Source organism: Furipterus horrens, unplaced genomic scaffold (assembly GCF_987537825.1).
Source record: "Furipterus horrens unplaced genomic scaffold, mFurHor1.1.pri manual_scaffold_5, whole genome shotgun sequence".
Taxonomy (NCBI): domain Eukaryota; kingdom Metazoa; phylum Chordata; class Mammalia; order Chiroptera; family Furipteridae; genus Furipterus; species Furipterus horrens.
Genome location: NW_028327175.1, coordinates 111,127,431 through 111,199,519, shown reverse-complemented (window position 1 = coordinate 111,199,519; position 72,089 = coordinate 111,127,431). Strand labels below are relative to the sequence as shown.

General features: G+C 42.5%; 1 pseudogene; it reads right to left on the bottom strand.

The window, feature by feature from the left end:
- Positions 1-34,837: 34,837 nt before the first annotated feature.
- Positions 34,838-60,293, bottom strand: LOC150009293 (peptidyl-prolyl cis-trans isomerase A pseudogene; annotated as a pseudogene).
- Positions 60,294-72,089: the final 11,796 nt, after the last annotated feature.

Below are 72,089 nucleotides of genomic sequence, written 5' to 3'. Positions count from 1 at the left end.
AGCTGGATCAGGGAAGCACTAGTGCTCTCCTATTGGCTGAGAGCAAACTTCCCTCGAGTGGGGAGGGGTGGGGGACCTTGGAGACCAACAACAGGTTCATACTTGTTTAGGCTATTCAGTCACACATGAGACAATGTGGTGAGAGGTTGTGTGCCTCTCAATATAGTGAATCGTATTCCAAAGGGTATTCTGAGTTCTTGTCTGTATACAAGGAGTTAGCAGAACTTATTTTTTAATTTACATACATACTTATTTCCTTTCCTTCAGATCATGTCTACCTCTGCTATTTCTCATCATAAGTGCCTAAACAACCCTGACTCATTTTGTTATATCTGTGGCAGTTTCACCATTCCCAGTCAAAGGACAAACATCAGGCATTTGTCAGGCAAGCCAATTTTGCATATTTTGAAGTAAAACTTGGTGATCAAGATAAACCTTGGGCCCCTCACAAGGTATGAAGCAGTGTGTCAAGAGTTTACAGATGTGGACGAAGGGAACACGTGATTAACTGCCATTTGATATACCTATGGTTTGGTGAGAGCCCAGAGATCATTCAAGTGACTGTTACTTTTATATATTGAAAATGTCAAGATATAACAAGAAAAATAAATATAAAATAGAGTATCCTAGTCTACCATCGGCTATATGCCCAGTGCCTCGTTCAGCTGAAATCCCAGTGCCAGTTTTCATTGAACTACCCTCTTTCGAAAAACAGGAGTATGGTGAAGAACTAAGTGACAGCAATGATGAAGATTTTGAAATTGAAGATGACTCAGTTCATAAGGGATTTGATCGGCATGAGTTGAATGATTTGGTATGAGATTTGGGACTATCCAGAAAGGCTTCAGAACTCCTAGCATCAAGACTGCATGAGAAAAACTTGCTTGAAAAAGGAGAGAAGATATCCTACTTTCGATAAAGAGAAAGTGCATTTCTGCAGTACTTTTGAAGTGACAGTAGCTTTGTGTATTGCCATACCGTACATGGTTTAATGGAGGAATTGGGAATTCCAATCTATAATTCAACTGAATGGCGACTGTTCATTGATAGCTCAAAGCGGAGCTTGAAGTGTGTCCTCCTCCACAATGGCAATTTATCTGGTGCAGTCCCAATTGGCCATTCAGTTTATTTTCATGAAGAATATGAAGACATAAAGAGAATCATTGAAGCCCAGGCTGCTGTGGCTCAGTGGATTGAGCATCGGCCTGCGAGCCAAGTATGGATGGTTCGATTCCCAGTCAGGACACATTACTAGGTTGCACATCAGGTCCCCAGTCGGGGGGCGCGAGTGAGAGGCAACCACACAGTGATGTTTCTCTCTCTCTCTTTATCCTTTCCCCTCTCTCTAAAAATAAAATAAACAAACAAATAAATTATTTAAAAAAAAGAAAGAGTCATTGATCTGTTGCAATATCCCAAGCACAATTGGATCATCTGTGTTGATCTTAACATGGTCTGCTTTCTTCTTGGTCAGCAACGTGGATACGACAAGTATCCATCTTTTCTGTGTATGTGGGACAGCAGAGCTCATGAGAAGCATTGGGTGGAGTCGAACTGACCTCCAAGATCTGACCTCAAACCTGGTGATCCAAACATTCTACATGAGCCACTTGTTGACGACACAAAGAACATTATATTCACACCTCTGCAAATAAAACTGGGTCTCATGAAGCAATTTGTTAAAGCTTTGTCAACTGAAGGAGACTGTCTCAAGTATCTCATTTTGGCATTTCCTAGCCTGCCGTTTGAAAAGATAAAATACCTTAATATGTATGTACACTTTGTATGATTTTGGGGACAAATGGGGAGTATCCTGTACCTTAAAAAGTTGACGTGATAGAGAAAAACTGGGTCATTTTTGGATTCAGATGCCAAAAGTTAGTAAAAAACAAGTGTCAGGTCTAACTCAACGAAAATTGTGTTCCCCAGTGTTATCTTTCTGTTATGGAGAGTTTGGCAACTTATCCAAAGTCACACAGCAAATAAGTGATGGAGCCAGGATTCTAAGTCTGTGCAGTTCTGAAGCTGGGGCTTCACCTCCCCCCAGTTCTCTTGTCATTTGGAAGTCTCATCCTCTCTTACGTTAAGTGGAAAGCATTGATGGGATCCAGCTGGGCAAGTGTTGAGACAGCCACTCTCAAAGGGACATAGTATTCCTTTTTAAAAGTATTTGGTTGATCTACACACACACACACACACAAGTATTTGGTCTAGGATGGAATTATTAAAACCTTAGATTTGTTAAAAACTTAGAGTTTAAGCTGATGATTGCCAGATTGGGGAGGGGTATTGGGGGGATAGGTGAAGGGATTAAGAAGTACTAATTGGCAGTTACAAGATAGTCACAGGAATGTTAAGCACAGCATAGGAAGTATTGTCAGTAATATTGTAATAACTATGAATGGTGTCATAGTACTCTGTGAATGAAGGGTACTAAACTTATATGGGGGATAACTTTATAAGTTATATAAATGTCTAACTGCTATGCTGTACACCTGAAACTAATATAATATTGAATATTAACTATAATTAAAAACTTATTTTAAATCTAAGAAGAAAAACTTGGGAACTTTTAAGTTTCTAAAACCTAGAACAGTTTAGATTTGAACAACTTTTGGCCTCCAAAGAATCACGTGCTCTCTTTTGTTTTTCTTTTGCACAGCTGCGTGTAATGGAACAGGACCCAGCCAGACCCCAGACCACAGGAGCTCTGTGCCCTCACCTCTCTGAACCCATGCCTCTGCATGTATTGAAAGTGGAAAGTTGTGCCTTCCTGTTCACCTCACTGAGCCATAGTCAAGTTCAAATGGGATAAAGTCGTCGTCGTCGTCGGCAGCCGTCCGTCTCGAGAGACGATGGTGTAGCTTCCTAAGAGTCTATCTGCACCGCCGAGAATGGCTGTGCAGTCCGACTCGGGAGTGACATGGTATCTGTCTCCTCCCGTGTTGAATCGACATCTTGTGATGACGCTGAAGCTACAGAGCCTGGGCAGGGTAATATGGAGGGTCTGCTGTTGCCCATGCAGCAGACCCCCCCTCTCTTCGCAGCTGAAGGGTCCAAGGGAAAGACGGAGTCGATACAGCTTGGCTTCAGGTGCGCCGCAGGAGTTGCCGGTGTTGACTACAACGTCAAACCGCCTTAGGGACTCCGGCTCCGGATTTTCTGTCGGGGTTTACTCCCTTAGCCTTTCCCCTGAAGAGGTATGCCGCAAGGCAGCGGAGGTTTTTTGGAGTCAGAGTTTTCCTTCTCTGATGTGCCCTGACTGGAAGATCGAACCAGCGACACTTAGCTCGCAAGCCGACGCTCAATCCACTGAGCTAAACCAGCCAGGGCCAATGGGATAAAGTAGTGATTCACTAACTACAGCCCCTGGATCATGTCTGGTCTGTTTCCTGCTTTTTATTTACTTATTTATTTTTAAAGATATTATTTTATTTATTTATTTTTTAGAGAGAGGGGAAAGGAGGGAGAAAGAAGGAGAGAGACATTAACGTGCGAGAGAATCATTGACCAGCTACCTCTTACATGCCCCTAACTGGGGACCTGACCTGCAACCCAGGCATGTGCCCTGACCAGGAATTGAACCAGTGATTTTTCGGTCCACAGGCCAGCACTCAATCCACTGAGCCACACCAGCCAGGGCTGTTTCCTGTTCTGTATAGCCTAGGAGCTAAGATTAGTTTTTACATTTTTTTCAATGGTTAAAAAAAAAAATCAAAGAATATTTCATTATGTGAAAATTATGTAAATTTCACATTTCAGTATCAATTAATAAGGTTTTATTGTAACATGGCCCCACCCATTCATTTACTTATTGTCTATGGCTGTTACTGTGCAGAGGGGAATAGTTGGGACAGACTGTATAGCCCGCAGCAAAGTCCCAATTACTTCCTAGTTGGACCTTTATAAAAAAGACTGCTGGCCCCTAGATAAAGGATGCTCTTGGTAAAATATAACATGCCATATAAATATCAGTTATTATTTATTCTTCCTTATTATCAATGTTCCTAGTATATACACCAAACTTACTTTAACCTCTATTTTTGAACTATCAGATTCGTTTTTCAAAAGACCATACTTAGTTTTAGAAAATGGGAAAGGGAGGGAGAAAGGGAGAGAAACATTGATTGGTTGCCTCTTGTATGTGCCTGACCAGGACCGAACTTGAAACTCAGGCATTTGCCCTGACCAGTAATCGAACCAGCAACGCTTTGCTTTGCTGGACAATGCCCAACCAATTGAGCCACACTGGTCAGGATGAACTATTAGATTCATTTGTGAGTATGTGTTTTCTTCTCTAAGATATTTTTCAAAATGTTCACCCATTAAGTGAAAAATAGGAAAAAATACTCACGACATAGTCAAAGGACAGAGATTCTTGATGTGAAAATAATATTTTTAGATAAAGACAAACTAAGCTTAATTTCATTAACAAATAGTGAACAAACAAAAGATGCTCAACCTAGTTAGTAACAAAGAAATCTAAGTTAAATACAAGATGCTTTTCACCCAGCAGACTGGCCATGATCAGAAATTTAGAAGTTGTATACTTGGTGATGGAGAAGATGCAGGAAAATGGACATATATTGCACATGGAGTGTTTCCCTGAATAGTAAGTAATTTTAACTGTTTTATGTTTTTGTTTTTGTTTTTAACTTGAAATGCTTTCAAATGTAAGCCCTAGCCAGCTAGGTCAGTTGCTTTAAATGTCATTCTGATAGACCTAGGTCAGGACACATACAAGAAACAACCAATGAATGCATAAATAAGCAAAACAACAATCAATAAATTTACAAAAAAAAAAAAAAAAAAAAAAAAAAGGCTTTTAAAATAGCCAGTCCTGACGAGGACTGGTGTGGCTCAGTTGGCTGGGTGACATCTTGCAAAGTGAAAGGTTGTTGGTTTGATTCCTAGTCAGGGCACATGTCTGGGTTGTGGGTTACTTTCTTGTTCAAGGCACATGCAAGAGGCCACCAATCAATGTTTCTATCCATTTCTCTTTCTCTTCCCCTCTCTCTAAAAATAGAATCTTAAAAAAATAATAAAATAAAATGAGCCCTTGCCAGCGTGGCTCAGCTGGTTGAAGTACCGTCCCTTACACCAAAAGGTTGGGGTTCAATTACCCATCAAGGCATATACCTAGGTTGTGGGTTTGATCCCTGATCAGGGCACATATGGGAAGCAACCAATCAATGTTTCTCTCTCACATCAATGTTTTTCTCTCTCTCTTCCTCTCTCTCTAAAATCAATAAACATATTTTTTAAAAATTTAAAAATACATTAAAAGTGAAATGAAATACTACCGTTCCCTCTATACATGCAATATTTCACTAAATCCTTTCTATTAAAAAATATATCTATATTTGGAACAAAATTACAAAATATTTTCCATTATTTATTCACAAATATATCATGAGTGTCAAATGAATGCCTGACCATGGGAAAGAATTTACATTTGATATCATTGCAAAGGGATATTGAAGGGTTTTAAGCAGGGAATGGCATGATCAGATTTACACTTTTAAAAATATCTCCTTGGCTGCTGGCTAGAGATTTGGCCCTGGAGCGGAGACCAGTTAACAGGCTTTGGCAACTATCATCAGGATAAATTAAGGTACATAAGTAAAATATGAAAGATAACAAAGGGTCCCATCTCCTCACTGCCCAGCACTGCTTTTTCTCTCCCCATCGCAACCTCCGGGGTATTTTCCCAAACTTTCACAAGGATACTTGCGCCCAAAGTAGACTTCTAGGCTGGCTGCCCAACAGAAGTGTAACATGAGGCACAAATGTAATTTTTAATTTTCTAGGAGTCTCATTTTAAAAAGTAAAAACATTCTTCAAAAAATTGAATTACCATGTGTTCCAACAATTCTGCTACTAGATATATATCTATGAGAACTGAAAACTTGTCTACACAAGAACCTGTATATGGATGTTCACAGCTGCTTTACTCATTATATCAAAAAAGTGAAACCTAAAATATTCCTCTCAGCCCAAACTAAGTATAGTGGGCAAAAGGGCTTTGGACAGGTGTGACATGTCTTGCACATCTTCCACCAAGGAAGCCTTTTTCTTTCCTAATGTGGGACATTGAAAAATTAATCCCTGCCTTTTGTCATCTAGTGGTTATGGTTTTAATGATCCCTTTTAACCTTATTACCAAATCTGTTGCCCCCAGAATACAACAAGGATGCCAGCCTGTTAAACCAAGCATGCTGTGGTCCAGGGACAGCCAACTGACCTGGAGTCTGCAAGATCCTTCCCCATGTGGAAAGGCCACCTTTTCTTCCACACCCCCACTCTTATTAGGGATTTCTGGACCCAAGGGTAGGTAGGACAATGACCATGTCCAGCTTGAAGCAGCTAGAGGAACACGAGACCTTTGCCCATTGTCCTTTATAAGATTATAAAGGGTCTTAAGTCTGAGAAGGGGGAATTGTTACAGAGTGGGGATCCCCCCCCCAAAGTAAATAAATACACAAACAGATAGATAGATAGATAATAAATACACACATACATACATACATACATGTTGAGTAGGAGAATTGTGAAAACAAACTCCCACAGTTGTGGCACACAGCAAAGAGCATGTCAGACATATTTTTATTTTTTAAAGATTTTATTTATGTATTTATTTTTAGAGAGACAGGAAGAGAAGGAGAAAGAGAGGGAGAGAAAGATTGATGTGTGAAAGAAATATCAGTCGGTTGTCTCATGCACGCCCCCAACCAGGGGACGGGTCACAACCCAGGCCTGTGCCTCAACCACAAATTGAACCCGTGAACCTTTCTGTTCATAGGACAATGCCCAACTGACCAAGTCACACCAGCCAGGGCTGTCAGACATTTCAAAGGAAGTATATCCAAAGTCCCATCTCCTGTGCTGCATAAATTTGTTGCTAATAAATTCTCCATGTCAGGGATGGGAATTTGGGCATTTGCAGACAAACAGGTTAACAGTCCTCAGTAAAAAGATTAGCAAAAGTATCAAGAAGTATGCAGTTGAGGGAGATCAGTCTAAGTCCTAGAACATGAGATGGAGATTCCTAACCTGAAAAGTAATACAAAAGGTTCAAATAAGGATCAGAAGTAACCTGCAATTTTTACAATTCTGGTTAAAGTCTTCGCTGATGAGAAAGTATTGGTAATTAGCCCTAACAGACACTGTAGGAATGCCTGAATAGTATTTGTCACATAAGACAATATTGAAAATATACACTATATTTTATTTATAATATAAACTACATATAGTATATATTATAAAGCAAATATTTGTAATAAACATGTAAGCTCATTTTAAATAGCTCTCATTTTTATATAGCTCATTCTTGCCAAATGAAATTGTGTTATTTTTATTAAAAAAACAAAAGTAGAAGCAACCCAAATGTCCATCAACTCTTGAATGGATAAACAAAATTTGCTATATAACTACAAACAGAATATAATTCAGCCATAAGAAGAAATGAAGTACTGATAACATGTTGCAACATGGATGAACCTTGGAAACATGTTAAGTTAAAGAAACCAGTTACAAAGAACACATATTAAATGCTTCCATTTATATGAAATGTCCAGAACAGGCAAATCCATAGACACAAAGTAGATTGCTGGTTTTTATGGGGGGGGGGGGGAACACAATGTAAAGCAATGCTAATGAATATAGATTCCTTTCAGGAGTGATGAAAAATATTTTGGAATTATAATTGTGGCAATGATTGCACAACTTTGCGAATATACTAAAATCCACCGAATAGTACATCTTAAAAGGGTAAATATTGGACTTGTGAGTTATAGCTCAATTAAAAGTATACATAAAGGGCCCTGGCTGGTGTGGCTCAGTGAATTGAGCACCAGCCTGCGAATCAAAGGGTTGCTGGTTTGATTCCCAGTCAGGGCCATGCCTGGGTTGCAGGCCAGGTCCCCAGCTGGGGGCATGTAACAGGGAACCACACATTAATGGTTCTCTCCCTTTCTTTCTTCCTCCCTTCCCCTCTCTCTAAAATTAAATAAATAAAATCTTTAAAAAATAAAAATAAAGTCTTTAAAAAAAATCAAAGTATACATAATAGAAGAAAACTGGTGATTTTAATTTTAACCCAATTATATCCAAAATATAATTTTAATAGGTAATTAACATAAATTATTAATGAGACATTTTACATTATTTTTTCTTACTAAGTCTTCAAAATCTGGTATACACTTCACACAGATTATTTCACCTTAGATTTTAAAATTTCATTGGAAATACTCAATCTACATTTAGAGTTCATAAAATTAACCTTTGAAAAAGTAGTCAACATGTTATCAGGAGCTGTTTAAATGGTAAAATATTTTTCAAATTTCCTTTGACAATAATATATTAATGTTTTAAAAGTAGGACAACAGACTTCTGGCCAAGATGGAGGCATAGGTAGACATGCTTCAATTTCTTCCACAATCATTAGGATTACATCTACCTAGAAACAAAAAAACAACCAGAACTACCAGAAAACCAAACTGTATGGAAGTCCAACAAAGACATAAAGAATATTCATCCAGATGGGTAGGAGGGGTGAAGATGAGAGCTAGGGTGGAGAGGACGCAGTGTGGTGGTGGTGGCAGTAAGGCAGTAGCTGTGGCCAGCCAGCAGAAAGAGCAGCCACACATAATAAAGCCAGGAGGGACACCTGAGGAGTAATCCCAGTCCCAGACCAGCCTGCACAGGTCACAGTTCCAGCACTGGGAAAATAAAGCCTCATTGCTTCTGTCTGTGAAAACCACTGAAGGCTGGGACAGTGGAAGAAACTGCTAGTCTCTCTGGAGAGTTTCTTTAGAAGGCCTATATGGTCCTAAAATGTCTGCAAACCCACCCATTCTGGGACCCATCACCAGAAAAACAGCTAGAGGGGCGCCAGTCCCATACAAGAAGCAGGCGAAATGACTGGAAAAGGGGCAAGTGCCAAGAAAACAACATTGTTCCCTCTCTGACCCCTCCCCCACATTCAGCACCACAAAGTAGTGAAACTGGACACCCATCACTGACAAATACCTAAGGCTCCGCTCCTCACAACATAACAGTTATGACAGCTCCAGTTAATATACAGAGCCAAACACAGTAAGCTGTCGAGTAGAGGAGACAGAGAAGTATGGCCTAAAAGAGGGAGCAGATAAAGATTCCAGAGGGAGAACTAAGCAACAAGGAGATAGCCAACCTAACAGATGCAGAGTTCAAAACATTGGTGACAATGATGCTCACAGAAATTATTGAGTATGGCAAACACATAAGGGAAGAAGTGAAGGCTGTACTAAGAGAAACAAAGGAAAATCCACATGGAACCAATGGGGAAGGGAAGGAAGCCAGAGTTCAAATCAACAATCTGGAATACAAGGAAGAAATAGTCAACCAGTAGAGAATGAAGAAACAATAATTGAAAAAATAAGGAGAGGCTAAGGAACCTCTGGGACAACTTTAAACATGCCAACATCCAAATCACAGGAGTGCCAGAAGGAGAAAGAGCAAGAAATTGAAAACTTAGTTGAAAAAAAATAACGAAGGAAGACTTCCCTAATTTGGAAAAAGACATAGAAATACAAGTCCAGAATGCACAGAGAATCCCAAACAAGCTAGACCCAAAGAGGACCACACCAAGACACATCCTAATTAAAATGATAAAAGTTCAAGATAAAGAGAGAATCTTAAAAGTAGCAAGAGAAGAGTTACCTACAAAGGAGTTCCCATAAGACTGTCAGCTGATTTCACAAAAGAAACTTGGCAGGCAAGAAGGGACTGGCGAGAAGTATTTAAAGTGATGAAAAGCAAGGACCTGCAACCAAGATTACTCTATCCAGCAAAGCTATCATTTAGAATGGAAGGACAGATAAAGTTTCCCAGATAAGTTAAAGCTAAAAGAGTCATCATCACCAAACCCTTATTTTATGAAATGTTAAAGGGACACACTTAAGAAAAAGAAAAATAGCGATAACTGGTATGGCTCCGTGGATTGAGTGGTGGCCTGGGAACCTAAGGGCTGCTAGTTCAATTCCCAGTCAGGGACCATGCCTGGTCTGCAGGCCAGGTCCCAGTTGGGGTGTGTGTGAGAGGCAACCGATCGATGTATCTCTCACACATCGATGTTTCTCCCCTCTCTTTCTCCCTCCCTTCCCCTACTCTAAAAATAAATAAAGTTAAAGAAAAAGGAGAATATCATAACTATGAACAGTAAAATGGTAACAAACTGATAACTATCAACAAATGAATCTAAAAAAAAAAACTAAACAAACAACTAGAACAGGAACAGAACCATCGATATGGAGATCATATGGAGGGTTATCAGTGAGCAGAGGGAAGGGGGAGAATGGGGGAAGAGGTGCAGGGATCAAGAAGCATAACTGGTAGGTACAAAATTGAGAGGGAGATGTTAAGAATAGTAATGTAGCCCTGGCTGCTGTGGCTCAGTTGATTGAATGTCAGCCTGCAAACCAAGTGTCGCTGATTCGATTCCCAGTCAGAGTGTTACAGAAACAGGGGAGTCCAAAAACAAACCCCAGAGTTTGCGGCTGGGAGATAGAAAAAAGGAAGCAGCTTTCAGGATGCCCTTGCATGCCTGGAGCTAGTGGCTGGAAACATTGTTGCACAAAGATACGCTTCACTTCCAAGGCTCAGGAAGATGGGAGGGATCTTGGACTGTGGGATGGTACGGAAGAAGCCTAGAGAGCCTGCGTAGGGTTCTGTGAATGGTCAGAACTGTTTGCAACACCCACTGGGTGAAAGGACGCATTCAGGGATAGATAAGCAGCTGCGGACATTTTTGGGCTCCGGCTCTCTGGCTCTCTGGGGCTCGCTCTCTCTCTGGCCCTGGCTCTCATGGGCTCCCTCCTTGTGACTTGGAGAAGGGGTCTCCAGACTGCTTAAAGAAGAAGCTCTCGCCATGCGGTTTTGAGGAGAGGAGATTCATGAGGTTTACAGGAAGAAGGCAGTTTACAAGGAGGCTGAGAATCAAGGCGGTTCTGCATTGAGAGCTGGAGGGCACCACAGCACAGAAAGGACCTCCCCAATCAGAATTGAGTGATTGGCAGCTACTGGTAAAGCTGAACTGTGCCTAGGAAGTAGGGAAACGGTGTTTCTGACTTTCCTAAGACTGGCCAGGTCTGGGAAGGGAAGGCAGAACTATGTGCAAATAAACAATTCTTTTTCTTTTCACCAAACTCTGGTATTAAGAGTTATAATTCTGGCAGCGGGCAGTTGGGCCCCTAACTAAACAGCCCGTGGGTTCTGTTTCAATCGGAGCAGCCCAGGGGTTCTGTTACAAGGGCACATGACTAGGTTGCACACCAGGTACACAGTTGGGGGCACGTGAGAGGAAACCACACAGTGATGTTTGTCTCCCTCTCTTTCTCCTTTCCCCTCTCTCTAAAAATAAATAAATAAATAAATAAAATTGTAAAAAAAAAAGTGGTCCTGACACTCCCTTTCTTAAAAAAAAAAAATAGTGATGGAAATGGAGAAGACAAAGGACCTATCTGCATGACCAATGGACAAGAACTAAGGGAAGGGGAGGATTGTTGGAGGGAAGGGAGGTACCTGGCAGAGGGGGCCAAAGGGGGAAAAAATTAGGACAACTGTAATAACATAATCAATAAAATATACTTAAAAAAATAAAAGTAGGACAACATATCCAAGTTGTTCCAAACACACTTAAAAAAAAGTTTTCCAATAAACAGTATCGAGCATCCATTTAAAAAACTAAATTAAAATATAATTCAATTAGAAGTTCAGCTCCTTAGTAGTACTATTAATATTTCAAAGGCCCACTGCCATGTGGGGCTCCCATTCGGGGCAACCCAGATACAGAATATTTCATCATCACAGAAAGTTCATTTGGCAGCACTGTCTTTGAGGGTTATTGTGAGGATTAACAAAACTGATGGACTTAAATGCTTAACACTAAATCTGTCCAGTTGTTAATACAAGACTTGATACTATGCAGTTATATCATTGCTACGTCCTTTAGGTAGCCCAGTCTTTGTGGCAGGGCATGGCCTAAGCCTGTTAAGTATGACCTGTCCTCTATCTTGTGACTAGTAACTCAGGTCTGCTTCCTAACAACTCCTAAAGGAGCTCCTTACTCCCACCTCCATCACATCGGCCTCTGCTTGCCCAAGTTCTGGACACCATTCCTTATCACCCTTCTGTCCTTTCCTCCTCCAACCTCCCTGGGCTAGTGCAAGCTCCCTAAAGGCACTCCCACGAGTTCTACACCTCTAAGCCATTGCTTCACAAAGCAGCCAGAGTCATCCTTTCAAAATGCAATTAAATGGATTAAATTCCTTTCTTACACCCAAATCTGACCTTGTTAGATCTGGCCCCTCCTGCCAGTCTGCGTTTCCACCCCAATTAGGATTTGGAAGTACCTCTGGCCTCAGGGCCTTTTCCCAGTTGCCCAGTTGACTCCAGTGACTCTTAGATTCCCGCAGTCTCACCTCATCACTGTATCTTTTACTTCTTCACATCACTTGCAGTTGGTAACCGTTGACATGTGACTGATTAAAAGCTTTGAGTTAGCAGTATTATTCCTACTAGATGAGATTTTCTTGAATGAGGCAGGGCCCCATCTGCCTCACTGATCCCCTACCCCCAGGGCCAGGCACACACAAGTGCCTGTATGTGAGTTCTTTTTTTCAAAGTAGACTTCCTTTTTCTTTTTCTTTTTTTTTTTAAGTCTGTCTCCTTTAGAATGTAGCCTCCACAAGGTAGGAGGCCTGCCCTTATATGAAGGAAAGACTCAAATATTGCCCGAAGGAACAGAGATTCATTTGTAGGTGTCAGGGAGCCAGGATGTCTGAGGCAGCTGTGGGAAATAGCCTCCTCTGATGCCCCCACTGCCACCCCACACACGCACACAAGCTTCCTCCTGTCTCTGGAGTTCCGGAGGATAAATTCTTCGAGTAGGAAAAGCAAGAAAGGGCACCCTCTGCAAGTGAAATGAGAGTAAGTATAGGAGGAATCTGAAGATGGTATTTGAACGTGAGAGTCAAACGAAAATATGGGAGGGAAATCATCTTGCAAGTTTATGTAACTGGAGCAAATGTTCAATCATTTCATGTTAACTTACATGATTTCAGCTCTGGACGGATGTGATTAGCATATCTGAAGTCTTTTTGTAGGGGAAGGGGGAATGCAAGACATTTTTAAGTACAATAGTCAATTCAGCAGTCCCCAATCAACTGATCTGTTCCTACCTTGGAAGAAAACGGATTTAAAAAGATTACAAAGGTGACTTAAGGGATTTTCAGGGTTAATATGCCCACACTACAGCATTTGTACCCCCTGGCTGGTTTGGCTCAGTGGATTGAGCGTCAGCCTGCGAGCTAAGTGTCGCTGGTTCGATCTTCCAGTCAGGGCACATCAGAGAAGGAAAACTCTGACTCCAAAAAACCTCCGCTGCCTTGCGGCATACCTCTTCAGGGGAAAGGCTAAGGGAGTAAACCCCGACAGAAAATCCGGAGCCGGAGTCCCTAAGGCGGTTTGACGTTGTAGTCAACACCGGCAACTCCTGCGGCGCACCTGAAGCCAAGCTGTATTGACTCCGTCTTTCCCTTGGACCCTTCAGCTGCGAAGAGAGGGGGGGTCTGCTGCATGGGCAACAGCAGACCCTCCATATCACCCTGCCCAGGCTCTGTAGCTTCAGCTTCACTGGAGAGGACACTCCAGCGTCATCGCAAGATGTCGATTCAACACGGGAGGAGACAGATACCGTGTCACTCCCGAGTCGGACTGCACGGCCATTCTCGGCGGTGCAGATAGACTCTTAAGAAGCTACACCATCGTCTCTCGAGACGGAGGGCTGCCGACAACAACAACAGCATTTGTACTGATCTTGGAGCTGGAGTTCCGCATAGAATCCCTTTAGCCATTATTCTGGTTAGACCTGATAAAAACTCACCCTTCTTTGGTCTCCACTTTGCCTCTAGCCTGTGTCCCCACACCCATCCTTCCACTAGTTGCTTAAAGACCCAATGCCATTTTGGTCAATCCAAACAACTTCCAAAAAAATAAGGCCAAAGGCAAGAGAACAAAACACAAGCTCAACTGTAAAACATGAGGTCCAATGCTTATTTGCAAATCACATGCTTGTATACAGAAAACCCTCCAGAAGAAAATAAACCAGCTCTGAGAAGCAAGATTTCCAAAAGGTGGCCAACAACAAAATCTACTCTAGTCCCTCAAATCAACAGTTTTCTTATGAACCAGCAATAAAGTTAGAAAACAGGATTCTAAAAAACATACCTTGTTTTTTGCTGTTATCCTTCCAAGAAAAAGTAGCCAGTAACACTCTGTTTTGGAAGCTGGTGCTGGGGACCTCAGGGGGAAGCTCCCTCAGACATCTGGGAAGGGACCTGGCTGTGCGCCTCCAGCTGTGCTTAAAGCTGCGCACTGGCATGTTTCCCAGGTAACCTCGACTGCTGCACGAAGCTCAAGAAATCAAGTTCTCTGGAGCCTCTCAGCAAGTACTCTATGCATTCAGAGGGATCTGGTCCTCACCTTCACAACCCTCAGCCTTTTATAGGCCCTGTCCCAGTAGGTTCAAAAGCAGGGTCTGGAATCCTTGCTTCATTTGCATAACTTAAAGGTTTACCTAAGGTGTGGCTCCAGAACAAAACAACCAATGAGACTACTACTCTAAAGAAATTTTGTAGCCTCTACCTTTTTTTTTTTTGAAATGTGGTGCAAAAAATTCCTCATTAGAAGTTTTACTTCAAATATTCACTAAGACACTTTGCTAAATGGATAGATAGAAAAATTTAGTTATGGTCAAATAAATGTCTGCTATTTAAACATGTACCCTTCATCTTACCTTTCATTCCCTGAAGACTTAGTTCTTTTTTTTGTTTTCAATTTTGTTTGTTCATTTATTTCATTCTTTTTTTTAATATGCTTTATTGATTATGCTGTTAGAGTTGTCCCAATTTCTTTTCCCTTTGTTCCCCTCTGCCCAGTACCCTCCTTTCCTCCAGTTGCCCATCCCCCTTAGTCCACGCCCATTGGTTGTGCCTATAGTTCTTCTCAACCTCTTCCTGTCTACTCTACTCCCTCCTACTATGCTTCTTAATTCCTGTACCATCTCCCTCCTTTTCTCCCTTCCCCCTCCCTGCTGACTGCGCCCCTCCCACCATAATGTTCCCCATACCTATAATTCTTTCCCCATTCTCGATGTCTACTTAGTTTGTCTTTGTTTCGATTCCCTAGCTTCTGTTGTTAGCTGTTGTGATACAGTTTTCATTTTAATGTTCATAGTTTTGATCCTCTTTCTCCTAAAAAAGTCCCTTTAACATTTCATATTACAGTGGTTTGGATCTGATGAACTCCTTCAGTTTTACTTTGTCCTGGAAGCACTTTCTCTGCCCTTCTATTCTAAATGACAGAATAGAGTAATCGTGGTTGTAGGTTTTTGCTTTTCATTACTTTGAATATTTCTTGCCAATCCCTTCTTAACTGCAGAGTTTCTTTAGCGAAATCAGCTGCGAGTCTTATTGGGACCCCTTTGTATGTAATTCTCTTCTTCTCTCTTGTTGCTTTTAGGGTTCTCTCTTAATCCTTAATTTTTGACATTTTGATTATAATGTGTCTTGGTGTGGTTCTCCCTGGGTCCAGTTTTTTTGGAACTCTGTGCTTCCTGGACCTGTAAATCTATTTTTTTTTCCAAGTTAGGGAAGTTCTACTTCATTACTTTTTCACATAATTTTTCAATTTCTAGTTTTTCTTCTTCACCTTCTGGCAACCCTATGATTCGGATGTTGGCCTGCTTATAGCTCTTTCTGAGCTTCTCTTCACTTTCCCCACTTTTTGTTTCCTCTTTCTGCACTGGTTGACTGTTCGTTCCTTCCCTATGTTCCGGTTTGTTGATTTGATTCCTGGTTTTCTTTCCCTCACCACTAGTTTCGTATGTGTTTTCATTCATTTCAGCAGGACTACCCTTCATTCTTTCCCCATCTTGTTTAAGATCTTCTGTTAGGTCTATAAGCATTCGTATAACCAAAGCTCTGAACTATGCCTCAGGAAGATTTCTGATCTACTGAGCCGTTAGATTAGATATTTGCTGGTTGGTCAGCTGCATCACTGGGATCTCTATCATGATCTGTGCCATCCTGACAGTTTTGTGTTTACCTTTGCTTCTTGGGCGGGGCTGTCACACCTCCTATGCTATAGGGGGTGGAGTCCCATGCACTCATCACTACCAGGTGACCCTTCTCACCACACTGTGGTGTGTTTTTTTTTGTGGGGACAGGGGTCCAAGATGGATTCCTGCCATTCACTCTCCACTGAAAGACCAGGAGCCTCCTCCTCCATCCCCACACCCTCCGGCCCTCACAGTCCAAGGCAATGGAGGTGAAGACTTAGTTATTAATTGGGTCCCAGTGTTGGCTTCTGCCATGTACTTTGGTGACTACTGAAACAAGCACACTTTAGATAATATCCTTATAATTCTTTTTAATCCTCACCTTACAATATGTTTTATTGATTTTAGAGAGAGAGAGAGAGAGAGAGAATTGAAGTGAGAAACATCGATTGTTTGGCTAAATCATTTGAAGTATAATCATACAATGGAATACTCTACAGCAATAAAAAGAACTTATTATTGACACATGCAACAACATGAATGATCCTACTTATATGAAATACAAGAAGAGGCAAAACTAATCAATGGTGCTGGAACTCAGCATCATGGTGACCATTGGATGGGGCGTGTGCTACCTCGAATGGGCATGAGGGAAACTTTTGGTACTGGAAATGTTCTTTGTTGGTGTGGGTTTGCATGGTAATTGTGAGGTGTATACATGTGTGAAAATCATCAGGCAGCACATTCAAGATTAGTGCATTGTACTGTATGTAAGTCCATTCTTGTAATTCACAGTTGCTGGTTTTGGGGCCATTTAAAACACTAAAGTAAAAAAAAAATTTCAAAAATGCAAAAAAATGTGGCACTAAGTAGACAATTGAAAGGACACTGTTAATAGTACCAGAGCTGGAACAGAAGGCAGATCTTTTGTTATTTTGTTGTGCCTGTCAAGCAACTCATTTTTTACTGCTATGCACGTGTCCATTAATGACCTTGGTAGCATTGTGAGTACTCATTTGAGGGTGATGAGTCATGATTCCACCGCCATCTAGCTCTAAGGCCTTGAGGCCTGGGCAAGATACCCTCTATATCTTTAAAGAAAAAAACAAACTCTTCCAAAACAATATTTGCAGATTCTTTTCTCCTCCTCCTCTTTTTCTTCTTCCTCCTCCTTCTCCTTCTTTTTATTGTGTGTGTGTGTGTATGTGAAAATGCAGTTTCTTAACAAGTGTAAATTTACCATACAACCAGCTATCTCACTCTTAGGTATCTACTCAAAAGAAATAAAAATATACAACCCAACAGACTTGTGCTCCAACATTTCTCACTACATTGTTCATGATAACCAAACACTGGAAGCAATTGAATGTCCATCGACTGGTGAGTGGATAAAGAAAACACGGTCTATCCATACAAAAGAATATTATTCAGTCGTAAACAGGAATGAAGTTCTGATACCAGCTATAACATGTGTAAAGCTTGAAAACATGATGCTAAGTGGAAGAGGGCAGATGCAAAAGGCCACACACTGTAGAATTCCATTTCTTTGAAGGGTCCAGACTAAACAAATGCAGAAAGACAGAAAGTGGATTAGTGGTTGCTTGGGGCTGGTGGAATGAAGGGGATCAACTGTAAATTGACCCAAGGAATCATTTTAGAGTGATAGGCTCTAAAATTATATTATAATGATGGTTTCCCAACTCTGTAAACTTACTAAAAATCATCGAATTGTACACTTTGATTGTGACATGTAAATTATACCTAAATAAAAAAATCAAACACTTCCAATGTTGATGTGTAAAATCTGCTGTAGATATAACTATTAGTTACATGCACCTACTTGAATAATAACTACTTATAAAAGGATGCTGTGGCCCTGACCAGTGCGGCTCAGTTGGTTGGGCGTTGTCCTGCAAACCCAAAGGGTCGTAGGTTCTATTTCTGGTTGGAGCACATTCCTGGGTTATGGGTTCAGTCCCTGGTCTGGGCACATATAAGAAATAACTGATCAATGCCCCCCCCCCCAATCTCTCCCTTCCCTTCTCTCTAATAAATAAAAATATTTTTATTTATTTTTAAGTATTTATTTCTTTTGCACTATTGGTGGGAATGCAGATTGATGCAGCCATTGTGGAAAGCAGTATGGAGATACCTCAAAAAAGTTAAAAGTGAATCTGCCTTTTGACCCAGTGATCCCACTCCTGGACATCTATTCGAAGGAACTCAACACACTGATTCGAAAGAACATAAGCACCCCTATGTTCATTGCAACGTTATTTACAGTTGCCAAGATATGGAAGCAGCCCAAGTGTCCATCAGTAAATGAGTGGATAAAAGAACTATGGGACATTTACATAATGGAATACTACTTGGCCGTAAAAAAGAAGAAAATTTTACCCTTTGTGACACTATGGTTGGACCTGGAAAATATTATGCTGAGTGAAATAAGCCAGTCAGAGAAGAAAAATACCAGATGATTTCACTCATATGTGGAATCTAGTGAGCAAACTGAACTAACAGGCAAAATAGAGACAGACTCACAGATAGAGAGCAGGCTGACAGCTAAAGGGGGAGGAAGATGAGGGTGTAGAGGGATTGAGCAAAAAGGAAAAAGGACTCATGGACATGGACAACAGTGTGGTGATTGCTGAGGTGGGGTGGGAGGGGGTATAAGGGGACTAAATGATAATGGGAAAAAAACATAAATTAAGCTAATGAGAAATTGATTGATTGATTGATTTAGAGACAGGGGAAGGGAGGGAGAAAGGGAGAGAAACATTGATGTGAGAGAGAAACATTGAACAGGTTGCCCTTTGTATGGTGCCCTGACAAGGGACTAAACATGGAAGTTAGACGTATACCCTCACCAGAATTAAACCTGCATCTTTTTGGTTTGCAGGATGGTGCTCAACCACCTGAGCCACATGAGCCAGGGCAATCTTCCTTCCTTTCTCCCTCCCTTTTCCTTCCTTCCTTCCTTCTTTCTTCTTTTCTTTCTTTTTCTTTCTTTCTTTCTTAAAAGGATGCTGTGGCCTGAAAAACTCCCTCTAAAATCTTTCACACCTAGCTATCCTAGGCCCTCTGCTGCAGTCACAACTCTACACCTTTGTTTTAGTCATTTCTGCAACCTGCAGGTAGAATCCTGGTCATTTTTTCTGGGTCTTGCTCAAACTTCTGCTCTTTTTCGATGTCTTCCTCAGAGACCTTACTCACTCTCTATACTCTACCCCAACCTGCCCCCTTAAATAATTGATTATTCCCACCTCTGGCTTTGTTCTAACTACACGATGAGTAAGTTCTAGAGATCTGCTGTACAACATAGAGCCTGTAGTTAAACATGGTGTTTGCACTTAAAAATTTTGTTCAGATGGTAGGCTCTGGCTGAGTAGCTTAGTTGGTTGGAGCATCATCCCAAGATATGCCAAGGCTGTTTGATCCCCAATCAGGGCAGATATAAGGATGCATAAACAAGTAAAACAACAACAACAAAATCAATGTTTCTCTCTCTCTCTCTCTCAATTCAATAAGCAAAATTTATTTTTAATTTAAGAAAGTAGACCTCCAGCTAAGTGTTCTTGCTACTAAATAAATAAATAAAGCAAGGGGACATAAGAAATCTTTGGGGGATGATGAATATGTTTATTGCCTTGATTGTGGCAATGGTATTGTGGGTATATGTATATGTCCAAACTCATCAAAATGTATGCATAAATACGTACCATTTTTGTATAGTAAATATACAAAAAAAGCTGAAAAACGCATGTGATAGAAAAATAAATGTATAAATACAACAAACCAGTGCTTTGACATTATATTAAAGGAAAAGTTTTGAAATATGGCTTTCAAACCCACTATTTTGAGCTTCATGTCACTTTCAGTTTGTTTTCCAAGGTGCTAAAAAACTACATGACATCTAGGGGGACTTAAAAGCACAGACAGCAGATGGGAAGGAAGGATGGAAAGAGGGAGGGAAAGAGGAGGGGGCAAGGGAGGGAGGGAGGGAATGAGGACAATGTGGATATGATTTAGCAGTGGAAGTTTCACTCATTCATTGATTTCTTCAACAAGTATTTATTGAGCACCTCCTATGTGCCTGGCATTGTGCTGGGCGCTGGGAACAGGAGTGTGAGCCAAACAAATCTAGCAACCAGTTTCAGAAATAGGGGAGCTCCTGGAACTGATAGGGTTTAAAGGGCTAATCAAAGTCAGTTGAACTCATTTCTTTCTAAATCCAATTATTTTTGGTTTTGTGTGTGATGCTACCAACAGGGGATGATTCATCTACAATTGTTCCTTTGGCCTTATTTTCTCATGGAAGAGAGACAAGAAGTGGTTCTATCTCTAAGTGCCAGGAAGAGAAGCAAGGCATGCTGAGGGAAGAGAGTTGTGGAGAGGGCACTCTCAGAGATGGGGAGGGATCATAGAAAGTAAGAGTCTGACACCCTGGGGTCTTTGGATTCTGGGAAATGGAAATACTGATGCTAGCCCCCTGGGGTTACTCTCAGATAGAAGGAAGCCACGGAGAGCCTGTGCTTTGGCTGTCACTGTCATGAGTACACTGACCGAGCAGGAAGCCCAGTACTTCTAGGACATCTTCAAATTCTGACATTGTGCCACAGACTGAGAAAGGTCAACTCACCTCTATTCAGAATGTCCAAGATGATAATAATAATAATAATAATTTGTTCAGATATTTAGTTAATCTCCCACACTCCTCTGTCAGCTCCACAAAGCAGGAAGAGCTTCCTCTGCTTCCTTACCACCTCTCCAGGGCCTGCACATAATTGGGGCTCAAAAACTATTTGGTGAATGAATGAATGAATCTAAAGACAAAATGTGAGAAAATGTCCTGGGTTGTGTTTTTACCTTAGAAACCACTTAGAATAGAACAAGACCAGGCAGGGCCATGGGTGGGGAGGGGGGTACACAGGGAAGGTGTAGGTCTCCTCCACCCTTCTGTCTCTGAACTCCAGCATACAGTAGGCACTCAATAAATGTGCATTGGATGAGTAAGTGGACATCCTGCCTGGTTCTCTCCGTCCTTGGAGGACAGGAGCCTGTCCTATTTCACTTTCAAGACAGAAGCACATTCACATGTCCTGTGCATGGGCATTCATTCCTGCCTTGTCTTCATATTCTTCCATTCATTCACCAGGGCCTGAGGGACCAGGCCGTCATGGGCTGAGTTGCCAGAGTAGAAACAACGAAGCACCCATTTAATCCTGTTGTGAGCGGGATGGGAGCTGATTCAGACCCAGCACTCATCTTCTGCCACCAGAGGGATGGCATGCAGCTGAGAGGAGAAAGGAAATAGGACAACATGCCCCCACCTGTGACCTTATGCTGAGATGTTCATGATATCTTTAATATGGATTGTAATTTTCTTCTCCCTGCTGAGGTTCTCTACAAAAAGAGAGCAATTTTCAAATTTAGCAAGCACGAGATCTCTGGGGAGTGTTAAAATACAGATTACTCAGTCCCACCTTGGGTCAGGCTGGGCTGAGGCTTAGACATCTAGTTTCCACCAGCCGCCCTACCAGATACAGCCCCCCTCCACCACCACCACCACACACACACATACACACACACACACGCAAAATGACTGATAGAGCTGGTGTTTGGATCACTCTTTGGGAAACCCTAGGAATATAAAATGCTATTTTTATTTCAAATGAGGGTAGCTAAACTGGGTGTGAATTTTTCTCTCTCTTTATTCACATGTAAATGGCATCAATTAGGTCTAGAAAATATCTGAGCTCTTAATTTTCTATTACTCCTCTTGGGATAATAGTAAAAGCTAGATAAAATATTTATTCAGGACCTACTAGGAAAATTTGCATGACATTGTATCCACATGTACGTTTTTACCCTTACAACACATCCAGGAGATGGTACTATAATTATCATCTTTATTTTTCAGAAGAGGAAACAGATAAACTGTCCAAAGTCACCCATCTAGTAAGAGGCAGAGCTGGTATTTGAACTCTAGGCTATCTGAGAGCTTAACTGTCATGCCATGCTGCCTTCATACACCAGAGACTCTGAACAGGTGGCAGGTTCCAGTCAGTATGCAAGATGAACAGCAAGTGCTGACACCCCTGGGAAAATGTTTCCCAGGGCATACATTTGGCATTGAGACTTCATTTGTCTTTTTCCCCGGCCATGACAGAGACCTCTATCAGAGACTCCTTCAACTCCTAGGATGCTGTTGACCATAGGTGGAGATTGAATTGGTTAGGAATTTGATGCAAGGGGCTGGGGTAGTCAGGACTAAAGTTTGGATCCAAAAAGCATTAGGTATGTTTTCAGTGTGGCATCACCTAGAAAAGGGTAGATTTTATTGCTATAAATGTTCAGACACATAGCTTGGGCTGGCCTGAGTGGGAAGATAACATGGGAGGCAAGATCACTACCTGGTGGTCCCCTATCTCCTCTGCAGAGGTTAGAGGTGTCTCAGGGAGATCATATCTATTTTTATCTCCTCCAATTTTTGATGGCCACATGCACTATGTATGGCAGGGTGGCTCATGGCAGTCAGCACAACCTGTTTTCTCTCTGAAGTGGACAGAAATGAGATCTGATGTATAGCTGCCCCTGTTGCTGACTTCCTAAGAGGGACACTGTAGTGGGCAGGATCATGACCCCTCAAAAGTGTCCACATTCGAATCCTGAAACCTGTGAATATGATATTTTACATAGCAAGGGGCAATTTAGGTTGCTAATCAGCTGATTAGCAACAGGAATTTGTATCCTAGATTATCCAGGTAAGATCAAGGTAATCACAAAGCTTCTTAAACAAAGGAAGAGGGAGGTAGAAGAGTCAGAACCAGGGATATGAAATGGTGAGAAATATTTGGTGAGCCATTGCTGGCTTTGAAGGTGGAAGAGGGGCTGAACCAAGAGATGTGTGCAGCCTCTTAGAGAAACCAGAAAAGGCACAAAAACAGATTCTCCTCTAGAGCCTTGAGAAAGACACACAGTCCTGCTGACAATTTCATATTAACTTTTTGAGGCACCCCCATCAGAATTCTGACCACCAGAGTTGTAACAAAATACATTTGTGTTGTTGAAACCGCTAAGTTTTGGGTAATTTGTTATAGCAGCTATAAGAAAATAATACAGCACAGAGCACTAATGCTGAGCATGGTGCTCAGGGGCCCTTGCGCAGTGTAGAACTCACTTAACCATCCGTGGCCTCCCTACATGCTCTACCACACCGCACAGAGAGAGATTGACACACACAGAGAGAAAGACACTGTGAGGCCAGGACTGAGCTCTGAAAATGCTACAGTCCTTGGAGTAATCCTGGAGCAGAGGAAGTCAGGCAGAAGAGAGAACGAATCCAACCTGAAAAGAGAAACAGTCGGTGTTGGTGCTGGTGTCCCTGAAAATTGTGATGAAAAATGAAGTTTTATTCTCTGTGGTTGCTGGATGAGAACTTACCCACCTCCCCTCACCCAAACTGTAGCTATGCTAGGAAAGCAGCTCTTGTTTGAGAGTAGCTTCTACAAGGAGAAGCCACTGTGGTATATTGAAAGAAATTCCTTCAATGAGCTCTAAAGGAGCCCCGCTAGACAATCTGACTCCAGGCCTTTTTTGTTTTTCTAGGTCACAAGGCACAGGATGATGAGTGCACAGCCAGCAACATGCTAAATGTGGCACTTTCTCCTTTCCCTGTGAAATGCCCAGGCATGTGGGGGTAAGATTTTTTTATATCAGGTCCATGATTTCATAATACTAATTGATTTACTGTGCAAATACAGGGTAACCTTGTATAAAGGAAAATGTCCCCTCTCTGGGTCACAGTACCCTTGGTGATAACATGATGGGGATGGAGCAAAGGGCTGCCATCCTTGTACGACATACTATGTAATTACTATTGTATGCAGTATTTCCACCTCCCTCTCTCCAAGTTCCTATGGAAGAGCTTCATGTGGTCCTGGGCTATCCCTTCCTTTCTTCTCTCCAAGTGGTTTAGGTTGGTTAGAGCAGTTCATCCCCCAGGCCACTGGATTGGCTTATGAAATAGGCATGTGATCCACACTGGCCCAATCAGAATCTTCTCTAGGATTAATAGATAGATGTTGAGGCAAAAGTTCTAATGGGCAGCTGAACTGGGGAGGGGGACATCTAAAGGCACCAGAGGTCATTTTTTCTGCTACCTGGAGAGACTGTCCATGCAAATAAAACCAGGCAGCAACTCACAGAACAGAGAAAGAGTAAAGGAAAAAAACTTTTACTTATGAAGTTCCCAGTGACTTTTGCCCATCAATTTAGCTTCTTGCTAAACTCTTTGGGTTTGGGTTTGCACTCAAATGAGAAAGTCACATTTTGTGGAGCCTCCAGTTTATGTGATTTGGAGAGACCCTTCTTAAGTAGAAAAAATTTTTAATTATAATTATAAAATTAGTAGGAAAGAAACAGCAGGCCACATTTGCCCAAAAGCTATAGTTTACTGACTAATGCATTGAAGGGGAACATATGACATAAACACAACACTTAAAACATAAAAATTACTAATATCCCTTCTTAGGGCTTAGGAAGACATAAGATAGGGCCTCCATCTCAAGGTGCATGTCCCTCAGATTTAAGGAAACTTTCTTTGCACTCAGGATCAGTGAGTTTATTTGTTTGCATCTATTGCTTTTTCTCTGGATAGTGTATCAGATTAAGATCACACACTGCCTCATGGCTTCATTGATCTCTGAGCCTGTCTACAGGGCACCTAGTAGCTGGCAACTGGTTAAGAATATATACAGTAGTCCCTCTCTATATCGTGGTTCACTTATCGTGGCCTCTCTGTATCGCGGGATTTTAAAAAATATTATATATTTTTAAAACTTATATTTAATTATTTATCGCAGACTTTTCGCTACATCACGGGATTTTGCGGTACTGTATACGTATGTTGTTAAAGTTACGTAGGTTTAAGACTGTAGAATAAATATAAGGTTCCTACTTCGTGGGGGGGTCTAGAACATAATACCCGCGATAAGTGAGGGAATACTGTATACTCTTTATTTTTTAACTATACTACCTCCCCCCCAATCCCCACGCCCCAAAAAGAAAAGTACAATTCTGCCAGTTCTCTCTGTTCTCTCTCTTTTGGAAGCCAGTAAAGCAGTTCCCTGCACTCAATTCAGCTCCCACTAACAATATCGTCGTCGGCAGCCGTCCATCTCGAGAGACAATGGTGTAGCTTCTTAAGAGTCTATCTGCACCACCGAGAATGGCTGTGCAGTCCGACTCGGGAGTGACACGGTATCTGTCTCCTCCCGTGTTGAATCGACATCTTGCGATGACGCTGGAGTGTCCTCTCCAGTGAAGCTGAAGCTACAGAGCCTGGGCAGGGTGATATGGAGGGTCTGCTGTTGCCCATGCAGCAGACCCCCCCTCTCTTCGCAGCTGAAGGGTCCAAGGGAAAGACGGAGTCAATACAGCTTGGCTTCAGGTGCGCCGCAGGAGTTGCCGGTGTTGACTACAACGTCAAACCGCCTTAGGGACTCCGGCTCCGGATTTTCTGTCGGGGTTTACTCCCTTAGCCTTTCCCCTGAAGAGGTATGCCGCAAGGCAGCGGAGGTTTTTTGGAGTCAGAGTTTTCCTTCTCTGATGTGCCCTGACTGGAAGATCGAACCAGCGACACTTAGCTCGCAGGCCGACGCTCAATCCACTGAGCCAAACCAGCCAGGGCTCACTAACAATATAGATAAGCTTAATAGTAGGTGTGAGCCATTGTACTGTTTTAAATTCTTATTTAATCTTCTTAATAACAATGGGAGGCAGTCTGGAGGTTGAGTGGTGGCGGGGGGGGGGGGGGGGGGGGGGGCGGGGGGGGGTGTACTGTTGATCACCTGCTCAGTATCCGGCCTATATTTTCTTGAAATTCAGAAATGCATGTAGTCCATGTGACTGAGGGCAGGCCAACTCCATCCTCAACTGCAGGGATGGGCTCTGATTGGTCTAAATTTGGTAAACCCGTTTCCCTACCTGTGATTGGTTCAGGAGTCCAGGTCTAAGTCAATCAGCTTTAGGCATTACTTGTGAACAGGTTTTCAGTCTGTGGGTGGGTGTGAGACTGGACCAATTACACTGAAAGGAAGGAATTTTATTCCATGATGGAAGGAAGGGAGGGGCTGGGGACTCTATTGCTCATTGGATATGAATAATAAGGCATGTGGCCTCAATTACCACTGCGAAGCCAGAAGCCTTCTAGTAACCACCAAAGAAACTCAGCCAGACAGAGATGAAAGTTTCCAGGTCCTTGATGACCAGATTCATCTTTTGGATTAGCCATTACAGAAGGCCACCATACCTCTGTGCTTTTTGCTATGTGAGATGATATATTTTCTTTTTTTAAAGTATATTTTATTGATTATATTGTTACAATAGTTCCAATTTTTTCCCCCTTTGCTCCCCTCTGCCCAGCACCTGCCTCCTCTCCCAGCAATCCCACTCCTCTTAGTTCATGTTCATGGCTCATGCATGTAAGTTCCCTGGCTTCACCCTTTCCTATATTAGTCTTTTTAAATAATTAGTTTTTTTTTATAACATTAAAAAATAACAATTCCCCCTCTCAGACTTAAGACCCTTTATAATCTTATAAAGGACAATGGGCGAAGGTCTCGTGCTCCTCTAGTTGCTGCAAGCTGGACATGGTCGTCGTCCTACCTACCCTTGGGTCCAGAAATCCCTAATAATAGTGGGTGTGGAGGGGAGGGTGGCCTTTCCACATGGGGAAGGATCTTGCAGACTCCAGGTCAGTTGGTTGTCCCCCGGACACCAGCGTGCTTGGTTTAACAGGCTGGCGTCCCTGTTGTATTCTGGGGGAGATGATACATTTTCTTATGGCTGATATAACTTTTTGTTCCTTAAAGACAAAAACTGATACATGTAGATATTTACCATCATTTTCATTTGAGAAAACTGAACTGAAAGATGTTATGTAATATAAATGAATCACTCAACTAGTAAGTGGCAGATCTGGGTCTCTGACCTCTATACTAATTCCTTAATCAAACCAGTAGGAGGATTAACTTGAGCATTCATGCTTACCACACCCATTTCTGCAATGCAACTGATGGCAATATCAGGAATAATAATGATGATGATGTTGATAACGATGATAATAATAATAATGCTTGCTAAATGTCTATTACCCACCCAGTACTGTTCTAAGGAACTCACTTGCATTTATTCTTTTTTCTCTCTCTGTGTATGTGTGTGTATGTATGTGCTTTTTCATTTATTTTATTTTATTATTTTTCAATTGCAGTTTGTACCAATTTTTCCCCCATTGCTCTCCCCAGCTCCGCCCACACCTCACTCCCACAGTCAATCCCCATCTGTTGCCCATATCCATGGGTCCTTTAGACTTGTTCCTTGACTAGACTCTTCTTCTTCATTTGCATTTATTCTTGTAAATTGTTACATTTATTCCCATTTAGCAGATGAGGAAACTGAGTCATGGAGGGTTAAACAATCTGTTCAAAGTCATGTTGCTAATGAGGTTCCAACTGTAAATGCCCTTACTGACTATGTTAAATAGAGAAATGCACTTTAGTACCAACTTCCATTGGCAAAGCTGAGAAACTCTCATCTTAGGTGGGTTCTAAACACAGGTACTTCTTTGTCACCTTTGTTTATCTGAAAATCTGAAAGTGGGCTGTGCAGGGCTGTGATGGAGTTTCAGTGTCTGGAACCCAGGCTCTTTCTACTTGTTGCCCTGCTGCTCATGGCTTTCATTGCATGATTAGGATGGATGAGGCAACAGTCCCCTTTCTAGCCAAAGGACCCACCCCCTCTTTCAGAACAGTTTCTGTTAGTTGCACATACCATTTCAGCTTCCTTCCCAATGGCTAGGACTTGGTCACATGGCCATGCCTAGGAAATGCTGCATGGCCATTCACCCAGCTACAAATTAGGAGATCTATGACTTTAAAAGAAGAGGTATGATGAGGACAACCAGTCGTCCCTGCTCCATCTCCTATATGCAGGCTTCTCTTTATTTCCTAGCATCGGTCACAGTCTGTTATTTAGTTATCTGTTTCCTTTGGGACACATGCTCTCCTTTAAACATAAACTCTGAGAGGGTGAAGACTTGACAGTCTTTTGAATTCTGTGACCCACTACCCAACACACTTCCTGGCACAAACTAGGCACATGGTAAATTTTTGTTGAATATGTTGATATTTGTTAAAGCCAAATCATTTCTATAAGTTACATCAATAGGTAATGAGTGAGGTTTATAGCATTTTGTCCACCACAAAATCAGCATATTAAAAAAGTTATCCAAATGATTCATTGGGTGGTTAGGCTGGCGGCACCTCTAACTTCCCTATAATACTCAACCACAGTGTGCCCCAGGTGGACTGTTTCCAGAAGGAATGAATCCTGCCTTTGCATAGCTAGGGCCCTTCACTAATCTTAGAAACCTCTTGTAATGTTTCTGGAATTATTATGACAACTCCCAGGGACTCCAAGCACCACTGCCAAGTTTATATCCCTAAAGGCCACTTAGCTCTTTTCCAAAAACCTCCCAATGTTGTCATCTTATGATAAAATCCAATTCCCATGACAGTCATTTTGTAAGGGATAAAGAAGCCAGTGACTCTCAAACCAGTAGGAGATAATTAACAGATGAATCATGAAAAAAGGGTGAGGAAATGACATTCTGCAGCTCCTTGCACATATCGCTGGGATCAAAAGGAGGAAGATTGTTGTCATCAAACACAGAGAAATGGGATAATGTACATAGATAACTTTGCAAATAAGTTGGAGATAGACCTATAACTAGATTACCCTTAGCTAATCACACCCTGAGTTAAGAAGTTAATCACGTTAGATTGTGAACCTGGATTAACCAGTAATGGAGAAATGGGGGAGAAGGAGAGGGGAGGGGGAGCTAATCGTGTCAGGGAGGGGTGCTAATCGCATTAGTAGAAAACCAGTTTTCTTTGTCTATTTCGCGTGCACGTTCTCCTGGCTGGTGGTGTGCCTGACTCTGCAGACTCGTGAATAAATGCCTCACTTTTCTGCTCAAGTCCTGTGTCCTGGTTTTTATTGTAAACATTTCTCACAATTTGAGGATTTCTCTCTTTTCTGATTAGTATCACCACTCTTAGCACATAGAGCTTATGGCCATGGCATCCCAGAGATCTGAACTCAAATTCTGCCTTCTCTCTTACTATTTCTGTGATCCTGGGAAAATTACTAAACTGCTATGGCTTCCATCTTCTCATCTGTAGAATGGGGATAATAATACCCACCATATAAGGATATTGGGAAGATAAGATGATTGTCTTTAGAACAAAGCAGGGTGTGTACACTCACCCCTCAACACTTACCACTGATGGTCCGTGTTATTACTTTGGCTGTATTTACTCTTTCAACTGGCTAGTCTGGTCTGACGACCACACCCTATGGAGGAGTGGCCCATTCTTGCCAATATCAGCAACAATGAGGAGGAAGATAAAACAACTCATTTATTGAGGCTTATTCTGGTCCAGGCCACACTATGACTTCTGTGGGCCCTTCCTCCAAGAGAAAGATATTTTATGACTGTATTAGTACAAAGACAATTTAATTTTTTTCTTCTGATAATAAAAAACATTATCAGGGCACCTAGGCTCTGTTTTTCCTAGTGGAGAATTTGGCCCTGGAATTTAATTGTCCTAAACACAGTCTCATTTAATTATTCCAACAGGAATAATTTCATCTGGAGCAGGACCAGATGAAGAACCTTTTATGTCTAAAATTCATTACTAAAGACTTAGATTAATTTTAAATGTATATAACTTACCACCAAGCTGAACTCGATTTGGCAAATGTTTTTATTTCCAAAAAAACATACATGTAGCTGGATACATCAAATCATATTCAATATCCTGAGCTTTACATTCCTCAGACCTAGTACCTTTGGAAATTTCATGATTTCTGATGCACTTGTATTTCAGGGAAAAGGCATTTCAAATTATTTCAAATTGGGTGCAATGAGCAAGTTTTGTTAATAATTGGTCTATCGTGCTATTTCAAATTCACAAATTCTGACAGTACTATTTTGTTACACCCATTTTACAGTTGGGAGTACAGAGATTGTTACAGAAACAGGGGAGTCCAAAAATCCCCGGAGTTTGTGGCTGGGGAATGGGGAGAAGGAAGCAGCTTTCAGAATGCCTCCACACGCCTGAGGCTGGTGGCTGGTGTCTTTCATTATGCAAAATTGCTTGGGGCCTCAGGTGGATGGGAGGAGTCTTGAACCAGGGGATGGTATGGAAAGCATAAAGAGCCTATGTGGGATTCTGTGAATGGTCAGAACTGTTGGCAACACCCATGCGTCAGAGGATGCAGTCAGGGATATATAGGCAGCTGCAAACACTTCAGGGCGGCGCGCTCTGGGGCTGTCTCCCTCGCTGGCGGGTGTTTGCAGGGGTGCTCTGGAGAAGGAGAGGAGATCCACGTGGTTTACAGAAAGAAGACAGTTTGCAAGGAGGCTGAGAATCCTGGCGGTTTTGCATTGAGAGCTGAAGAGCACCACAGCACAGAAAGGACCTCCCCAATCAGATTGAATGATTGGCAGCCGCTGGTAAAGCTGAACTGTGTTTGGGAAGTAGGGAAACGGTGTTTCTGACCTTCCTAAAACTGGCTAGGTTTGGTAGGGGGGAGGCAAGGATATGTGTAACTGTTAAATAAACAATTTTCTTTTCACTCAACTAAAGTATTAAGAGTTGTAATTCTGGCGGCGGGCAATCGGATCCCTAACTAAAGAGCCCGTGGATTTCTTTTTAATTGGAACAGCCCAGGGGTTCTGTAACAAGATTACCCAAGATTGTTTGATTCCAGAGCTCAGGGTCTCAGCCACACCACATCACCCTTGCACGCATCTTCTCCCTATCCCTGCAAGTTCTCTTTGATTCTCTCAGCTCTTTCCTCGAGGTCCTGTTGAAATGTTACCTCCTCCACGCTGTCTTTCCTGATTACCTAGCCCACACAGGTCTCACTTCCTTGGCCCTGTTCCTATCCCAATGTCAACTGATGGTCAGTCATTGGAAACATTCAATGCTAATAGGAATCCCCAATTTGGGGTTTGGTGAAGAAGGAAATTTTATTCAGTGCAAAACAGCTAGACTGTAGTGCAGCACGGCTGTGAAAATAGCATGGTTGTGAGCCAGCCTTGGTCTGCTCTGATCCTCACTGGTTTGCTCCACTCTGCTCCAGAGAGACATCTTTGGTGTTTCAGCTCAGCCAGGGAAATGTAGTCTTCAGTCTTCAGTAGAAAGAGACTGTGGAGTGCTTATCACGGAAAGGAAAAGTACATTCTCAGAGCCAGAGGGAAGCTGGCTTATATGGACAGAATTCCTCCCCACCAGTCTGTGATTGGTTTATCCTCATGCAAATGAGGACTCTAATTCCTCATGGTTTGATTGGTCCAAAAGGCACTGTCTTGATTGGTCAAAATAGAGTTTCTCTGATTGGTCTGCACAGCTCCAATTGAATGGGGAAAGCCTCAGTCCTATTAGTTGAAATAGGATTCCAGGAACTCTTTTTTAAGGGCCGACTCAGATGGCAGAAACACAGTGCGGGCAGGCCGGCAGGCAATTCAGTACAGAGGCAGGTAGTTACTTCGGTGAAGGCTTCTCCCTGAAATGTAGTTTGAGTGAGAGGCCTCTGTGTAGCAATAGTTGTTAAGCTCTGTTTTGTTGTTTTTGTTTTAATTTGAGCCCAGTTAGCCATCAGGAGTCCTTCTTAGGGTCCTCTACTTTCTCGGGGTTCACATTTTCCCCTTTTCAATCAGAACCTGTTGATAGTATTGATGATTGATCAGGTCAGTTTGTCCCATGTTGGTACCAGTGGCTTGGCTGCCTGGTCTGGTTCCATTTAGGCCATTGGTGGGACTCCTGTGGCAGGACAGTATCTAATAGAGCAACCGAAGCCATTTGCTTCCAAGAGGTCTTTCAGGTACCTGCCAAACTCAAAATTCACATTTTCTTATAAAAGCAGTCAAAAAAAACTTGGGAAAGATTAAAACAACAAGAGCACTTAGTTCATAACAGAAATCATGGGTAACTGACAGAAGGTATTTGGCATCAGGAATCAAGGTTCCAACCATCATGAATTACACACATGGATGGGATGCAGTGGCTTGATGGATTATTTCTAGCCTTTATGCAACCATTACTCAAGTTTTTGTAGGAGGTTTTAAACATTTGGTTAAATAGAACATCACTAGCTTGACAATAAAATATATTAAACAAATATAATAATAATTTGCAACCTAGACCTTAAAATAGCTCTGAGCCCAAGTGGGATCCAACTGAGAATGTCAGAAAATTCAAGTTCTAACCATCTATAGACACTGGAAACAAAACTGGAATGCCTCTTAAGGCTGGCAAGGTTAAGGAGTTTGGTTGTTTCTAATTCTACCTGGGAAAAACCATGTGTCTGGGTACAACAGGAGGTATTGGCTATGGCACAAACTCCTTCTTGGACTACAAGCACATAATCAAGGGTGACTCTGTTGTTGAGAACTATTTGTATTCATGAGTCTAAAGCTGTTTGCTGGGCTCAAATTGCTCAAAAAGCAAGCAATCTTATTGAAGGTTCTAGTTAGATTTCACATTATATTTAATTAAGAAGTTCTAAGGCCACCCCATGAAAATACAATCCTGAGAAAATGATTACCAGCCTGACTGGTGTGGTATAGCGGATGTGCCAGTCTGAGAACCAAAAGGTTGCTGGTTTGATTCCTGATCAGGGCACATGCCTGGGTTGTAGGCAGATCCCCGGTTGGGGGCATGTGAGAGGCAACCAGTTAATGTATTTCTCACACACTGATGTTTCTCTCCCTTTCTTTCTCCCTCCATTCCCCCCTCTCTGAAAATAATATAAAATCTCAGAAATGAAAGAAAGAAAATGACTACCCTCACTTCCTAAAAAATATCTGCTAGCAAGTCACATCCCACAGAAAAGCCATGAGAGTTATTTTCATAAACAGAGGGATTCTCATCAGGGTACTAATGTACTATGGTCAGAGCTTCTTTTCCTCTGATGAGAACCCGGAGGGGTATCTGTTTTCATTCTGAGGATAGTAAAAGAAAATGTCAAGTGTTCCAAAAGGCATTATACAGTCATCCTCCAGCTATCTAGAAAATCAAATGCCCTAGGCTGATCAGGGTATGCACAGACAAAAATATAACATGTAGGGGCACAAAGGGTGCCTGCAAGTTTGTTCATTTATACAGGCAGGTTAGTGCAGACACAGGTAGTTCAGTTCAGTATACACACACACACTCTATGTATAAAGTTTGGGTTAAGCTAGGAGAGAGAAACCATATGGCAATTAGAAGAGGGAAAGTGTAGTATAAAGAATTATTAACTATAATAGGGGATTGAACTAAGGAGGGGTTGGCCTCTAGGGATGAGATAGAATACCCAAGGAAGTGTCCCTCTGCCCCCTAGGGCTGAGATGCAGATCTTGTTGGTGAGGCTGTAGACCTTTCTAGAAATCTACTTTTTAGAAATCTACCTTCTGGAACTTGCTGAAAATCTGCTCTCTAGGGTGCTGGGTAGAGCTGCTACAGGGAGGTGTCTCTTCAGAAGCTCTTCACTACAAAACATAAAAGGAAGGAATGTCAGGGGGAAGTTTGTGGCCACTGGGTGCTGTTAGCCACCATGCACTGCAGGTGCCTGGTACTGGAGAAACAGCCCACATCAAAGGAGCTGGCTCTGGGCCCCAGTTGGTGTGGCTCAGTGGATTGAGTGCAGACCTGGGAACTAAAAGGTCACGGTTCAGTTCCCAACCGGGGCACACCCCTGGATTATGGGCCAGATTTCCTAGTTGGGGGCATGTGAGAGAGGCAAGAGATTTGATGTATTGCTCACACATTGACTTTTCTCTCCCTCTCCTCCTCCCTTCTTTCCCCTCTAAAAGTAAATAAAATCTTTAAAAAAAAAATTAAAACAAGGAGCTGGCTCTGGGAAAACCACATGTGCTGCAGGAGGCAGGCACTAGGGGAACTGGGAACAGTGCAGGAGCTAGAGTCAATGCTGCTACAAAACTACTCCAGGAGGAGTGCTGAAGGAAGTTGCTGGCCACTGGGTCCTGCAGGCTGTGGAGCAGGGCAGGAGTCTGGCATGGGAGAGGCTGCGAGTACTATAGAAGCTAGAGGCACTTTACTACAAAATGACCCGAGGAGGGTACTGGGCACAGGTGATGGCCATGGGGTGCTGCTAGACACTGAGGGAACTGGGCACTAAAAGAATATTCAAGCATACTCCAAGAGCCTACGCAGTGAGCAGATGGAAGCAGGAAGTAAAAGCTTTTCTCCCCGAAATGTCTCTCCAGTGCCCCTACTGGCAAATCTTCAGCACCAGCTGGCACTGGAAAAAATATTTTAAGGGCCCAGATCTAGTTTTCAGAGAGCAAGTAAAAAGGGTGAATTTCAATAACTGGCACGTAGTATAATGATGACAATGCTTCTGGTAGCAAGTGACAGACACCCAATTCAAACTCACTTTTTATTTTATTTTTTGTTTGACAATTGTTTAGTTTTTATTTCATAATCATAAACTTAACTCTGCGATCCAGCTAGACTTGGAAGGGGTAAGGAAAATGTGGAACCCAATGAACTGTGGCAAGAGCACAAAGATAATAGAACATTCCAAGCAGATAGGGGTGAAGGGATATTCTCCTGAGCTACAGAAAGAATGGTCTGGGGGTTAAGATAAAACAAGTCAAATTTATTAGAGTTGTCCACAGCCAGTAATGGTGATCTTCTTGCTGGTCTTGCCATTCCTGGACCCATAGTGCTCCATGTCTGTCACAGCATCCATGCCGTCTTTCACCTGGCCGAAGACCACATGCTTGCCACCCAGCCACTTGGTCTTGGCAGGGCAGATGAAAAACTGGGAACTGTTTCTGTGGTGTCTAGCATTGGCCATGGACAAGATGCCAGGACGTGTGTGCTTCACGATGAAATTCTCATCATCAAATTTCTCCACATAGATGCACTTGCACCTGTGCCATTGTGGCGTGTGAAGTCACCACCCTGGCACATAAATCCTGGAATAATTCTGTGAAAGCAGAAACCTTTATAGCCAAATCCTTTCTCCCCAGTGTTCAGAGCAGGGAAGTCTTCTGCTGTCTTTGGAACTTTTTCTGCAAACAGCTTGAAGGAGAGGTGGCCCAAGGGCTCACCATCGGCAGAGATGTCCAAGAACACGGTGGGTTGACTATGGCTGGGTGTGGGAAGATTCGGGGCAGCAGCAGCGCCTGCAAGGCTCAAACTCCCTTTTTAAAATGCTGTGTGTTTGGAGGAGTGGAGGGTATACAGTCTCAAAGTATTGTAACAGAACCCCTGCGCTGCTCCGATTGAAACAGAACCCACGGGCTGTTTAGTTAGGGGCCCGATTGCCTGCCGCCAGAATCATAACTCTGAATACCAGAGTTTGGTGAAAAGAAAAAGAATTGTTTATTTACACAGAGTCCTGCCTCCCCCTCCCAAACCTGGCCAGTCTTAGGAAAGTCAGAAACACCATTTCCCTACTTCCTAGGCACAGTTCAGCTTTACCAGTAGCTGCCAATCACTCAGTTCTGATTGGGGAGGTCCTTTCTGTGCTGTGGTGCCCTCCAGCTCTCAATGCAGGACCGCCTGGATTCTCAGCCTCCTTGTAAACTGCCTTCTTCCTGCAAATCGCATGGATCTCCTCTCCTTCTCAAAGCAGCCTGGCAAGAGCCTCTTCTTAAAGCCACCTGGAGATCCCTTCTCCAAGCCACATGGAGGGAGCCCACAAGAGCCAGAGAGTGAGGGCGTGAGGGCCAGAGAGAGCCTGAGAGAGAACCTCCTAGAGCCAGAGCCAGCCCCAAAATGTCCGCAGCTCCTTCTCTCTTCCTCCCTGCCTCCTCTCTCCCCCTGCTTCCTCTCACGCAGTGGGTGTTGCAAACAGTTCTGACCATTCACAGAACCCTACATAGGCTCTGTCTGCTTCTTCCGTACCAGCCCACAGTCCAAGATCCCTCCCATCTTCCTGAGTCTTGGAAGTAAAGCGGATCTTTGCAACAATGTATCCAGACACTAGCCCCAGGCATGCAAGGGCATCCTGAAAGCTGCTTCCTGCTCCCTATCTCCCAGCCGCAAACTCTGGGGTTTGTTTTTGGACTCCCCTGTTTCTGTAACAGTATCACCCCACAGATTACTTATTAACTACAAATGATAGCAGATGCCTTTACATGGGTGCAAATCTGGAAGATGCTATATTGTATAAATGGCCAAATTTAACATTTCTAATGATGAGAAAAACCAACACCAAATGCCTTCTGTTGGTGGAGGAACTGAGAGGAACACAACATCACCCAAGAAGTATTCTCACCAAAAATACTTAACCAGAATCTAATTAGGAGTAAATAATTTTACAAATCCAAATTGAGACATTCTACAAAATAACTGTCTGGAAAAAAACATCAATATCATAAAAGACATTAAAGTTTGGAAAACAGTTTTAAGTTGAAGAAGACTAAAGAGATCCAACAACTGAAAGCAATGCATGATCCTGAATTGGAGGCAAGAAGGACATTATTAGGACAATGCTAAATTTCTTTTTTTATTAATACCCTTTAACATTTTTTAAAATATTTAAAAATTTTATTTTTAGAGAGAGGGGAAGGGAAAGGAGAAAGAGAGGGAGAGAAACATGCCAATTAGTTGCCTCTTACACACCCCTATCCAGGGACCTGGTCCGCAACCCAGGCTTGTGCCCTGACTGGGAATCGAACCAGCGCCCTTTCAGTTAACAGGCTGGCACTCAATCCACTGAGCCACACCAGCCAGAGTTGTCAAATTCCTTAAATATGACAATTGTATTGTAGTTACATAGCATAACGTCCTTGTTCTCAGGAAATAAACACTAAAGTATTTAGGAGCAAAGTGTTTAATGAGTGTAACCCCCAGATGATATGATTCAGCAATACATAGATGATAATAGATATATAATAGTGATAGACATAGGTACAGAACCAAAGGAATAGTAGTAAAAATAGTTTATTAAAATAGGAGCAGAAGAGTTGGCTTGCACAACTAAAAAGGAATACACTAGCTACACTAGATTTAACCATGGTTGGATATAATTGCTCAAATAATGTTTCAGGAATCTGGAATCTCTTTGTCATCTCTGCTTTCCTCCAGTTGGTTCTCTAAGCTCATATCCTACCAGCTTAGCAATGCTAGCAAATAGACAATATCTCTTTCTGGGCTGATGCTCATTGGATACACTAGAGTCACATATTTACCCTCTGAACCAGTAATGATCAGAAGGATGAAATTCTTTGAATATTTAAGCTGGGTCATGTGCCCACCCCAGAAATCTAGGAATAGGCTCAGCTTCCCAACATAAACCCCATGAACTAATAATGAAGGGCTGGTCATGCCCCATGGGAAACTAGGGGAGGGTGTTAACAGAAGAAAGAAGAATCAGTGCTGGCCTGGGAAAAAATAATATGTTTGCTATACACATTTTTTTAAACTGCCTATACTTCATATTTATTTTTGAAACTAGTGTTCTTCATTTATATAAATATTGTGGACAATTGCATCTCAATAAAGTTGGACCAAAAAAATATCATGGGCAAAATCAAAATCATGGACAGTGGAGAAATCTGATAGACATTACCTTATCCAGGTCATCATCAAAGTCAACATGAACAGTGAGAATCATGCTGATATTAGGCACCTTTGTTATTATGTGATGAGAATGGCAATTCATATGTGAGGTCTTCCTCCCCAAGTTCATGACCCAACGCTCGTCATGAGGAAAACATTAGACAAATCTCAATGCAGGACATTTGTATAAATACTTGGCTAGTATTTATGAAATCAAAAACAAGGGAAGTGTGAGAAGCTGTCACAGCCAAGAGCAACCTAAGGGGAAATGATGAATAATGTGGTAGCCTGGAGGGCACTATGTAACAGAAAAAAAGATGTTTGGTAAAAACTAAGAAAATCTGAATAAAGTATGAATTTTAGTTAGTCGTAATGTGCTCATTAATTGTAATGAGTGTATCATACTGATTTAGGTAATAATCAGGAGTACTGAATGTAGGTATATGGAAACTTCCCATACTATCTTTGCAATTTCTCTGCATAACTAAATATACTTTATTTTGTTTTTAAGTGTACTTTATTGATTATGCTATTACAGTTGTCTCAATTTTTTTTCACTTTGCTTTCCTCTGCCCAGTACCCCCCTTCTCTCCAGCAATCCCACCCCCCTTACTTCATGTTCATGGGTTGTGCATATAAGTTCCTTGGCTTCACTCTTTGCTATATTATTCTTAACACTCCCCTGTCTATTTTGTACCAACCAATTATGCTTCTTAATCCCTGCACCATTTCCCCATTTCTCCCTCATCCCCCTTCCAGCTAACCCTCCAAATGATCACCATACCTATGATCTGTTCCTATTCTGGTTGTTTGCTTAGTTCTTTTTTTTTTTTTTTAGATTCAGTTGTTGATAGTTGAGAGTTCATTGTCATTTTCATAGTTTTGATCTTTTTGTGTGTGTGTGTGTTCATTATCATTAGTTTCCAGAAATTTCTTGATTTCTTTCTTTCTTTCTTTTTTTAATGTGTTTTGTTGATTATAATGTTACATTTGTCCCAATTTCCCTTCCCTCTTCTCCCCTCCACCTGGTGGCCCCTCTCCCTCCAGTTGTCCCCCCCTTTTAGACCATGTCCATTAGTTGTGCATATAGTTCTTCTCAACCTCTGTCTATTCCATTCCCTCCTACCATGCTCCTTAATTCCTATATCATCTCCCTCCCTCTCCCCCTTCCCCCTCCCTGCTGACCTCCCCCCAATATGCTCCCCATACCTATAGTTCTTTTTCCACTCTCGTTGCCTGTTTAGTTTGCCTTTGTTTCAATTCCCTAGCTTCTGTTGTTGTTTCTTGTGGTGCAGTTTTCATTTTAGTGTTCATAGTTTTGATCCTCCTTTTTCTAAACCAGTCCCTTTAACATCTCATATAACAGTGGTTTGGATCTAACGAACTCTTTCAGTTTTATTTTGTCCTGGAAACACTTTCTCTGCCCTTCTATTCTGAATGACAATTTCGCTGGATAGAGTATTCATGGTTGTAGGTTTTGGATTTTCATTACTTTGAATATTTCTTGCCAGTCCCTTCTTGCCTGCAGGGTCTCCCTTGAGAAGTCAGCTGATAGTCTAATTGGGACCCCTTTGTACATAATTCTTTTCTTCTCTCTTGCTGCTTTTAAGATTCTCTCTTTATCTTTAACTTTTGGCATTTTGATTATAATGTGTCTTGGAGTGGTTCTCCCTGGGTCCAGTTTTTTTGGAATTCTCTGTGCTTCCTGGACCTGTAAGTCTATTTCCTTCCCCAAGTTTGGGAAGTTCTGCTTTATTATATTTTCACTTAATTTTTCAATTTCTAGTTCATCTTCTTCGCCCTCTGGCAAACCAATGATTCTTATGTTGGGCCTTTTATAGCTGTCCCAGAGGTTTCTGATCTTCTCATCATTTTCCTTGCTTCCCGTTTTTTCTCTCTGCACTGGTTGACTGTTTGTTCCTTCTTTGTGTTCTGGTTTGTTGATTTGAACTCTGGATTTTATTTCCTCACCATCTGTCTCGTATGTGGTTTTGTTCCTTTCAGTATGAGTGTTTTTCAATTCTTTCTCATTTTTTTCCAGATCTTTTGTTAATTCTGTAAGCCACCTGATAACAATGGCCCTGAACTGAGCCTCTGACAGGTTTCTTATTTGTTCATCTGTCAGATTCTTCATCTGTTACCTGGTGAGCTGCGCCACCAGGATTTCTATAGTTGTCTGCCTCATTTTGACAGATGCGTTTTGTTTTCTTGGGCCGGCTATAGGGGGCAGTGCCTGTGTACTCTGATCTTTTCTTAAATAAGTCTCTTTAACATTTCATATAATAATGGCTTGGTGATGATGAACTCCTTTAGTTTTAGCTGGTCTGGGAAGCACTTCATCTGCCCTCCCATTCTAAATGATAGCTTTGCTGGATAGAGTAATCTTGGTTGTAGGTCCTTGTCTTTCTTCACCTTGAACACTTCTTACCAGTCCCTTCTTGCCTGTTAAGTTTCTTTTGAGAAATCAGCCGATAGTCTTATAGGCACCCTTTGTAGGTATCTCTCTGCTTTTCTCTTGCTGCTTTTAAGATTCTCCCTTTATCTTGAACCTTTGGAGTTTTAATTATGATGTGTCTTGGTGTGGTCCTCTTTGGGTCTAGCTTGTTTGGTGCTCTCTGTGCATCCTGGACTTGTATTTCTTTTTCCTTTACCAAATTTGGGAAGTTTTCCTTCATTATTTTTTCACATACGTTTTTGATTTGTTGCCCTTCCTCTTCTCCTTTTGTATCCCTGTGATTTGGATGCTGGCACATTTAAAGTTGTTCCAAAGAGCTTCATAAGCCTCTTGTTGTTTTTTTAAATTCTTGTTTCCTCATTCTGTAGTGGTTGACTGTTTATTTCTTCCTTATGTTCCTAATCATTGACTTGAACCCCGGTTTTTTTCCCTTCACCATTGGTTTCATGTGGATTTTCCTTCATTTCACTTAGCTTAGCCTTCACTTCTTCCCTTATGCATTTGCCATATTCAAGCATATCTGTCAAGTCTGTGAGCATCTTTATCACCAGTGTTTTGAACTCTGTGTCAGTTAGGTTGGCTATCTCCTGGTCTCTTAGTTCTCGCACTGAAACCTTGATCTGTTCCTTCTTTTGGGCCATACTTCTTTGTCTCCTCAACTTGTCAGGCTCTTGTGTTTGCCTCTGTGTCTTAGGTAGAGCTATCACACCTGTTACGTTGTAAGGGGTAGATCCTTAGATATTCATCAGTATGGGGTGGTCTGTTTCACCATGTTGTGGCACTGTATGTGGAGGAGGGGTCTGAGAGAGAACAATGTCGCTTGCTAAGCACTCACTCCTTTTCTAGACACCTCTCCCACTTCCTATGGGGCTGGTGCCTCTCTAGCTGTCACCCTGATCATTGTCCCCAGAGTGGGTGGGTCTGTGGACATTCTAGGGCCGTGGGGGCCCTTCAAACAAGCAGATTCTGCTGAGAAACCAGCAGTTTCTTCCTCCACCCTAACCCCCACTGGTTTTCACAGTCATAAGCAATGTGGCTTTACTTTCCGCAGTGCTGGAACTGTGAGCTTCGTGGTCTGGTCTGGTGCTGGGAGTGATTCCCAGGTGTCCCTCCCTACTTTTCTTAATGTGTGACTGCGCTTTCTGCTGGCCTGCTGCTGCCACTCTCGCTGCTGCCTCAGGTGCTACACCACTTCCTCTCCACCCTGGCTTCACCCTTCCTACCTGTCTGGATGAGTATTTCTTCATTATATCTTTGTTGGAGTTCCATGCAGGTAGACTTTCTGGAACTTCTGGTTATCTCTAGTTTTGAGGTAGTTGTATTCCTTCTTAGTTGTGGAGGGAGATGCAGCATGTCTACCTACGGTTCCACCTTGGATGGAAGTCTAAATATACTTTATTTTAAGAGATATGTCATAAACATCTTGTGCCGTATCAGTTTTTTTAAATGATTGCATGGTAGTCCTTACTATAGCTGTTCCACCATTTTTGCTGTTTTCAATTTTTGTCAGTGCCTTTTCAGGCAGATGTATTTTTCAAGAGAAAGCTGGTCTCCCTATAAGCTGGCATAGTTTGAGAGAAAGATCCAAAAAGCATGCCAGCCCTCATGAGATCCCAAGTCCACTGGACTACTCCTTCATGGGAAAGAGTCAATTGATCGAGGATGAGCTTGGTACAAAAAGGCAGGATGCTTAAGTTCCTAAGCCCACCACTAATGGCAAGTTGCTCCTCTCCCTATGCTTGTTTCTTCCTCTGTAAAACCAGGGAATTGGCCTTGATGATGCTGGTCTGCATCAAATGAAATCCAATGTCTGTATCTAGACCCTAGAGGACATGAATAGGCTCAAAAAGGAACAATCAAAGAAGGGACTGGTGGGTAGGGAGTTGAAATGACATTTTGAGCATTCCAGCTGAGTGTCAGGCAGGGCTGGGAACAGAACTCAGATTTCCCTGAATCCAAGGCTAGCCCTGGTGAAGCTGAGCACTCTGGATGCATCCAGCACTTGCTTTGTGCTTTCAGAGGAGGCTGCGTTTTGTTATGGTTTAAGTTTGTGTCTGGCCCACCTGTTGCATTCTTCTTCATATGTCACAACCAAACATAGACACAATAGGAAGGATGAAAAAGTGCTACAATTTGAGAACATACTCTATGCTGATTGACTTACTTGTTCATTTATCAGCTCAAATGACACCTCCTCCAGGAAGCCTTCCCTGACCATCAAATACTGGATGTCCCTCTGTGTAGTTCCAAAGCTCCTTATTACAATAATCACCATGGTGTTAGAACTGCTTGTTTAACATTCTGTCTTCCTCAGTGAATTCAGAAATGGGGTCTTGGAGGGACTTCTAATGAGGATGGTTGTGTAGGTAAATGTGGTACTTGTATCCTCCCACAATCACCTCAAAATTCCAACTAGCCCTGGCTGGTGTAGCTCAGTTGGTTGGAGCATAGTCCCATAAACTGGAGGTTTGTGGATTTGACCCCCAGTCAGGGTGCATATGCGAGGCAACAAATTGATGTTTCTCTCTTACACATCTTTCTCTCTCTCCCTCACTCCTTCCCTCTCTCTCTCTCTAAAAGCAATGAAAAAATGTCCTCAGTAAGGATTAAAAAAAAAAAAAAATGACTAAACTACAGAATATCCATCATTCAGAATTCCCTGAAATATAGCTGAATGAAACTCCTACAACTAGGAATTTAAAGAAGAATCCATGCCATGTCTCGTGTGGCTCCATGGATTGAGCATCAGCTGAGAACCAAAAGGTCACCAGTTTGATTCCTGGTCAGGGCACATGCCTGGGTTGCAGGCCATTGTAAGAGACAACCAATCAATGTTTCTCTTGATCATTGATGTTTCTCTCTTTCTCCCTCTCTTCCCTTCTCTGTGAAAATAAAATCTTTAAAAAATAAAAATAAAGAAGCTACATTGAGGCTGGTAGGAGGGGTGGAGACCCAGAATGGGCTGATCCCATATCCACCTATGGCAGATAAAAATCAGGAAGGCTATCTCAGCTATGGAGGTCCCTCCTAAGGAGACAGTGGTCCCAGGCCTACACCTGGCTCCCTAGCTCAGAGTTCCAGTGCCAGGAACAGAAGTCCCCATAACTTCTGGCTGTAAAAACCAGCAGGGATTGTAGTTGAGTCAGCTGGAGGGTTTCTGGATTCCCAAGTGTTCCTCTTAAAGGGCACATACACGGACTTACTGGAACTCTCTCCCTCTGAGCTCCAATGCTGGGGAAGGAGCTGAAAAGGTACCAGGGACATATGGGTAGGAACTGAATTGTCTGGCACCAGGGCAAGAGCTGGGGGCAGTTTTCTGCCAGACAGAAGTGCTGGCAGAAGGCATTGTTCCTTTCCTGAGGACCAACCCCTACCACCACCACCACCACCACCACCACCACCACCAAACACACACGCACACACACACACACACACACATGCAGAGCTGGCAGGCCATGCCATATTTGAGTCTCCATCAACCTGGCTCACACTGTATGCCCTGGCCTGGCAATCCCCTGAAAGCACTGCCCCACCCAACTTACAGGCCCACTCAAACTGTTTCCAGTGGCATTCCCATATAAATGGCCTGTCATGGTTCATGCTTCAGACTTTCCTTAAATCTCTCAAACAAGCAGAATTTGGCCTCAGGATACCTCATACCCCGTGTTAAGTGTCCCCAGGCCTGGCACTGGCATCAGCCAGGTTTGGTTCACAGCTTGGCCTTGCCTGGGCACCTCTAAGCCCAGCACAACTAATAGCCATCTGCAGATTGCTATGTATCATAGCTCATCCTGGATAGCTCCAGGCAGAACACAGGCAGCAGCTGACCTTGTCTGCACCTCTCAAGAGGCCCCAGAGCCAGGGCACCCAGTGGAGAGCTTCAGACCACATTGAAGCACCACTCAACCACTTTCACAAGCAATATACTCAAGGGGCAGACTAAGTCGGCACCAGAGACTTGTTGAAGTAAGTCCTGCTCTTTGGGGTGGGACCTTGCACAGCTGATCCTACATCGTGGTTGGAGGTCAGTCGTCAGTGGGTCACAGCCAGTCCTTGCATCAGAAAAGCCTGAGGGTAAATCCCTCCCATTGATGTAACAACAGCAATCAAGCCGCAACTGCAACAGGGGAGTGTACACAGCCCACACAGGGGATGAACCTGGAGTGGCCAGCTTGGGTGATCAGGGAGGCTGTGCCTCCGGAGCCTGCAGAACACCTACTCCATAAGGCCACTCTACTAAGCCAGGGAGACATAGAAGCTCTGCCTAATACATAGAAACAAACACAGAGAGGCTGCCAAGATGAAGAGACAAAGAAGCATGTCCCAAATAAAAGAACAGAACAAAACTCCAGAAAAAGAACTAAATAAAATAGAGGCAAGCAACCTACCAGGTACAGAGTTATAGAGATGCTCAATGAACTTAGTAAGAACTTCAACAGCATAAAGAAAGGACATGGAAACCCTAATAAAGAACCAGTCATAAATGAAGGATATACTAACTGAAGTGAAGAATAATTTACAGGAGTAGACGAAGCTGAGAATCAAATCAGTGATTTGGAATATAAGGAAGCAAAAAAACAACCAATCAGAACAGCAAAAAGAAAAAACAGAATCCAAAAAATGAGGACAGTGTAAGGGGCCTCTGGGACAACTTCAAGCATTCCAACATTCACATTATGGGGTGCTGGAAGGAGAAGACAGAAGTTAAGAAATTGAAAACCTGTTTGAAAAAAATGACAGAAAATTTTCCTAACCTGGTGAAGGAAATAAGACATACAAGTCCAGGCAGCAGAGTCCCAAACAAGAGCAACTCAAAGAGGATCACACCAAGACACATCATAATTAAAATGCAAAAGGTTAAAGACAGAATCTTAAAAGCAGCAAGAGAAAAGCAATTGTTACCTACAAGGGAGCTCCTGTAAGACTGTCAGCTGATTTCTCAACAGAAACCTTGTAGACCATAAGGGATTGGCAAGAAATATTCAAATTCATGAAAAGCAAAGACCTATAACCAAGATTACTCTACCCAGCAAAGTTATAATTTAGAATCCAAGGATAAAGAGTTTCCCAGACAAGAAAAAGCTAAAGAAAAGGTGGTGACCAAACCAGTATTACATGAAATATAAAAGGGTCTTTCTTAAGAAGAAGAAGCAAGAGATAAAAAATATGAATAGCCCTGGCTGGTGTGGCTCAGTGGATTGAGTGCTGGCCTGCAAAGCAAAAGGTCACCAGTTTGATTCCGGGCAATAATTACATATCTATCAACAATTGAATCTAAAAAACAAAATAAATGATCAAGCAGAACAGAAACAGACTCATAGATACAGAGAACATTTTGATGGTTGCCAGATGGGAGGGTGTTGGGGGGATGGGCAAAAAAAGGTGAAGGGATTAAGAAGCAAAAATTAGTTGTTACAGAATAACCATGCTAATGTAAAGTATAGCATGGGTAATATAGTTCATAATATTCTAATAACTACATATGGTGCCAGAACAGATGGATGAGATCTATCAAAATGATCACTTAGTAATGTCTAATCACTGAAGTGTATACCTGAAAATTATATAATGTTCTATGTAAACTGTAATTAAAAAGTAAAAAATGATTTAAATTTAAAAGAGAGAAAGAAAGACTCTTGTTCAATGCCACATGCTCTGCATCAGTCTCATTGTTAGGCCAGAGCAGCAGTTCACTAAACACTTGTCGGAGAAAGAGATGAGTTTAAGAATAAACTGTGCATGGAAATGTAGTCTAATTGCTTCCTGATTGAGTTCTACGCCTTGTCCTCTTCATAGCTGCACTGTCATGTTTACCCACTATATTAGTTTCCTGTGGCTGCTGTAACAAATTACCACAAAGTGGGTGGTTTAAAACAACAGAAATTGATTTTCTCACAGTTCTGGAAGCCAGAAGTCTGAAATCCAGTAAAGCTGGGCACCATAGGAAAGAATTCATCCCTTGCCTTTTCTAGCTTCTGGCTGACTTCTGACAGGGTGTTAAGGGCTTGTTGCTGCATCACTCCAGTCTCCACCTCTGTCTTCACAAGACCTTTACCATTTTGTGTCTCCTGTCTCTTACAAGGACACTTGGCATTAGATTTAAGACCCACTTGGACCACCCTCCCCTCCACACCCCCACTATTATTAGGGATTTCTGGACCCAAGGGTAGGTAGGACGATGACCATATCCAGCTTGAAGCAGCTAGAGGAGCTTGAGACCTTCGCCCATTGTCCTTTACAAGATTACAAAGGGTCTTAATATCTGAGAGGGAGGGATAGTTATTTTTTACGAACCATGGGTATGGACTTGGGGGGGGATTGCTGGGGGAGGGAGATGCTGGGTGGAGGGGAGTAAAGGGGAGAAAATTGGAACTATTGTAACAATATAATCAATAAAGAAAAGCTGGAAAAAAAAAAAAAAGGACCACTTGGAAAATCCAGGATGATCACATCTCGAGATCCTTAATTCAATGACATGTGCAAAGACCCTATTCCCAACTAAGGCCACATTCACAGGTTCTGGAGATTAGGATGAGAACATATCTTTTGGGAGGTCACCATTCAACTCACTACACCCAGTCAATTGTAATTGCAGCTTTTCTTTTTGTCTCTCCACCAGAATGTTGCATCATTTATAAATATATTGAGCTGCAAGTTATAGAAAACCCCACCAGTGGGGCTCAAATCATAAGGTGTACTGTTATTTAACAAGAAGTGCAAGGGAAGCCATCCAGAGTTGGTCTGGCAGCTCAGGGATGTCATCAAGGACCCAGGCTTTTGCCGTTCTTCTCCTCCACCATCCTCCTTATTATGACTTTTCAACCTCGAGCTCATCCCCTTATGGTCATAAGATGGCTGCCACAGCTCCATCATACTCTTACACAACAGCATCTATAGCAGGGAAAGACAGATAGAGCCATTTCCTCCTCATGCTTGTCTTTATATAAGGGTGGGAAAGCTTTGCCAGAACCAGCCGCCCCCATCCCACAATGGACTTCCCATTATAGTTCATTGGTCAGAGTTGGTTTTAATCCTACCCTATCCCCAAGTCAATCCTGTTAAAGGGCAACAGAATTTCCATGACTGTCTTAGATGAGTGGTTCTCAATCTTAACTGCCCAACAGAATCACCTGGGTAGCCCTGAGCCCACCCATAAATACAAGCTCTAGGAGTGGGGTCCAGGGGTCTGGCTTTTTTTTTTAAAGTATATTTTATTGATTATATTGTTACAATAGTTCCAATTTTTTCCCCTTTGCTCCCCTCCACCCAGCACCACCCCCCCAGAAACCCGTGCCCCCAGTCCATGCCCATGGGTCGTACATACAAGCTCTCCCGCTTCATCCTTTCATATATTCTTCTTCTTTTTTTAAATAAATAAATGCTTAATTAATTATTTTAATAAAAAATAACAATCCCTCCCTCTCAGACTTAAGACCCTTTATAATCTTATAAAGGACAATGGGCGAAGGTCTCGAGCTCCTCTAGCTGCTTCGAGATGGACATGGTCGTCGTCCTACCTACCCTTGGGTCCAGAAATCCCTAATAAGAGTGGGGGTGCAGAGAGGAGGGTGGCCTTCCCACATGGGTAAGGGTTGTGCAGACTCCAGGTCAGTTGGCTGTCCTCGGACAACAGCATACTTGGTTTAAAAGGCTGGCATTCTTGTTGTATTCTGGGGGCAACAGATTTGGCAACAGGGTTAAAGGACATCATTCAATCCATAACCACTAGATAACAGAAGGCAGGGATTAATTTTCAATGTCCCACATTAGGGAAAAAAAGGGCTTCTTTGGAGGAAGGTGTGCCAGGCACATCTCACCTGTCTAAAACCCTTTTGCCCAATATACTTAGTTTGGACTGAGGGAAATATTTTAGGTTTCTCCCCTCTCAGACCTCTGGGCCCTTTCTGTCCAAGCCATTAGGATAAAAAAAGAGAAACTGGTTTTGTAAAGTGAAGCCCACAGACCACCCATACTTCACCAACCCAGCCACTTAGTTCAGCCAAACCGTTGAGTCTCAGGAGGCAGCGCTGCAGACAGGATTAAGTGAGGCCTATATGTACAGACAATCACTCAGGTAATGAGATTGTAGGCTTATGCCCTTTGAAAACAGAAAACACATGTTAATTTCTGTAGCATAACCCACAAACAAGTCTCTAAATCTGTAAGACTGTCTTATTGGAAAGACAGCCAGTTGCAAGGCACTTGACATTCTTCTTGCCTGTAAATTGAACATCTTTGATGATACCACAGACATAGTTTAACTTTCAAATGAAAACATATTTTAAATGAAAAGAAACTTTAAAGATGGTTAGCTGCACTACTTTATAGTCTGCCACTGATCATTGTGCTTTTCCTTGAATAATGATTTTTCTCCCTAAGATTATCCTCCTTGTCATCAAAGGGACTGCATTAAGTCCATTTTTAATTTATCCTGTTCATTTGCATAAACACAACAAGAGCAGCAAATGATCACTTATGATCTTTAGTTCTGCTTTGCTGGAACTTACGCAAGGAACATTTAGGGTGACCTTCAGTCTGCCCTTCAGGGCACAAAAGCTGAGCCACATACCTGGCATTCAGCCTTGCCTGTAAACATGTGTCTTTTCCAAGTCCTTCTGGTTTTCCATTGTGCCTTAAGATCCCTTCTAGCCATCTTTCAGGAAAACAACCTTCATTCCTTCCCTGGAAAGATTGCTGTGGACCGCACAACCAACCACAGTACCAGGCCTTTTATCTCGTGGGCTTTTGTTACCTTCGAAAGTCATTCCCAGTTCCTCATGGCTTTTTGGTAACAACCAGAGGCCAAGCATGTCTCCTTTAGGCATGACATTCCAGTCAATGTCTTGGTAAAAAAAAAAAAACCTCTATTAACAACTTGTCTTATTAGTTTTATGCAAAGAAACTTATGTCATTACTTACTTCTTTAGAATGCCAAACTCTGGAGGGATCAGATAGGGAGAAAAATATAGTTTGAAGGAAAATCCTCGTCCTTCTAATACTCACTGAACTGGCATTTCCATTCTTCATATTTTCATTTTTCTCCCACTAAAAATTTTTGTTTTTCCATTACAGTTGTCCCACTTTTTCCCCCCTCTTGCTTCCCTGTACCCTGTTCCTCCTTGCTCTCACATTCAGTCCCCACTCAGTTGTCCATGTCCGTGGGTCATTTATACATGTTCTTTGACTGGGGTCTGGCTTTTTAAAAAAGATAAGTTTCCCCAAATGATTCTAATATACAGCTAGTGTTAAGCATCACTGACTTAAACCAGGGGTCAGACAATTTTTCTACAAAGGGCCAGATAGTATATCTTTTTGGCTTTGTAGGCTATCTTCTTTCTTGCAACTACTCAGCCACAGATAATACTGTCATGAACGAGTGTAGCTGTGTTTCAATAAAACTTGATTTACAAGCATGGGTGGCAGGCTGGACTTGATCTGTGAGCCATAGTGTTTTGCCTTTGGTTCAAACCAGTCATGATTCATGCTCTGGAATCTGGCCCATTTCAGTCTGTAAGAAATTCTGTGAGCAAGATGAAAGGGAAATGGTTTCTCAGGGGGAGCCACAATTGTGAACTTCTCGCAGAAAGGAATGGTGTTTTGTTCATCTGTTTTGTACAGTCTCTAGCACAGGGACTTGAGGTGAAAAAAACCAAAAACAAAGGGAGTGTTTAGAGCGTGAGGAACATTTTTTCCTGAAACATCATTCATGATAAGTATAATCTCTAAAAATGTTTTGGGAAGACATGTAGTAAAATCAATGACATATCTTTCTTCCTACCTGCAGAATAATGTCCCCCAAAGATGTCCATGTCCTAATGCCTGGAACCTGTGAAGACATCGTGTTACTTGGCAAGGGGAAATTAAGGGTGCAGATAAAATGAGGGTTGCTAATCACGTGACCTTGAGATGGGGAGATTATGCTGGATTATCCAGGTAGATCTAATGTAATCACAAGGGTCATTATAAGAGGAGGCGGGAGCATCACGTAAAAAATAGGAGCTGAGATGATGGAAAGAGAGGTTGAAGTAATGTGCTTCAAAGATAGGGAAGAGCCACAATTCAAGGAATGTGAGTGGTCTCTGGAAGCTGGAAAAAGCAAGGAAAAGGACCCTTTCTTAGAGCTCTGGAAAGAAAAGCAACCTGGCCTCCCTCTAACTTTAGCCCAGTGAGACCTATTTTGGACTTCTTTCCTCCAAGAGAATAAATGCATGTTGTTTTCAGACATTAAGTTTATGGCAATTTGTTACAGCAGCGAAAGGACACTAATTCACCATTCTGGTGTCTAGTACCTAATAGTGGTCCTCTGTGAGCCACATCTTGAGTATTCACTCTCCGGGGTATATCCCTCTCACACTGAGGCTGTGCTGTCTGGGACTTACCAATGGATGATAACAAATGAGATGTGGTGTCACTCCAGACCCAAGCAGCGGGAGGACTGGGTAGCTCCACTTTTGCACCTTTGGGAGTCCCATGATACAGTATGTATAGCTCAGCAGTCCTGCTGGAGAGGCCATGTGGAGAGGAGAGACCCTGAGGCATCTTGGAGTGGAGAGGGACCCAGTCTTTCCAGCATCCCAGTTTAGCCTCCAGATGACCTCAGCCCATCAGACTGCAACAGCGTGAGAGACCCCAAGCAAGGTCAGCTGTGGAACAGCCCAGTAAGCCCAGCAAGCCCAGCCCATTACAGGCCTGGAGGAATAATAACATGGTTGTTTAAGCCACTGTCCAATTTTAGCTACCACGAGTTAAGGCCCTACTGTGGTGGGTGCTAGGGAACCAATGGCTCATAACACTTTCCTGAATATCATTCCCACTTTTAAGATGAAGAAATTGAGGCCCCAAGGGAAGATAACAAGACCAGCTGGTAGATGGGAGAGCTGAGTTTGAACCTGTCTGTCCAATTCTGGATCTCCAGTTCCCTTGCACTTCCCAAACCAACCTCTTCTCAAAGCTCATTAAATAAAGTTCAGAGGCCTAGGTTGGTTCCAGTCACTGCTTTAGCACCATTGGCCACTGCCGCTTTGGTTTCAGGAAACTCAGCTTCGATTCAGCCTTTTACCTCCTTTTGCTCTCAAGTCTCATCAGAGAAACAGGATTACTTACAGTAAATGAAAACCAAGACTTGTACAGGAAGCGCAGCCTGATCCATTACAGGGTTATTCTAGCCTGTAATGTACCTGTGTGCTCTCAGACACAGCCAGACTGTCTGGAGAGGGGCTGGGAGGGTTCACACTGCCCAGTGGCGGCTCTTGGGGTCAAGGCTCAGGAATGCAGAACTGAGGAGGAGCCAGGACCTCCTGAGGCTATTCCTCAGAGTCTCCTGGAACTGCTGCCCCAGATGCCCCCAGATACTCTGATGTGGGGGTATTTACCTGCAGCCCTGGGCTTTTGGAGAGTCTGCTGTTCCTTCTCCCAAAGAGCAGGGAGGGCCTTCTATGCTGAATCACCAGCCGCAGGCCTGACCCCAGCTGCCTGGGCTCTTCCGAAGTCCAGCAGCTGCTCGGGGTCCTTGCTCCCTCTAGTGGCCATGGGAAGGAAAGAGCCACTTCTTAGCAGGTCATGGAAATTAGGAAGCTGGGTCCCAGGTGGCATTGAAAAGTCAGACTCACCTGTTCCTTCACTACCAAGTGAACAGAAGACAGAAGTCAGAAGAATGGATAGCCCCAGTCAGACATTCTTTTTTAAAAGAACAATGGTGCTGCATAAATCAGGTGTCTATGGCCTTATCAAATAGATGTTAGCTGTGAAAAGAATCTTGTTTTCTCATTGTTTTAACTTTTTTTTTTTTTAAAGAGCAGTTTAAGGTTCACAGCAAAATTGAGGGAAAGTACAGAGACTTCCCTTATAGCTGCTGCCTCTACACATGCATAGCCTCCTCGACTGTCAACATCCCCCACCCAGTTGGAACATGTTACAATTGAGGAACCTACTTTGACAAATCATCATCACCCAGAGTCCGTAGTTTACATGACAGTGCACTCTTGGTATTGTACATTCTGTGGGTTGATGAAAATGTGTCTATCATTATGGTATCATACAGAGTATTTCCACTGCCCTAAAAATCCTCTACCCCTCTCCATTAACTCCTTACAGCCACTAATTTTTTTATTGTCTCTATAGCTTTGCCTTTGTCGGAATGTCATATAGTTGGAATCACCCAGCATAGTCTTTTCAGACTGATTTCTTTCACTTAGTAACATGCATTTAAAGTTCTATGTTTTCTCATGGCTTGATGGCTCATTTCTTGCTGGCACTGAAAATATTCATATACTTCATATAAGTGGAATAATATAGTATTTGTCCTTTTCTGACTAGCCTATTTAACTTAGTATAATGTCTTTGCAGTTCATTCATATGATAGCATATGACAGATTTCCTTCTTTTTTAAGGCTGCATAATATTCCACTATGTATGTACCATATTTTCTTTATCCATTCATCTGTCCATTGAACACACACATGTGTTCTTCCATCTCTTGGCTACTGTGAATAATGCTGTGATGAACATGAGTGGGAAAATACCTCTTTGAGGTCCTGCTTTCAATTCTTGTGGGTATATACCCAGATGTGAGATTGCTGGATAATTCTATTTTTAACTTTCTGAGGTTCTGCCATACTATTTTCCATAGCAGCTACACCATTTTAAATTTCTATCAATAACACACAAGGGTTCCAACTTCTCCCTGTCTTCATCAACAATTGTTAATTTCTGTTTATTTGATAGTTGCCTTCCTGATGCGTGTGACAAAATCATTTTATAATTAAAAAAAGAGAAGAGGAGATACTCATCCAGACAGGTAAGAGCAGCAGAGCCAGGGTGGAGAGGACCCGGTGTGATGGCAGCAGCAGTGGTGGCAGTGGAAGGCTGCCGGAAAGTGCAGTAACACATTTTAAAAAGTCAGGAGGGACATCAGGGGAGCACTCCCAGCACCAGACCAGACTACACAGCTCACAGTCCCAGTGCTGGAGACAAATAAAGCCTCATTGTTTCTGACTATGCAAACCAGTGAGGGTTGAGGCAGAGGAAGGAACAGCCGGTCTCTGAGCAGAGTCTGCTTGTTTAAAGGGCCCCCATGGTCCTAGAACGTCGGCAAACCCACCCATTCTGGGAACAACAGCCAGGGTAACAACTAGAGAGGCGCCAGTCCTATACAAAGTGGGAGAAGTGCCTGAAAAGGGGCGAGTGCTGAGCAAGTGGCATTGTTCCCTCTCAGACCCTTCCCCCATATACAGTGCCACAACGTGGTGAAACACATTGCCCTGTACTGACAAGAAAACCTAAGGCTCTGCCCCTTACAGTGTAACAGGTGTGACAGCTCTGCCTAAGACACAGAGGCAAACAAACACAGGAGCCTGTCAAGATGAGGAGACAGAGAAGTAAGACCCAAAAGGGGGAACGGGTCAAGGTTCCAGTGGGAGAATTAAATGACGAGGAGATAGCCAACCTAACAGATGAGGAGACAGCCAACCTAACAGATGCAGAGTTCAAAACACTGGTGATAAAGATGCTCAGAGGCTTGATAGATATGCTTAAGTATAGCAAATGCATAAGAGAAGACGTGAAGGCTATGCTAAATGAAATGAAGGAAAATCCACATAAAACCAATGGTGAAGGGAAAGAAACCAGGGTTCAAATCAATGATTTGGAACACAAGGAGGAAAACCACAGTCAATCAGTACAGAATGAGGAAACAAGAATTGAAAAAAACGAGGAGATGCTTAGGAACCTCTGGGATAACTTTAAACATGCCAACATCTGAATCATAGGGGTGCCAGAAGGAGAAGAGCAAGAAATTGAAAAGTTATGTGAGAAAATAATAAAGGAAAACTTCCCATATTTGGTGAAGGAAATAGATATACAAGTCCAGGAAGCACAATATCCCAAACAAGCTAGACCCAAAAAGGACCACATCAAGACATATCATAACTAAAACGCCAAAGGTTAAAGATAAAGAGAGACTCTTAAATTAAAAATAGAAAGAGAAAAGCGGAGTATTACCTACAAAGGGGTGCCTATAAGACTATCAGCTGATTTCTCAAAAGAAACTTTGCAGGCAAGAGGACACTGGCAAGAAGTATTCAAGGTGATGAAAAGCAAGGACTTACAACCAAGATTACTCTATCCAGCAAAGCTATCATTTACAATGGAAGGGCAGATGAAGTGCTTCTCCAACAAGGTAAAGCTAAAGGAGCTCATCATCACCAAGCTATTATTATATGAAATGTCAAAGTTACTTAAGAAAAAGATCAGAATTATGAATATTAAAATGACAACAAACTCACAACTATCAACAACTGAATCTAAAAAATAAGAACAAAATCCAACTAAGCAAAGCAGAAATAGGAACAGAATCATAGGTATTGGGATCATGCGGAGGGTAATCAACTGGGACGGGGATGAGGGAGAAATGGGGAAATGGTGCAGGGATTAAGAAGCATAGTTGGTAAATACAAACTAGACAGGAGGAAGTTAATAATATAGGAAAGAGTGAAGCCAAAGAACGAATATGCACGACCCGTGGACATGAACTAAGGAGGGCAGGATTGCTGGAAGAAAGGCGGGTAACTGGGCAGAGGGGAGCAAAGGGAAAAAAATTGAAACTACTGTAACAACATAATTAATAAAATATACTTAAAAAAATAGTAATACAATCCTGGCTGGGTGCTCAGTTGCTTGGAGCATCATTCCATACACCAAAAGGTTACAGGTTCAATTCCCGGCCAGGGCCCATACTTAGGTTGCAGGTTCCATCCCTGGTCAGGGTATGTGTGAGAGGCAACCGATTGATGTTTCTCTCTCACATCAATGTTTTTCTCTGTCTCTCTGTCTCTCTCCCTTCTTTCCTCGCTCTCTAAAATCAATGGACATGTCCTTGAGTGAGGATAAAGAAAAAATAACACATGTTTTTTATTGAAACAGGTCAGAATGTGTTTTAACTTTTTAAACAATTGACATACAATTGGCACACATTTTAAGTGTACATTTTTGTTACAATCAATGAGTAGCAGAAGTGTGAGAAATGCTCACAATAAAAACCGGAACACAGGACTTGAGCAGCAAAACAAGGCGTTTATTCATGAGTCTGCAGAATTGGGCACACCCTCAGCCAGGAGAACATGCAAGCAAAGTAGACAAAGAAAACTGGTTTTATAGTATTTCGATTAGCTCCCCCTCCCCTCTCCTTCTTCCCTGTTTCTCCATTATTGGTTATTCTGGAGTTACAATCTAACGCGATTATCTAAATGCCCCTTTTGTGATTTGTAAATATGCTAATGCTGTCAACTGCCTTCTCAGAGATCCCCTAATTACATTTGCCCTTGAGACCCTCTAATTATTTTTGTCCTTTGTTACTAATGATTTTCTACTGGTTTGGGAGTCACTATTTCCTTGTTTCTTTACACCCCCATCCCACCAACTATATATAAGCCCTCAGAACAAAGGACTCATGCTCTTGGCTCTCATGGCTCTCATGGCCCTCATGGCGCTCTCGGCCTTCTGGCCGAAGGGCCTCTGGCCACCCTAGAGTGAGCTTGCCACCCTGGCCTTTGGCCACCCTTGCTTTTGCTCTCCCATTCACTAATAAATTTTGCGTGCGTGCTAATAGGCTCGCTGATCTGTAAATCTTTACTGTATCGGTGAGGAGAACTAGGGTTTTTCCGATAACATTTTGATTTTGAGTTTTGACACATATTTACACTTATAAAACCATCATCACAATCAAGATAGTGAATATCTCCATCACCCTCAAAAGTTTTGTGTCCCTTTGTGTCCCTCCCACTCTTTCCTCCCTGCCCCCTACTTCCTGTCTCCAAGCAACCACGGATACCTAGGTCCAATAGGGACACATCTGAATTGGCTGCTACTGGTAGCTGCAGTTCTACACCCAGGCCGTGCTGAGATTTAGGGACCATTTCTACCTAATGGTACCCTTGACCCCCTGTATCTGGAAGCTGAGAGTATTGTTCTTTCTGTGGCTTTTCTGGGACCCAATAAATACTAGGTTGTAGCATATAAAGTTGCTGATAGTTATTTTTGACCAACAAAAAGTCAGCTGCACGTGATTTAGCTTAAAATCCAACAGTTCAGGTATTTATTTACTCACTTTGTCAAAGGGATCTTCAGGTTTCTTCCTGAGATGTTATGGCCCAGAGCAAGCAAAATGTTAAAATAAAGAAGAAGAGAGAAAAAAAAAAGTTGTTGGTGGCAGTGAAAACAGCACCAGGTGTTAGGCCAGTGGGGTCATATCCGACCTTGGTTCAGCAACCTCAGTTCTTGAGGCTAAGAAAGAATTCAGAACCAAGACTCACTATGAGAGAAAGTTAATTGAGGAAGTCACAGAGGAAAAGTGAGCCAGCTGGATGTGGGCTTAGAAAACAAATTACAGCCCTGGCTCGAGTGGCCCAGTGGACTGAGCACTGGCCTGCAAACCTAAAGGTTGCTGGTTGAATTCCCCGTCAGGGCACATGCCTGGGTTGCAGGTCAGGTTCCTAGTTGGGGGTGTGTGAGAGGCAACCAATTGATATATTTCTCACACACTGATGTTTCTCTCCCTCTTTCTCCCTCCCTTCCCCTCTCTCTAAAAGTAAATAAAATCTTTTAAAAAAGAAAACGCATTACAGGAGAAAAAGAAGGGCCCTTGGAGCAAGTGCTTGGGTGGAGGAAGAAGAGGGGAAGGCTCAGGCCTGTGTGTTCCCTTTGGGGAGGGAGAGCTGCTGGGTCCTCCATCCTAAAGGCTTTTAAGGGCAAGGGTTTTAGGGGAGGTCCCAGGGGAGGATTCAAAAGCCTATTCATCAGTTTTCCAGGTGTGTCCTTTCAGGGTTGTGTTCTCCACTGGTTGGTCTCCACTGATTGGTAAGTGCCATAGCAGGGGATCATTGGTTATGTGCAGCTGGTCGTGTCGGCTATGGCATTGTCTGTCTTCTGTCTGTGAGAAACGCTCACAATAAAAACTGGGACACAGGACTTGAGCAGTAAAGCGAGGCCTTTAATCACAAGTCTGCAGAGCTGGGCGCACCCTCACAGCCAGGAGAATGTGCGTGCCAGGTAGACAAAGAAAGCTGGTTTTATAGTCTTAGTTTCCCCACCCTGAAATTGCCACCCTAAAGTGAAATTGATTAGCTTCCTCACCCTAAAGTGGGAGCGATCAGCTCCCCCTCCCTAACGCAATTAGCTCCCCCTCCCCTCTCCTCCTTCCCAGTTTCTCCATTACTGGTTACTTAGGAGTTACAATCTAATGCGTTCATCTAAATGCCCCTATTGTGATTTGTAAATTTGCTAATGCTGTCAACTCCCTTCTCAGAGATCCTCTAATTACATTTGCCCTTAAGACCCTTTAATTACATTTGCCCTTTGTTACTAATGACTTTCTACTAGTTTGGGAGTCACTATGTCCTTGTTTCTTACATGTCTGGTTTTGCTGCCTTTTTGGGCCTGGAGCTGGAACACACTGAGGCCCAGGGGTTAATGCTTAAGGGAGTGGTTGTGCAAGGGCCTGCATGGGAGTTGCATGAAGCCACTCTTTGGCGTCTTCTCCCTACTCCAAGGGTTCTGCCAAATGAGCAGTGAAAAGCCACAGCAACAGGAAAAAAGGTTACCCTGGGGCACCCAGGTCTTTTCCACCCTGATGATATTCTGTACCTGGCCTCATGTCTAACTGCCTACCACAGAGTTGCTTCTAACCATTGAAAAGGAAGACAAAATAATCACACCAGGAGCCATTGACAAAGATAGTCAATGCATTTGATAGTAATTGTACTTACGTTTGGTTGTTTCCAGGAATCTGGATGGCAAGGGAAACAGTTTCTTTCACCTGAGAGCAAAAAGCCTATACCCTCTAAATTCAGAAGGAGAGCCAGATGTTATTCTTCAAAATCCAGGAAGAAAATGGTCAAGTTAAAACGAAGACTGGGTGAGCATCATGTCAGCTCTGAGAAAATCACATTTTTCTTTAAGCTGGAGACATTAACAGTGGCTTTTGATTTCAGCAGGGAGGCATCACCCCAGCAAAAGGCAATTATTAGATCAAAGGGACAATTTAATGCATCTTTAAAAGCCACTAATTTGATGCAGATGTGACAATCAAACACTGCTCCCAAGACTGGTTTACTTGACCTTGAAAAAAATCTTGTCATTTTTGTGCCATGCTTTAACTTCTCAAATACCCTTTTATATCACAGCATTAAAATATAACAACAATGGCAGAGACCCAGAAAGCTTCAGGGACTGGCAAGGGGATTTCATATAGGCTCTCCCCAAATCAACTAAAAAACGTGGCTGTACGACTCTTCAGAGAAATCTAGATTCAGGACCCATTAGCTCTCTTTGCCCCCTGCTCCAACCCATCAACATTAACTCACAGGTCAAGGTTTCTTCCTTTACACTAGTGGTTCTGAAATGGGGGTTCTGAAATGGGGGCGGGGCAGGGGAGTAATTCACACACACATTTTGGCAATGTTTAGATACACTTAGGGTTGTCACAGCGGGTGTGTGTGAGCAATTAGCATCTAGTGGGTTGGAGGGGAGGAGGGAGAGGGAGAGAAAAAGAGGTAGAGGGAGGAGGAAGACAGTACTTAGACGAAATGCAAAGTGGGAGGGGAAAAGAGAGAGGAGACTGGAGAGGAAGGGCGCCAAGCCTCACTGGTGTTGGAACCAGCCAGACCTGAAATCTCCCCCTTGGACTTTTCAATTATGTGAATCAACCACTTCCCTTTTTAGCTTATGCGGGTTTCAGATGGGTTTCACTCACTTGTAACCAAAAGACTCCTAGCTAACACAGACGAGAGTGACTGTCAACTGTTTAAGGGAGCTCCGTAACGTTGAATGTGAAGTTTCCTGCCCTAGGTTGCTGTGACCCCCGATCACTCCCAAAGCCGGGGAATATTCTGCTCCACACAAGCATCCTGGGTTTATGCTGTAATATGGACATGAAGACAGAGAGACGGGGTCCCTGGGTGAGTGAGAAGGGGTGGTAGGCACAGGAGCCAGCAGCTCCTGAAGAAGTAGACTGCAGCCTGTTAAACCTTAAATTTGACGTGGTAGTCCCATCTTGCCTGAAATGGAGGCATGCTCATCTTGGATGTTGACGGAAAAGGTGACTCCAGAAGAGGTGCCCTTGGGGCCAACTGCGTTCCTTCGGATGCGGGATTCACTGCACAGGCACACAGCAGGAAGGAAGGGGCCAGTTCCATGGTTCGCTCCTCTAGCATTTCCTCCTTTCCCCTCCCCGCCTGCCCGCACGCGGCCCGCGGGGGTCGGCCCTGCGGAGGGGGTGGGGGTGGGGGATGAAGGGGGAGGCTCCATCTGCACTGCGCCAGCCGCTGCTGCCTGAGGGTTGGGTGGGAGTGGGGGCTGGACCACTTTGGTAATCAGGATTGGAGTTTGCTGGGGGAAGAGGCAGCCCCAGCAGCTGCCTGCTTGCACCGCCTCCCCGCCCCCAACCAAGCCGGACTCCTATTTCTCACCTGGTGGGAGTAATAGTGGGGGAAAGAAGAGCAGAAGGAGAGTGCTCTTAGCTCCTTTTCTTGTATGTGGGATGCAGAGACGTGGGAATAAAGCACCCAGGCCTCCTTCTGCTTTGGCACATTGCATTTCTGGTATGATAAAATAGCACCCACCTAGACAGTAGGAGTAAGGAATTTAAGGTCACCAGAATATGCTTTGGGATACAGGAAGATGGTTGCACCCAGTTCTCAATCTTTTCTGCACATGAATTAATTACCCGGGGATCTTAAAAACAAAGAAACAAAAAAGCAAACCGCCCCCCACCCCTATACCTGAGCACCATGTCCAGGGAGTCGGGTGTGATTTAATGCAGAGAAAAAAGTAAACAAAAATCCTACTGAGCAAACAGTAACTTTAAAACTGTAAGCGTCCTATAAACCTGGCTTGGAGTCCTGACTTCACCAGCTGAGTCCTGACTTCCCCCAACATCACAGAGTCAGACTGTGACTCTGGCCAAGTTTCTTAACCTTGCTGGCCTTTAATTACTTGTATCACAGGAGGTAGGGGCAGCGGCATCCTCTCCAGAGACTTCTCTTCTTGCTCTTAAATCTTCAGCCACCCTGGACTTCATGTCCCCAGAAGCTGGCATCTCTCCAGTCTATGCTTCTCTCCAGGCCGTCCCCTTTGACAAACTCATTCCTCATCAAGCTTTAACACCCAGCTTTAGTATCATTTGCTATGAAAATCTTTGTGTGCACATGCAGTTCCCTCTGCCTGGGAGAGTCTTTCATTGATTGTGACAGAGACTACTGACTCTCCCCTAACACCCCTTCACCTCTTGTCCCTTTAGTACTAGATCCCTGTGGTTTAATTAAGCACACTTAGAGGAAGACTGTATTTCTCACTTGATTCAATTCTGGCTAATGGAATGTGAGCCCTGTGATGTGTCCAACTCCTAGGCCATGACCTTAAAGGAAAGAAGCATGTGCTTCATTTTTCTTTCCTGCCACCTAGAATGTTTGTCCGATGCAGGTGATAGACCAGCCATTTTGGGCCATGAGGTAAGCATCTGGATCCCTGACCCTGAGGAGCTGCGGTAGCAGCCCTGGACTGAGGTGACTGAAGTGGGAGGAAAGTAAACTTCTATCTGGTTTTACCCGCTGCTGGTTTTACCTTTGTTATGTTAACTTAAAAATAAAAAGACCTTTCAAAGTGAGAGGCAACAAGTATTTATTTAAGAGCAATAAGAATAACTATTTGTGAATCATTAATTCAGGCAGAAGCCCAAATAGTGTTCCCATTAGGAGACAAAGGCAATGGGTATTTATGAAAAGGGGAAAGGGGACAATTTACATCAATAGAAGGGAGGCGTTTCTATTGGTGTAGTAAGCTAACATAGTGATGCTAATTCTAAACAATGTTTTTACTTTCAGTCCAGTAATCATCAGTCCAGTAGTTGTAATTACTGCTTTCTTGTTATCTTTGCAAACAGTTCTTTGCAATAGTGTTGCCTTAGGCCCCGTACAAAGGTTATTTATTTATTTTTATTGATTTGAGAGTGAGAGAGAGAAAGAGGGAGGGAGGGAGGGAAGGAGGGAGATAAGGAGGGAGGGAGGGAGAGAAACATCAATTTGTTGTCCCACTTATTTATGCATTCACTGGTTACTCCTGACCAAAGATTGAACCTGCAGCCTTGGTGTGTCAGGACAACACTAACCAACTGAGCTCCCTGGCCAGGGCCCTTTGCCCTGTTTTTAACATTCCAAGGTTTGAGGTATAAGACAGGTGGGGCATGGCAGCTCCAACTCCATTTTAAAGTGGCTTCATTTATATTATCGTTTACATTTATAGCATCCAAACCAGTATCCTAACTAAGACTCCCCTCATTCCCTGGTTAATACCTACTTACTCTTCAAACCTCAATATAAATATCCTTTTCAGAGATGTCTTCTCTAACATCTTCCTATCTAAAATAGGTCCCTCTTTTTGAGAAGAACTATATGCACAACCAATGGGCATGGACTAAGGGGGGGCAGACAACTGGAGGGAGGGGGGTCACTGGGTGGAGGGGAACAAAGGGAAAAGAAATTTGAGACAACTATAACAGCATATTCAATAAAGCATATTAAAAAAATTTTTAATAAAATAAAATAGTTGTTTCTTCATACCCACACTTGCATCTAGTGTGCTAAATATTTTTTTCTCAGTGATGTTAGGAAGTGGATCCTTGTTGATCCCATTTACAACCTAGGAAGTGGAGCCACAGAGAGATGGACTTCTAGGCTAGACTGATTCCAGGGCCCATTACTATAAAATAGGCCACAAATGCAGATGTACTAAAATATCACTTTCTTAGTTTTCTAGAGCTCAGGTTCATCCAAACCTGCATCCTCCCTGGGACACCTGCCCCTGGAGTTTTGCACAGGGCCAAAGTGTCCCTCTGCCACTGATTCACACAAGTTGCTGTGGATCCACCATCTGGGTTTACAAGGCCTCTAAGCCTCTGGAATTCTCTGCTGCTTCTATATTCTGCTTGGGTCTCCAGGAAGCCTAGGTTCAGTCTTAGCTCTACCATTTGTGAGTCACTTCTCCTCTGTGAGCCTTTGCTTCCTCACCTGTGAAACGGGGTAGATGATTCTGTGGTGTGTTTTAGTTGAGATGCACCACCCAGCAGACCCCTGTCCTCCATCTTCCATCCTGCTCAGTAACTCAGCTCAAGGTAGAGCCCTCGATTCCAAGACCCACAGACCACTGCTGCTGTCGCCTTTCTCCTCTCTTCAGTCCAAACATCTTTTTCTGCTCTTTGGATCTAAGCATGACCCTCCTTTCTACTTCTTCCTCAGACAGTCTGACTTAGCAGTAAATCCATTTTATTTTTTTAGTTTAGACATTTGTATGCTTAACAGATATAAAAGAGGATCTAGTGAAGAGACTCTCTCTTTCACCTATCTCTCTCCTGGCAATTCTTCACCCCAGATGTCAACATTGTTACCAACTTCTTTGGCCTTCCAGAGATGTCTGCATATCTTAGCAACTAGTTTTACTGATCCTCTCCCTTCCCACGTACACACTGTTTTTAAATATTCTTGAGGAAAATTTCAAATACGTGCCAAAGTAGAGAGAATAGTATAATGACCCCACCCTGTGCCCAACACCCAGCTTCAACCACTGTCAACTCACAGCCAGCCTTGTGTCATTCTACCCCACCCACTTCCTGCTCCCAATAGATTAACCTGACACTTCATTATTTCATTCATAAATATTTCAGAACAGACTTCAAACATATAAGGATTCTTTAAAGATCATAGGCACAATACTGTCAGCATGTGAAATAATTTTAACAGAAATTTCTCAGTACAATGAAATACTCAGTCATGCCCTGGCTCATGTGGCTCAGTGCGTTGAGTGCTGGCCTGTGAACTGAACGGTTGCCAGTTCAATTCCCAGTCAGGGTACATGCCTGGGTTGTGGGCCAGATCCCCAGTTGGGGGTGTGCAAGAAGCAACTGATCAATGTTTCTCTTTTACATTGATGTTTTTCTCCTTCTTTTTCTCCCTCCCTTCCTGTCTCTCTAAAAAATAAATAAAATATTTTAAAAAACTACTACAAATGATTAATAAATTTAAAAATAATAATAAAAAATAAAATACTTCATCATGTTCAAATTTCTCAGGTTGTTTTACTGTTTGAATCAAGATAACAAATAAATTTATACATTACAACTGGCTGATGTGACTAAGTCCCTTTTAGTATTCATTCCCTTCTTCTCTTTCTTTGTAAGATTTTGCTGACTACATCCACAGTTATGTCACTTCATATATTCCTCTGTTCCCTGTACTTCCGTTAAATTGGCACTTAAATATATGGGACTTCCGGCCAAGATGGAGGCGTAGACAGACACGCTGCATCTCCTTCCACAACTAAGAAGGAATACAACTACCTCAAAACTAGAAACGACCAGAAGTTCCAGAAAATCAAACTGCATGGAAGTCCAGCAAACAAAGATATAAAAAAGAAATACTCATCCAGACAGGTGAAAAAAATCCTGAAAGGGAAACTTTTTGCCAATGTGAAAGAGGTGAAACAAAAAACAACAGAAACATTAAAAGACATCAAAATTGACGAGTTCAAAAACTGTTTTGAGCAGTGGGAAAAAACATCTCAATAGGTGGATTGCATCAAATGAAGACTACTTTGAAGGTGACTGAAGTTTAAACAAGTGAAGAATAGAGAAAATTTTAGCTGATCTTATTTAATGGTCTTTTTAAAAAATAAAAAAAATTAATACTTTTGAATTTTACTTAAGAAAGTAACCATAAAACTAAACATTACATGTTCATAATAACTATAAGACAAATAAGTAAGTTAATTCAAGCTAAAAAAAATATACAAAGCATTTAATTTGATCAAATAGCTTGCTATTTAGTGGCAATAAAAATTTCAAAAATTAAAAAAAAATTGGCTGTTAAGATCTAATATGTATGACAAAGCTTGTAGTAATGTAATACATGCCAGGTTCTCTCACAATCTATATATCTAATGGCTTGATCAAAATCAGTTCCAGTTTTTGGCAAGGCTACTTCATCAGGGTGGGATTTATATTTTTATCTGGAAGCACACGATCTCATGTTGTCTCTCTTTTTGTCATGTTGGTTGCCATTCATCACCTCAAGCTTTAATTCATTAAATGTACAATTGGTGACATTCTGTTTCAATGATTCCTTCTTCCTATATTCCTTCTTCCGTTAATCCACTCTTTGGATATCTTAAAGTACCATCAGAAGAAAGGCAGAACAAATGCTTGTTCCTTCCCTTGATTTACCAGTTTTCAAAATAATGAGTTGGTCAGTTTTCAAAATAAGTTGGTTCATTAGCATCCTTCAAGGTGAGGCTTTTCAAAAAAGTATGATTTTAGTTTTATGCATTTAAATATATTTGTTATGGCCTTGACTGGTGTGGCTTAGTGAGTTGGACATTGTCCCACGAAGTGAGAGGTCTTCAGTTCAATTCTAGGTCAGAGCACATGCCTGGGTTGTGGGCCAGGTCTCTGGTTGGGGCCATTCAAGAGGCAGCCGAACATTGATGTTTCTCTCTTCCTCTTACTCCCTCCCTCCCGTCCCTCTAAAAAATAAAACAAAATAAAATTTAAATATATTTGCTATGTTTCAACCCATTTCAGTTATCTTTATTGATATTCAAATAATACCCTCTTTGGCCTGTGGGAGACTGTTGAACCTGGCACCTGAGACCATCGATATGACCCTAGAAGTCTTTGACAGTTGCCGCTCTCACTTTGTTCATTTCCTGCTCCAGATCTGAAATCAGCCTTTTGCCCCAGGAGCCATCTGGACACTAGAGTTACACAGCACTTTTTCCCCCCGAAATAAACTTTAAGGAATGAGTCAAGATGTACTGCATCTTCATCACATCGTGATATGCCTTAGATTTCATTCCAGCTAATGTGCTTTAGACTTCTGAAAACAAAAGCTCCCCCAAAGCACTATAACATATTAACTAGGAGATCAGATAAATGATTAACCTCATCTGCTTTATTTCCTCTTTCCTCCTATCTTAAAAAATAAAACCTTTCAATTCAATAATTCTTATTAACATACTACTTCTTGTTGGAGAAGGAGGAATGCACTGAATGAAGTAGTTACATTTTAATGCACATGGCTGAGAAATTCCTTTTCTGGTCTCATATGATTCCATGCATGCCAAGAATGCTGGTTTGTTTAGGAATGTGGAGAACAGCAATTTGTCCATCTGCTGTTCCTCAGAGCCTTCCAGAGCTCTTTCATTTCCTAATATTTGGGATTGTAGTGATGATGCAAATTGGGTCCGAGGAACTCCTGTGCTCTCCAAACTCCCCCACACTCAGTTCCCTCTCTCCTCATCTTGTCAGCTTTTGACAAGTGTTTGCAAGAATCTAAAGTTTAAAAAGGTAAGTTCACATAACTATGAGGTAAATGCCAAGGAGACTTGAGTAATCTTTCTTTACATAATACAGAGCTTGGAGTTATTTTTCAAATGTCAAAAAACCTTGCCATCTAACTTCCTTTCCCATTTTTGATAGAGAAGCAGGTACTGAGAAACATTGCTTGGTGAAAGAAAAACTGTCACTCAAATGTTCAAAAAATAGTTGGCCTTGGAATTCAGTGTTAGTGGGTGGTGAGGGATGGGCAATAGCAGAAATGGGGACTGTGGTGAACTGGAATCCCTTTCTAAAGGGGCAGCTACTACTGAATTCCAGCTGCTTGTTGCTAAGTGAAATGTGGGCACAGTGTTGTCACATCTGAGGAATTTTCAAGAGAAACTGGAAATGTGGAATTTGATGTCAAAACAATATTTTTGCGTTTTATGTGGTGACTGATTTTTTAAATAAAAAATATATTTAAAAGATTTTATTTATTTATTTATTTATTTTAGTGAAAGGGGAAAAGAGGGAGAAAGGGAAAGATACATCACACATGCCTCCAACTGGGGACCTGGCCTGCAACCCAGGCATGTGCCCTGACTGGGAATCAAACCCCCAACCCTTTGGTTTGCAGGCCAGTACTCAATTCACTGAGCCACACCAGCCAGAGCTTATAAAATATTTTGTTGGCCAAAGAAAAAGACATTTTTGAGCTAAATGCTGATTTCAGGCCACTGGTTTGTTATCCTCTTTCCTTTAATTTCCTGAGTTATCTCTCTAGACTCTGAGTAATAGCCACTGTACTTCTCTCCTCTCAAGACATTTTAAAAATATGTTTATTGATTTTAGAGAGAGAGAAAGAAACAATGATGTGAGAAACATTGATTGGTTGTCTCCTATATGTGTCCCAACCAGGGACTGAACCTGCAACCTAGGTATCTACTCTGACTGGAACTGAACCCCCAATCTTTTGGTGTATGGGACGATGCTCCAACCAACTGAGCCACACCAGCAAGGGTACCCCTCAAGACATTCTGGTGGCTCTTGTCATTCAGCTTCTGTCCCAGGGGTCTCTATTAGTCTGTGGTCACTGTGCATATGTGTATATTATGTTTATACATGTAAACACTTATATAAGGCACTATGCTAAGCCCTTATGTACAATATTAAACTTAATTGTCACAAACTATGAGGTAGGCCATGTATTAGCTATGTAACAAATAACCCCAAATTCAGTGGCTCAAAACAATAGTCATTTATTATCTCACAGTTTCTGTGGGTCAGGAATCTAAAAGTGGCTTAGCTAGATCATTCTGGCTCAGGATTTCTCATGAAGTTGTAGTCAAGATGTTGGCTGTGGTTGAAGTCATCTGAAGACTTGACTTGGGCTGGTGGGTCCTTTTCTCAGGTGGCTCACACATGCCTGGCAAATTAGTGGTGGCTGTTGGCCAGAGTGGCAGTTCCTCACCACGTTGACCTCTCCAGAGGGCTGCTTGAGTGTCCTCATCCATGCAGGTGGCTTCCCCTCAGAGCAAGTGATTTAAAAGAAAGCAATACAGAAGCTGTAGTGTTGATATGAAATCACACATTGTAATTTCCTTAATATCCTGTTAGTCACACAAGTCAGGTCTTTCCCTTGTGAGAGGGGACTATACAAAGGCATGAATATTGGGAGGTGAGTGTCAAGCTGCCTTTGCTCTGAAAAACCACCCAGAGAACAAGCTAAGATTTTACATCAGGTTTATTGAAGGAAGAGAGAGAAAGAGGTCAGAGGAAACTCCTGGACCAACTCTAGGTCCCTTAAGAGCAAAGGGAGTGGAAAGGGAAAAATGAGAAAGGGGAAAAGGAAGAAAAGGGGGGAAGGGAGGAAAGAGAAGGAAAAGGAAGAAAGGGGGAAGACAGGGGGCGTGGAAACTCCCAGTCACCCCCAAGGGCCCATAGGAATTGCCTCTCTGTGTGCCTGCAGGTGCCCTCTCCACACTTTTTAAACATACATTTTGATTAGGGTGAGTTTACCCAACAACACATTCAGCAGGTCATTTACATCTCCCTGCTTTTCCCCCACCAGGCCAGTCAATTTGTGGTGCTATGTCCATCAACATTTCTTATGAGAATGAGCAAAGTCCATTTTTATTTTCTATGGAAGAGGCTGGGGCCAGGTTAATTTGCATATGGTTCATTTGCACACATCAAAAGTCCAGGTGGGCAGTCCAGCTGCCAACATGTTCTAACAGTGAGAATCATTGGGAGCCATATTGGAGGCTGGCTACTACAGCATTCTCATGATTATATGTAACAGTGCCTATGTGAGACAGGTAAAAACATCTTTATTAGAATTGGGATTGATTCCAGTAACAACTCTGTGTGTCTTTCCCCTACTGGGAATAAGTTCCCTCTCCTTATGGCCTCTATTCCATCCATAGCACAGAAGTCAGTACATTACCTTCTGTGGAGGCAGGAATTCTCAGGTATTAGGTCAAGTGTGGGGAGCAGGAATGTGGGTAAATGACAAAACCATATCTGGACCCCAGGACTCGAATAACTTTCTGGCTTCTTGGAAAGTTTCATTGGTCTCCCAAGTTTCCAGGAATCAAGACACTAGATGGATGTCCTCTGCTGGTGAAGGGGAGAATTGGGGATCTCTTAAGTGGCTCTCTTCCAGAATCTTGTGGAGAAGAGATAATATCTTCTAAGACCCAAATGAACCTAATGTGCTTCTAGGGTTGAGACTCCTGCTCTTGGAAGGTTGCATTTCCACTGGAGGCTCTGATCCTGGATGAACTTATCTCCATTTTAGGTCTGGAGAAAAGATGCTCTCCCCTGTATCCAGCTTCTCAGTGTTACTTATTTAAATATGTTTGTTTATAAAAGCACACATTTTTATTATAAAAGTAACATAATACATCATTTAAAAAGGTAAATTATGACAAGATAATATATTGCACCTATTTGATTAGTAAGGATGAAAAGTTTGATAACCATGTGCTATGGTGGGAAGTTTATAGGGAAAGGGGCATCTACATTTTGTGTTGGAAAAAGAAAGTGTCTTTGAGCATAGTCATTTTGCAGGGCAAACTGGAAATATATGTCAAAGGTCAAAACAAGACTCTCTTGTGATTCAGCTAGTTCATTTCTCATGCCCTAGTCCAACAGTTGCTAGAATGTGCCTGAGACAATTTCATATCAAAAAAAATTGGAGATGATGTACAAATCCATGAGTAGGGGACTTGTTAAATAAATCAAGACATTCATACTATGGTTGAATTGCCATGCTGCCTTTATAAAAAAATGAGGCAGAGTATATCACCAAATAGAAACATCTCCAAAATGGATTAGATTACAATACCATATTGCAGCCCTGGCCAGATGGCTCAGTTGATTGGAGTGTTGTCCTGTACATCAAAAGGCTGTGGGTTAACAGGCCCCTCAGCCCAGGGTTTTAGCGCCAGGAAGATAAGTCTCCATAACTTCTAGCTGTAAAAAACAGTGGAGATTGAGGCTTTAGAAGACAGAAACTTCTGGAATCCCTGGAAGTTTCTCTTGAAGGACCCCTACACAGACTTACTCAGACTCACTCACTCAGCTCTAGCACAGGGCAGCATATTGAAAGGCACCAGAGACATATGGGCAGGAACTAATTTCCTGGTATTAGGGCAAGAGCTGGGGGGCAGCCTTCTCCCAGACAGAAGTGCTGGCATAGGCCACTATTGCTTTTCTAAGCCCCGCTCCACACCACAGAGCCACAAAGCTGACCAGTGGACTCCATATCAGAGATTCCACCAACCTGGCTCATATTGTTTGCCCTGCCCTGGTGATTCCCTGAGGCCCTGCCTCACCCAACTTGCAGATAAACCCAAGATGTTTCCAGTGGCTTTTCCATATGAATGGCTTGTCTTGGCCCATGCTTCAGATTTTCATAAATTCTCTCAAGCAAGCAGCATCTGGCTACAGTGAGCTTCATACCTATTGCTAAATTGTCCCAGGCCTGGCCCTAGCAGCAGCCAGCCTGGTTCACAGCTTGGCCTTGCTTGGGCACCTCCAAGCCCATCATGAGTAATAACCATCTGCAGATCACTTTGTAGCTTATGCTGTGTGATCCTGGACAGAACACAGGTGGTGGCTGACCTTTGACAGGCAAGAGCAATCAAGGCTCAACTATAATAAGAGGGTGTACACAGTCCACACATGGATGCACCTCAAGTACCCATCTTGGGTAATAGGGGAGATTGTGCCACTGGGCCCTACCTGCTACATTAGGCCACTCTACCAAGCTTGGGAGATATAGCAGCTCTACCTAAATACATAGAAACAAACAGGGAGGCTGCCAAAATGAGAAGACAAAAAAACATGGCCCAAATGAAAAAATAGAACAAAACTCCAAAAAAAGAACTAAACAAAATGAATACATGCAAGCTACTAGACGCAGAGTTAAAAACACTGGTTATAAGGATTCTCAATGAACTTAGGCAAAGAGCAGATGAATTCAGAGAGAACTTCAAGAACATAAAAAAGGACATGGAAACCATAAAAAAGAACCAGTTAGAAATGAAGGACACACTAACTGAAATGAAGAACAATTTACAGGGAATCAACAGTAAAGCACATGAAGCAGAGAATCATATCAGCGATTTGGAATATAAGGAAGCAAAAAACAACCAATCAGAATAGCAAGAAGGAAAAAGACACCCACCCCCCCAAATGAGGATAGTGTAAGGAGCCTCAGGGACAACCTCAAGTGTACCAACATTTGCATCATGGGGGTTCTGGAAGGAGAGAGAGAGAGAAAGAAATTGGAAAATTATTTGAAAAAATTATGAAAGAATACTTCCCTTACTTGGTGAAGGAAATAGATATACAAGTCCAGGAAGCAAAGAGAGTCCCAAACAAGATGAACTCAAAGAGGCCCACCTCAAGACACATCATAATTAAAATGCCAAAGGTTAAAGACAAAGAGAGAACCTTAAAAGTAGCTGATTTCTCAAAAGAAATTTTGCAGACTAGAAGGAATTGGCAAGAAATATTCAAAGTCATAAAAAGCAAGGACCTACAATCAAGATTACTCTACCCAGCAATACTATCATTTAGAATCGAAGGACAGAAAAAGAGCTTCCCAGACAAGAAAAAATTAAAGGAGTACATCACCACCAAACCAGCATTATATGAACTGTTAAAGGGTCTTCTTTAAGAAGAAGATGAAAATAAAAAAATATGAACAATAAAATGACAAGTACATATCTGTCAGCAATTGAATCTAACAAACAAAATGAACAAACAAACAGAACAAAAACATAACCATAGATACAGAGAACATTTTGATGGTTGCCAGATGGGAGAGGGTGGAGGGGCTTGGGCAGAAAAGGTAAAGAGATTAAGAAGTACAAACTGGGAGAACTTCTGGCCAAGATGGAGGCCTAGATAGACACCCTGCGTCTCCCTCCACAACTAAGAAAAAATACAACTATCTCAAAACTAGAGACAACCAGAAGTACCAGAAAAATCGAGCTGCATGGATGTCCAGCAAACAAAGATATAAAGAAGAAATATACATCAAGACATGTAGGAGGGGTGGAACCAGGGCAAAAAGATCGTGGTATGGCAGTGGCAGCAGCAGTGGCAGTGGCAGGCCGGTAGGAAGCGCAGTCATACATTGTAAAAAGTAGGGAGGGACACCTGGGAGCTCTCCCAGCACCAGACCAGACTGTGCAGCTCACAGTTCCAGTGCCGGAGAAAAATAAAAGCTCATTGCTTCTGACTGTGAAAACCAGTGGGGGTGGGGTGAAGGAAGAAACTGCTACTCTCCCCAGAGTCCGTTTGTTTAAAGGGCCCCCACAGTCCTAGAACATCTGCAGATCCATCCACTCTGAGAACAGCAGCCAGGACAACAGCTAGAGGGGCACCAGTCCAATACAGAAGTGGAAAAATTGCCTGGAAAAGGAGCAAGTGCTGAGCAAGCAGCATTGTTCTCTCTCAGTCCCCTCCACATACAGCAGCACAACTTGATGAAATGGATCCCCCATACTAATGAATACCTAAGGCTCCACTCCTTAAACGTGACAGATGTGACAGCTCTACCTAAGACACAGGCAAATAATCACAGGAGCCTGTCAAGATGAGGAGACAGAGAAGTATGGCCCAAAAGAGGGAACAGATCAAGTACTGGGAGAACTAAGTGACAAGGAAATAGCCAACCTAACATGTAGAGTTCAAAGCACTGGTGATAAGGATGCTCATAGACTTGACAGATATTCTTAAGTATGGCAAACACATAAGGGAAGAAGTGAAGGCTATGCTAAATGAAGTGAAGGAAAACCAATGGTGATGGGAAGGATACCAGGGTTTAAATAAGTGATTTTGAACATAAGGAGTAAAAAAATAGTCAACCAGTACAGAATGAGGAAACAAGAATTGAAAAAAATGAGGAGAGGCTTAGGAACCTCTGGGACAACTTTAAACATGCCAACACCCAAATCATAGAGCTGCCAGAAGGAGAAGAGGGTGAGCAAGAAATTGAAAGCTTATGTGAAAAAG